Genomic DNA, 72,089 nt, shown 5'->3' with positions numbered 1-72,089 from the left:
TTGATGATTTAAGACAATTAGTAAAACGATTTTGACCAATGAATTGGCTAGGAAGATCTGGATTCAATTTTGCTTATTTTCAACATTAAAGAAGATAATGTATAAATACACTGGGTGCTAAAGAATGAAATTAAATATTCATAAAATGACAAACTATGGTAATTTTTCTGAATTAGTGCCAAATGACTTTAACAGCCTACAATACCTACAATACCAGCATAGTTACAGAATGTTTTGTAACAAGTGTGTGTAAAATACATTATTATTAAACTACATTGAGTCATCCCTAAGTAGCACACCCTTATCCAAGCCACCCAATGCTTTCCTTTTAACAAACTTACCCTTTTTGTAAAACTCTTTTGTGTTTTAACTGACTTTTTTGCCATGTGTATCACATTTATCCTTTTATTTTTATTATTATTAATCATAAAACAGTTCTAAAAATACTTTGTAAGATCTTTTCTTAAAAGCATTACATTCTCTGTGTGTAAAGAGGCAGAAAATGACTCTGAAATTAAATCTTTTGGGAGTACTGAAACTTATTGATTTATTTATTTCAAAGCAGCATTAATTGTCTCTCCTTAATTATTGGTGAAGAAATCCATGACCTGAGTATTGCCTTTCCTCAACAGGCCATGACATTGAGTTTCTTATTATTAGATATTTTTCTTTAAAACTAATTTTAGTGGCACACACTAAATGTCTACCATAAAAATACAAGACAATTAGTAGTGATGTTTCCTCCTGCTTGATAAACTGAAATGCAGGCCTATTTCTATTTCTAAGTCTTAACTTGAAGAAAAGTATCATAGTGCATGTCAATACAATCATAAGTCCAGGTGTTTTCACTTTTTATTACTGTCTATGGCTTATATACATAGTATATATCAATAATGTATGTATATAACCACCACATATTTCTAGCATCCTACATAGCAATGTTAAATACAATTTACCCAGTTATAGTGCTGACACATTTTGAGCAGTAACTTCTAGATTTAATCATTTAATATTGGTTGTAGTTGAGGCGATCAGCTTGACCTGTTGACAAGAAATAGATTCAATTTGTCAGTCAGATAATCTGTTCTGTCAAGCATTAGTTATCCTTCACTTCATGGAATTAACTAATAATTCAGTTTAACAGAATGAGTCACTTGGTTATTAGTTTGGCATGTAAAAAAAATCTGTATATCTATAATTTTTCTTCAGTTTAGTTGCATTTTTTATTTTCATTTACCCATCTTTGAGCTGCATTATCTAAACTTAAAGTTTCAAAGACGGATATATGCCTATTCTGCAGGATTTCTTCCTTAATTGATCTGGGAGGTCTGCCAGTCTCCTTTAGAATTCTGCACTGTTTATGAGATTGGCTTATATCCAGTTACTCTCATACTTCAAGTTCCCTCTTACTTTGCTGTTTTTTAAGCAAGAAATTGGTCTTTGAGTCTTTAGATGTTCCTTTCTATGTGTGAGGATTTTAATTCTATAATGAAAATCTTTTTTTATATTTATGCCCCTTGAAATTCTACATTACACATTTATTCTCCTTTGGAGTTGAACCAATGTTGAATTTATTGCGTTATTTGTAAGATGATATTTAAAACTTGAGGGAATATTTAACCCTGATCAAGGCTAGACAACATTGACTAGTCACATCAACATAATCTTCTGAGAATTTTTCAGCATTACATACTGATTGACTACTTAAAATGACCCTAAAGTGTAAAATAATGTGGTATCTTTGAAATGTCATGACATAAGTTTCATGATTATACTTCTTATGTTTGAGCATAAAGCAATTTCAAAGCTATGAAGAGCCACCTCCAATTCGAACTGCTTTTTGGCCATTTCGGAGTCAGGAAACACTAAACCTCTCAGAAAGAATGAAATAAATATGCAAGCCTACTGATTTCATGTGGAACAATCAATGAGATGAGATCTCAAGAAAGAACTGGACAAAGTAGAAAACAATTAAAAAGTGACAGAGAAAGGATGTAGGAAACCATAGAAAAGAAGCAGCTTATTTCAAAGTAATGAAGATAAAATTTCCGTCTTAGTTTCTTAAATGGTTCATCTTTTAAATATGTTTAGGTGCCCTACAGAAAGAAAGATGTAGAAACACTAATATGCATACTGTTAAAGCCATAAAACAGTGAATTATCTAGGTGGAAACCATATCTTAAGAACTATGAAGTTAGAGGTTTGAGATGAGTGAGTGGGAGTAGGAGATTTGGGGCAGGGGTAACGGGTACAAAGAGACATAGAATTTATCTTTAAGTACTTGAAAATATGAAGATCTATCATATGAAAGAATAAATAAACTGTTCCTCCTTTATAATGTATATGGAACTAATGGAAGGGATTTATTGGAAGACACATTCAAATCAATAGACTATAAAAAAACTAACTTGAGCAGTTTAACAATGAAATAAATTGTGTCTTGAGAGAGGATATTGTTTAACTATTAAAAGCATTACATTGGGAACATCATAAATATAGGAAGTTTTGAAAATGAAGTGCGTTTATTGAGGGGAAGTTTTGGAAGACCATAAAAGTTTTTCCAACTGTAGGATTTTGTGATTCTATAACCATGTCTCCCCAAGATTCAGTTTTTGAACAATAATCATATCATATACAATACAACTGGGAATTTGGAGTAGTTCTATTTCAGATTCTTTTCTAGTTTTTAATTATTAGAAGTGTAGTAAGAATTTATTACAGCCTGGCAACATTCTTAATACAGTCTGCAGCATATACAAGGATGATTTAATATTGAGAATAGAAAAATATATGAATTATTATCCTCTTAACATGGCCAACATCTTGAATAGTGCTATAACAGTAAGAGTAATTTTACTTAATGCAGTACAGTTGTAATTGTTTTTCTAACAGAAAAATCTCGGGAAAGTTGTTGCATTGATTTTTGAAGTTTAACATAACTACAGAAAAATGAAAATACTAAGTCTGATAAAATCTGGTATAATTTCAAAAATATTGTCTCAAAAATAACTTATTCATCAATCCGAAGGAACTACAGCAAAACTGAGGAGCATTCTCTGAGCAGCCAAACTAGATGTTCCAAAGATCATTGTGGAAATTCTGTATACTTCATTCTGTGGAAAACCTGTAAGCCCTAATTCAGAGTCAGCTTTGTCATTTTGTACATAATTTTAATCAACTCTAATAGCTGGTTTCTCCAGTAAGTAGTAAACTAGAAGGTGGAGCATAAAGAATAATAAGGGAGAATTTAGAGCAAGGGAGGATTCTTTTTTTAATGCTGAAAAAAAGAGGAACCAAAAATTGAACATGGTAATTTGAGGATTATTTAAGACTTAAAACATCCTTGTATTATAGAGATATAATTATATATATGGCATGTAATCCATTATATCTATATATACATCCGTGTGTGTGTGTGTGTGTGTGTGTGTGTGTATCTTATAAATAGCCTTATATATCTCTTTTGGACTCATGGATATTTATAGAATTTTCCACTAATTGAAACATGTAATCATTGTGCTAAATTACAATACATTTAAAATTCCTTTGGCTGTATTCTGTTTAATATGGCAAAGTTTTACATTGTCAAAATGGACATTCACTTTAAAAATACTTGAATGTTAACAATGTGACATAGATGTGTGTGTGTGTATAAGTTAGATCCAATATAAAATGTGTTTTGTTTTTTTTTTTAAAAAGTGGTCCAAACTAAACACTCTGGGAATTGAGTGCTTAGTGTCTCATATATCTTTATCTAAATATATACAAGATGACTGTTGATTTACATAAGCAATGCTAGAAATGATTTTTCATCAGTGAAATGAATGGTATTAACATATGTGGTTGGTAAGAAGTCAAGCCTGCTGCTATTGGCTGCATGAGGTATAGGAATCAACACAGTCAACAGTTGGATGTCCTTGATGTAGAGCCCAGTTGGACCTGTATCCCTCACTTCACAGAATACCTTATCTCTCAACCCACTTACAAAGCCAGCTGGTCCTACTGCCAGGATACCACCATGTTCGCCTCAGCATGAACCTATCCTGCCAGGTACTGGTTCCAGTGCCTACGCAGACTTAAACTTGCTCCCAGGTGCCAGAGCAGCTGTAAGAACTAGTGATTATTTTATCCTTGTTTACTAATAATATTTATATGTGTGACATATGTGCTACCATTGTAATATAACAGCTGGTAGTAAAGTTTTGGGAGAGAGAACGTTTAGGCATAATCTACCTTGACTGTCAGAAATTCCCAATATTTACCCCCAAAGCTTAGCATTTGCCTCATGGTCACATTGGTTTAGGTCATTTTACAACACAAACAAGTGTATGTGATAGAAATATAGTAACTACACTGTATAATCAAGGGCAAATATGTCTATTCTTAAATATTATTTCATTGTCTTAAAAACTAACATTATGACCATCTCCTTTTCTGTTAATCCTGTATAAATATGGAATTATCTGTATTGAAATTATGTTAAACTCCAAGTTTCCAGAAATTTAGAATGCCATAGCGCAAACACAAGAAATTAAAAAGAAACTATGTTCGAAATATATGTAAAAGTCTTTTTCAAAACTGTAAAAGTCTTTTTCAAAAAGGTGTTCCTCCAAACACAAATCTCATAACATATCGTGTTTAAAAAGTTTGTATGACAAATAATTTTCAGAAGTGTTACATAATTTGCCACTGTTCAATCATCACAATGTACATCAATATATTAAAGAATCTGAGAAAGTTGTATTAAAGAATCCTGCTAACTTTGCTTAATTCAACATTTCCCCAATATATTAGACATTAACTCGAGAAATTATGAGTTAGAAAGACATCCAATTTGGACTCATTTGTTAATAGAATGCTGTGGCCAGTATTTGGAGGGGTGCACTGAAAAACTAAACCTTATATTTAAGAAGACTGCCAGAAAAGTGAGGGAGGTGAGAACACTGAGACACTACAAGATAATGTGGACTACATGTTAAAATAAACTTTTTGTACAGAAACTGTCATGAGTGTATTTGGCAAATAGTATGCCATATATAATCAGTTCTAAGATGCAGTTGTTTTCTAATTGTAAACAGCTCTGAAATCAGTGTAAATTTTATAGTTGATGGTATCTGTCAAACCCTTTTGGCCAAGTGGCAGTCATGACATAGTTAACATCACTTGATGTCTCAGATATGATAAAGAAAGCCCATGTATCAAAAAAGACGGGAGGATTGTTAATGGATAAGGAGAAAACTTCAAAGACAATAGTGGATCATTTTTAAAATAAATCCAGTACAGTGTTATCAACACTTTCAATGGACCAGAAAATAACATTATATGGAAAAGCATGGAATTCAATGATTCTCAACCCAAACATGATTCAGGAGAGTTAGATTCTGAATCTGAAGAAGTTTCACCAATACTTAAGCCAATATATTGCGTTAGTCTGTCCTCACACTGCTAATAACCTGAGACTGGGTAATTTATAAGGGAAAGAGGTTGAATTGACTCACAGTTCCACGTGGTTTGGAGGCCTCACAATCATGGCAGAAGGTGAATGAGGATCAAAGTCATGTTTTACATGGTGGCAGGCAAGAGAGCATGTTCAGGGGAGCTCCCCTATATAAAACCATCAGATCTCATGAGACTTATTCACTATTAGGAGAACAACCTGGGAAAAACCCGCCGCCATGATTAAATTACCTCTCACTGGTTCCTTCCCATGACACATAGGGATTATTACAATTCAAGGTGAGATTTGAGTGGGAACTAGAGCCAAATCATATCACATTTTCATTTTTATTTATGCATAAGGGTGATTTTTTTTAAAGTACATGTAAATAAATATGAAAGAGTTCTTTGAATAAACATAACATTTCTAAAGATAACAAACCTTTGATTAGTTTGAAAGCTTCTTTTTCTTTCTCAAGGATACACAAACTAATGACATATCTTAAGATTGCATATTAGCTATGTAAAACCATTTTAATTGTCCAATGGATGTTAGACTTCTAAAATATCTATACTTGTATCATATTTCTCAAAATAATTCAATAACCCATTTACACTCAATAGTTTTTATTTTCTATGAGATAGATGTGTTTTGAAACTACTTTAATGAGGTCATAAGGAACTTGAACAGATTGAAAGATGTTTATACAGTGACTAAAATATACTTTTCCTTAACTACTTGCAATCTAATTGAATATTTTTTCAGTATGTTGGTTGACACATGCCAGTGATGATAGTGAGAACAATAAAGTTGAGAAAAATACATTAAAGAATTACTGCTGTATGAACTTGAAATTACCTGATCGACTATTGGTTGAAAATCTGATGCATGACTTTTATAACATCTGTGATGAGATTTTTGTCTACGTTGGAGTATTCACTGACTGAAGCTGCCTCCAGATTTTTCATTTTTTTTTTGTTGTTGTTGTTCTTTCTCATCACTGGCTGGTGGCTGTGTTATAGTTCAGGATATTTGCTATTCAGTAGCATAAAAGATTATAAACTCAAGAATATATATTCCTTTTAATTTATTACATGTTTTTCGCTTTTATAAATCAGCAGCTTTAACCTTTTTTTCTTTTCATAGGGAGTTATTAAAATAAGAATCCTACCATATATTAAGGAAGTTATGCTTCAGTGAAATATGACTATAGAATCTATCTTCATCTGTAGGGAAGGTAATGAATTAGCATAAATACCTTCATAATCCGGTATCTCTCCCTCCCCTCTTTTCTAATAAAAATGCAGAGAGAACACTGTGAAGCTCAAGCTGCCTCTAAAGAAAGTAGAGATTTACAGAACATAACCTCACAAGATGTGTTGGTGAATTATGAAGGAAGAAGGACATTTATTTTGAGAATCATGAGCATTATAATATTTGCTGAGGATTAGAATTTTGTTCTGTGGAGGTGCTACTACCTCCTCATGAGCCACATCTGAACTCAGTCAATCTCAGTAAGAAGAAAATGATTAATTTGTAAAATCTTAAATTATCATGATATTTTCACTTTTCTGTCAGTTTTTTCCATTAATGTCAGGTAGCCTATCTTTAGTCTTTATGATTAAAAATGGGAGAAAGATATCATATTAAAAATGCAGAGGCCGGGCATGGTGGCTCACATCTGTAATCCCAGCTTTGGGAGGTCGAGGTGGGTAGATCACCTGAGGTCAGGAGTTCGAGACCAGCCTGGCCAACATGGCATAACCCCGTCTCTACTAAAAATACAAAAATTAGCTAAGCATGGTGGTGCATGCCTGGAATCCCAGCTACTCGAGAGGCTGAGACAGGAGAATCGCTTGCACCTGAGAGGCAGAGGTTGCAGTGAGCCGGGATTGTGTCACTGCACTCTCCAGCCTGGGCGACAGAGCAAGACTCCATCTTAAAAAAAAAAGCAGATGTCAGTGTCCTTTAAAATTTGCCTGTCCTTCAAATTTTGTCTCTATTGTATCATTCTAATAAATACATCTACCCAACAAAAAATTATGGGGAAATGTTTGGCACATATGTTAATCCCTTTTCACTATGCAAATAACCTCACTACATTAATGAGCCAAAAATTCATTTTGAAACAATGAGTTATCCAAATTTTATGCTGACATTGGCTATAAGTATTAACATTGGTTTCTATGACACATTTTTCTAAGTGAGGTTGGAATTCTATGTTTGTTTAACTGTAGAGAGATCTAGGGGAGGGAAATATATAAAGCAAGAGAAAGAGAGGGAGAGATTTTTGAAGTCAAGTGACATAAAAGCTATGGAAATAAAGTCTTTATCGACAAAGTGTTAAGAGAAGTGCAAATATAAGATGAGTTTTAAGATACTACTATTAAATGAAAGAACAAAGGTGGATGCATATGAAGTAAATCTTGGGAGGATAATGTGTCATAATTAGGATATGAAGGTGTTTCAAAGATGCAGCAGTTAATTGCATGTGAAGCAATGTGGTATGGCATTGGTATAATAGGGCAAAACATGATTGATGGATAAAACTTGGTCAGCTTTGGGGACAAACCAAGGAGAATTACCAAACATGATCTCAGGACGCTTATTCAAAGATAACTTTCTTAATCTATAAAATGGGGAAATAACATTATATTAGAGGTTGGTTGCGAGTGTACTTGTCACACAGGAAGCACTAAAAAAGTGAAGGCTACCATTTTAACAGTAAAAGTTAACAGTAAATACATTTTTTTTTTTTTTTTTTTTTGAGACCGAGTTTCACTCTTATTGCCCAAGCTGGAGTGCAATGGCGTGATCTGGGCTAACTGCAACCTCCTCCTCCCGGGTTCAAGTGATTCTCCTGCCTCAGCCTCCCGAGTAACAGTAAATACAATATTAAGGTGAAAACAGAGCACTTTATTTGGTCACAAAAAACTATTTGACACATGCTCACGTGAGCCAAAAAGAGGTTAGAAAATGTGAAGGAGAGAACTGCAAAAGATATTAGAAGTAAACTGAATGGATTGCGGGACCCCAGGAATTAAAAATACACTCATTAAATCATTTAACTAGCATGTCTTGAATGCCTGCTATGTGTCAGGTACTCTTCTAGATGCTAGGGATACAGTATCAAACAAAACACCCATGAAACTAGCATTCAAATATGGGCAACAAAGGTAAAATATCTGGCCGTTAAAATAAGGGCTAAGGCTAAAAAATGAAGCAGAGAAGGGATTACAAATTATGAAGTGCTAATCGTTAAGGACGGGGAAGGGCATGTTAAGATTTTAGACAGGTTGGCCAGAAAAAGATTCTCCGAGAGTGACTTTTAAGTGAAAGCTGAAGGATGTGGAGGAGTAAGCCATGCCAATATCTGAGAGAAGAACATTATGGGCAGAGGAAAATGCATGTGCAAAGGCCCTGTGGTGGGAATGTGCCACCATGTTCCAGGAACAGTAAGGAAACCAGTGTGGCTACAGCAGAAGGAATAAGTAGGGCAGTACCAGGATGATAGTCAGAGGGGCAACTGGTGGTTAGATTATTGTAGGACATTGAGGCACATGCTGCAGACTTTGAGTTTTGCTCTGAATGAGATAAGAAGTCATTGGCTTTTGAGGAGTGACATGTTCTTTTATTTTAACAGCTACTTCAACAAGCATAGCTTAAAAAGGGAGGATGAGAACAAGGAAGATAATCAGTGAAGAAGCTTTAAATCATCCAAGTGAGAAATGGTAATGACTTGGAACTGAGTGGCAGAGTTGGGATACATAAAATGGGTTTGGATTATAAATAAAATTTTAAGTGCAGTCACTAGAATTTCTTAAGGTATTGGATACAGTCTAGAAGAAAAGGGGAAGGTAAAGATAATTCTAAGGATTTTGGTCTAAACGACAGGAAGGATGGAGGAGACTGAAGGAGAATTAGGTTTGGAGGGTTATCAGGTTCACAGTTTGTTGCCTGAAAAGTTTGAAATGCTTTTTAGACATCCATGTGGAGATGTCAAGAAGACAGTTGGATATACAAGTCATGAGACAGAGAACATCACTAAGAAAGTGATTTTTGATAGACAAGAGAAAATATCCAAGGACAGAGCCCTGTGCATATTAACACGGAGAGTCTGAAGGAGGTCAAGAGCAACCAACAGAGCCTACCGAGAAGAAATGGCCTGACATGTGAGAGGAAAAGCAGGCAAGTGTGTGTTCTGAAAGCCAAGTGAGGATGTTTCATATTAACCATAGGAATAAGAAAAGTGAAATGTCAGAGGAAAAAGATAGCTGAGACATGTAAGATCATTTTACAAATTGGAGAAAATAAAAGTATATTTTCAGTGGAAAACAAAGAGAGAAAGATGACGAACTTGGATGAAGTCTTCACTTAAAGGAAGTAGCAAAAAAGGAAAAAACAGGACACCTGTAGTGTTTTCTCAAAATGTCCTAGTCCTGGCCATTTGTATCAGAATCAATTGAGATGTTTGTTAAAACATGCAGATTCCTGAATCACAATTGTTTATGACAGATCCAGGAATTTGTATATTTAGAAAGCTCCACGGGTGATTCTTATGTACATGACGAAGGTTTTTTTAAAAAAAGTAAAACAGAGAAATAGATTTCTAAGAACAGTTAAACGAGTGATAACGTAAGTGTGTAACTGCAGGGTGGAAACATGGAATAGGGTCAACAGTTTGTGGTTCCCACTCTCATCATCTGTATTTTCATCAAAGAAATGATTAGATTATAACCATGCAGAAAAGGAATAAATTGCTTTACACTCAAACTTAATTTCCCTTTCCCCGAAATATATTAGAAAGCTCAAATTGACATTTATTTTTCCATTTCACTTGCATGCTCACTGTGGGAGGAATGGAAAATTGAAATTTGCAAGGCTTCCCGTGGGTTTGCCTCTGCCTCTAAGGCACACTTAGTCAATAAGTGCAGTAGGACCCATCATTACATTGCTCATTATTCCACTGATTCAGTGAGTTTGCAAGTCAAAAAGAATCCCCCTTTCTTCATGTAACCAGACCACACATACTCATATACACAATTCTGACCTAGAACTGGGAGCTGCAGAAATCCATGGTAGGATTTCATGTCAGACTTGTGGAAATCCATTCCGATGCTTCATGGGCAATTTCAGTTGTTCTCACATCAGCATGAGCTTTCACTTTCATCTTTAGGTTGTGAGAGATCTCCACTGTATACAGTTGATCAACAAGCACTGAAGGTACATGAAACTACAGCTCTGCAGAAGGGACATTAAAACCATAAGTGGGTTCTAGTTCAATGAACTCTAACTACATTTGGAAAGAATGGAAGGGATAAATGAGGGAAGCAATGTACATATTCAGAAGTAAGGGATACAGAGTCTTTAATATTTACCTTGTACCTTCTTATTTCATATGCTGTCCCTATCTAATTTTATCCCCTCAATTCTATTAGGTGGATGTTATTTCCTGTTTCATAGATGAAGAAGCTGAAGCTAAGTTGTCCAAGGTAAGTAAGTGATAAGATTAAATTTTCTATATTAGATGGTAGTTTCTATGTTTTTCTTCATTGTACCATTCAAACTGTCTTGGAATTCAGTGTTAATACTGGAACTGCTAAATTGTACTATAGATCTCACATTACAATTCTATGTGTTATATCACTGAGGAACTAATATATCAAGCATTTGGGAAATATCTATGAGGTCTAATGATAATGATGATGAACTATCATCTAAAGATTTTTAGATTGATAACAGAAATAATGATGGGAAACTATCAATCTAAATATTTTTAAGGTACAAAAACAGCCTACGGTTGCACAAGGAATTTCAGTATACAAAATCATTGGGAAGTTAGAAATGCAACATCCTTAGTGATGCACTTTCTCCACCTTAACACCTGTAACATCTTGTCTGACCTCTACCACTCTAGGTTCTAGATCACTGAGTACTCTTTATCCAAAGAATAAATGGTTTCTATTAGGTTGATGAGGTTTTTGTCAAAACTGTAATTACTTTTGCGCTAATCTAATCGCTATGCCCCTGCAAATACATTCTCTGGCATTCACGTAAAACTAGAGGCTCTGTGGGGCTGCTCCTCTAGCTTGCATGTCTCGACTCTTAATGAGTCTTTTCATCTTTTCTTTCTTCTTGGCACTTAGTTCTGTCCAAAGATGGTCAGATTGCTAATTGATGGTCTTTTTGGTATCCTCATTTCTCCTTCAGTAGGAGCCAGTTTCTTCCTACATACTAGAAGTTTCTCCCAGTCATTTATTTCTTCTTCTGGCATATCCCTTTTACTCAGAGTGTAGGTCCTGTTGCTGTTTGGTTGGAGGAGGTGTTCTGTAATACTGGAAAACGGGCTGAGAAGAAAGTAAAGAAGTTGTAGTCCATTTCTCACCAACTGACTCATTGGGTTCTTGGCAGACCACGTATCTTTCCTAGGTCTCAGTTTCCTTATCCAGAAAACAAAGTATTTTGACTAAGTGCTCTCTATAGTCCCTACCCAATGTAACAATCCATAATTGTTGAAACAATGATAGAAATCTGTGATGATTTTTTCAAAACTACATCCAGAAAACAACTGCATCTTTGTTATCTTAATTCTGTCTACAGTCAAACAAGCTGAACATACAAATCACTGTGAGTATCACCCATTATACATATTATGTATATTTTAAAGCAGTAAGTTTTTGGATGTAAACTTTCTTCTCGTAACAACATTTGTCTATTTTGCTGGTTATAAAACAGACACAATATCATTGGACAAAAATTGGAAAGCACAGAGCATATAAAAGAGGAAAGCTAAAATTACACATAATTTGTCATTCCAGTAATTATCATTACTTCCATTCTAGTGTTCTTACTTGCTTGATTTTTTCATTGTTTTTAAAATAAACTGGAGGTTGTGATTTTTATATCCTGCTTTTTATCCCTCAACATATTATCTTGGGTATTTTGTGTCTCATTAAAAATTCTGTGAAAGCACAATTTTATTGCTATATAGCATTCTTTATCATTGTGGTACCATGCTAATGCCATAATCTATGATTTTACATTTCATTTATATTAATGTTTTATTATTTTAAGTGATAATGTATGGACATATTAATATCTGTGTATGTATCTACATTTATTCAATTTCATCATCAACATAAATTTCCAGAATTGAAATTCCATGGTCAAATATTATAAATATGTGTTAAGTCTCTAGATGCAGTTATCAGATTGCTCCCCAGTAATGTGGTACCCATTTTCATTTCTACTAGGAGATTTGAAAATATCAGTCACTCATTGTTCTTTCCAACAATATGCATTATCATTCAATCCTTGCCAGTTTAATAGGTAAAATGGTTTCTCATTATATTTTTAACCTGCATGTATGTTATTATTTATGAGGTGAGGTAATTTTAAAAATATATGTATTGCCTCATTGCCTTCTAGCCCTGCACGATCAGGTCCTTCTTCCTTTCCAACGATCTTTCCGACATTACTCTACTCCAGCCACATGGTTCTTGCTGTTGCTAGGCTATGCTAACCTTGTTTTCACTTCAGGACCTTGATCATGCCGTTGGTTTTTCTCTACCTGTCATGTATCCTTGCTTTCATATCTTAGCAAGCCTCACTTTCACATTCCATTCTGTTCTGTCCAAATGCTACCTCCTCAGAGAAGCTTTCTATGTGGCTTCCTCATCCTAAATAGCCTCTTCCTCCATTATTCTAAAACCACCTCCCCTACATTCTCATAACATTTGTCACCTAAAATTATATCATTTATTTATGTAATTGCCTCCTGTTTGCTTTTTTTAATTGTCTTCTCATTAGAATAGAAGCTTCCTGGAAGGAGGGAACATGACTATCTTATTCGTTTCAGTATTAACTCTCACCACTTAGAACACCATCAAGCATATACTAGATGCTTAATAAATATTTATGCAGTGAATTATCTGAATTCGACCTTTACTAGTCTTTTTATTTGGATATCTCTGTTTTTGTTATTGAAAAGATTCCAATAGAATAACACCATTAATCTTATTCATTTTTGGCTGCTATGTATACTACCTATATTTTTCCTAATTGAATTAGTCGGTTGTTTGTCTTTTAGGGGTATGAAAGGGAAATTAAATATTTGAGTAAAAGTTTAAAATTTTCAGGAAGTCATGTTTGTTTAACCTTATTTTATGGTTCTCTTCTATAATATTATGCTCAAAAAGTCTTTATACAGGCCAATAACTGATAAATATTCATGCGTTATTTCTTCAAGTTGCTTTGTTTTTATTGCTTAATTCTCAAATTCTGGGATTTATTTTGATGTATGTCATTTGTATTATCTCTCTTTTTTAAACTGAATACAATAAAATCCAGAAGTAATTTTAATAAATTATTTACCAACTTAGAGTTATTTACTCTGCACATGTCCCTGAGTAAATTAGAGAACAATACTATAGTTGAAAAGTTTCTTTTTCTCAAGCTTGGCATGTGCACTACCCCTGATTACAAACTCATTTTTTTCTCATTGATTATCCCTGGAACCATTCTGAGATGTATGCAAGGACAGTTGTTATCTGTAAGATGTAACTTGAAAAGCACTGAAAACCTATTTTTTAAAATGTGGCTACTGTTTATACAACAGTGTTTGGATACCATTTTTTTTCCTACTTAAATGTGATCCAGTACATGTCAATAGTTTTGCATATAGTATCTCCCTTAGTTCTCCCAGGAACAATAAAAATATGAATTCTATGTTACAAATGAAGAAACTGATACTTTAAGAGGTTAGAAACAGTCCTAAGGCTGCCCAGCTAGGAAGTCGCAGAATTCTAGTATCTCAGTGCCACTGATAAAAACTGCAGTAGAAATGTTGAGTGACTGCTGTGTACCAATACTGAGCCAGGTGTATTTCACAGCTTGTTTTGTTGAATACTTAAGAAACCTCTTAAATCTATTTGACAGATATGGTAATGAAGATTTAGAGACTTGTTCAAGGTCATACAACTACTATGCTATACTGCTTCTAAAAATACTGCTTCAAAATTTCCTTATTCTTTGGGTAAAAGTGGTGTTAGTTAATGATCTGTATAAACTAGCTTAAGCTAACTCTTGAAACATTGAGATGTAAAAAAGCATAATGGCTCAAACTCAATTAAGGTGTTTTCGTAAAGACTAAATATATCTATTATAAAAAAAATCACCCATTCTATAAAATTGCACATTAAAAATAATAAGACCACTGGGAAAAAAACAGAATTGGGATAGACCCCTCCCAATCTATGGAATTTTGTAACCGGAATACTAAAAAACCAGAAAAAAATACTAATACATTGAAAAATACATGTTTCCAACTATATGACATTCTGGAGAAGGCACAACTCTGGAATAAACAGTAGAAATATCAATGATTTCTGGGGGTTACAGGGGCAAGATGGATGAATAGGCAGAGAACAGAGGATTTTTATGGTAGTGAAATTATTCTGGTTGATACTATAAGGTTTGATACATGTCATTATATGTTTGCCAAAAGCCACAAAATGAACCCAAGACAGAACCCTAATGCAAACTTTGAGTGATAATGATGTGTCAATGCAGCTTCATAGATTGTAACAAACGTGCCACTGTGATAGGGAGTATCAATAGTTGGGACTCCTATGCAGATGTGAAGTCAGGTTGTATACAAGAAGTTCCTGTACTCTCTGCTCAATTTTGCTGTGAATCTAAAACTGCTCTAGAAAATAAAGTCTCCTGGAAAATACACATTAAATTCCTAATAAGCAAGAATTACTTGGAAGCTACTATTTTGAAAAAGTAGTAGAATAAGCATGATGGGAAAGGTACAAGGAATGATTAATTTTCAGAGTTATAGCAACCACAACCACCGGAGAAGACCACCCAAAGTTTGTGATGCACAGCATGTGACCAAACTCAGAACAAACATGAAATGAATGGGAAGTTACAGTTCTGTATTCATCCATGACTTGTCCTGTTAAGCCATATCAGGAGAGTTGGTGCTCTGCTGCTGTTAATTTGTGGCATAAAACATTAACGTGCTGGGAAATAACAGATACAAAGGCACACCACTCTACATTATTCTAAATTATTCCCCTGTTTAGCAACCTTGTATGAGTTAATTCATCGTAGAGATTGTAGCAGGACAGACTTGAGTGGTCTATTTCTTTCTCAGCTCACAGTATTACTCCAGGGAACAGGCTGGCAGGGTGCCTTACTCCATGCTGTGTTGGAGGACAGGTTTATGGACACTTCCAAGGTGACCCGGGGATCATTTCCATTTCATCCAGTCAGAAGGTAAACCATCTCCGAAGGTTTTCCTAGACCAGTCTTTGAAGAGGTGCTTATCACTTCCTCTCATATTCCATATTCTGGAATTCAGTCTTATAGCCATACGTAATGAGATAGAGCCAGCAAATGATGTTAGTCTTCCAACTGTGTACCCATGAAGAAGAAAACATGTATTTCATCCAGTGGTAATAGTCTATGCCACAAAATTATAACCAAATGCTGATTTTATTGCAAAGTTCAAATCTGGGTGGGCACACTAACTAGATGACTGAAACTGTAACCCTGTAAATACGGACTGCCCTAAAAGATCTATTACAGCACCACTTGGTTTATAAAGAGGTGATGATGAGGTTAAAGACTCATGTTTTTAGAGGGCAGTTATCAGCATTTGTACTGCATACCAAATGTAGACATTTGATGCCTAATACATGTTTAAAGGTAAGCACAACGGTAAGCACCTTTAATAGCTTAACTTTAATAGCTTTTCTTAAAGTTCTATAATATAATGCTTTTACTTTAGTTCTGTGACAGGTACAATGAGGTGGCATGATAGATAGAAAGAGCATGTGATTAGGTCAGATAACGTGGGATTCTAATTCTGATGTTAGCATAATCCACCTGTGACTTGGGATAAAAAAAAAAAATTGATTACTCTGAGCCTGAGCTTTCTTGTCTATAAAAAATGGAGATGATGATACTGAATAGGGATGTTGTGCAAATTAAAAGAAGTCACCTTTAGAAATTAAGGACTCAATAAAAAGGCCAAGGGCTTTGGAATCAGAACAAATGAGGATTTAAATCATGGATGCACTTTATTACCCATGCAATCTTGAGCAAATTATCTAATCTCTCCCAGCTTTCACTTTCCTAAACTAGAAAAAAGGAATTATGACAGTATGGTATACTTACTCCTTGAATAGATGTATATCACCTAATAATATACCTGGTGTTTTTATTCATTTAGCAAGTATTCATTAGTTACCTATAACGTGACCACTGGGTGGTCATATTGTGTATTTGGGAGAGAGTTCCAAAAGGAACAAACAACATTCATATCTTTCATGGAGTTTACCTTCTATTAGGGATTAGGGAAAGGAGAGATATAAGCAAAACAAGCAAATAAATGAACAAATAAGAAACTTTCCATTAGCAATTAGCAATTGAAAAATAAACCAAATAATAAACTGGAGAATGACTTGGGGTCGTGTAGGGTTATGCTACTGTGTGTATGTTTGCATGGCCGCTCCCTCAAAATTCATATCTTGAAATCCTAAGCCCCAGTGTGTACCAGCAAGATGGGGCCTTTGGAGGTGTTTAGGCTCTTTTATAAGGGATGAGTGCCCTCATAAAAGAGGATGGAGGAAGACCCCGTGCCCCTTCCACTATGTGAGGACACACTGAGAAGTTATCTTCTGTGAACCAGGAAATGGTTCTTCACCTGAATCTGTTGGTGCCTTAATCATGAATTTTAGATTCAGGAATTTAAATTTTCAGAACTGTGATAAATACATTTTTTGTAGTTTATAAGCTACCCAGTGTATGGTATTTAGTGATAGCAGCCCAAACAAATAAAGACAGGCTATTTTCCATAGAGTGGTATTAAAAATTATCCTCAAGGAGATGATTCTTGAGCTGAGAACTGAGTGATGTAAAGGAATAAAACAATTGACAATCAAAAGGGTTTCCCAGAAAGAGGCAACTGTCAATAGAAAGATTGCTTGGAAGGAAAAGGCCAGTATATTACAAGTATATTTTAAGTATGGAAACAGAGAAATGAGAAAGGTGACTGCTCCTACAGTCCATGTGAAAGGAGATGTTGTTTTGGAGCAGGAGAGTAGGAATGGGGACTGAAAAAACTGAACAGAGGCAGGAACATGTTTTGAAGCTATTGCCGTTAAAATGTACATGAGAGTTAAAAGAAAGATAAATCAAGGGATGACTATGAGATTTTTTGCCATGAATAGTGTGAAGTGATAGTAGATTACACATGGCAGATACATTTTAAGTGGTAGCTATTATAATCACATATCAAAACTCTTCCATAAATTAATACTTGGTTAATTAGACGATTGTTTTTCTTTTTAAGTAATTATCCTCCTTCTCTTTCCCTACATTTTCCTCTTCACAGATTAAAGATCTTTAGAAGTTTATGGGTTTAAATGTTTCATTATTCTTCTCCACTTCCTGTGGGGAACTGGGGACATTATGAAGTAGACATAGAAAATATAGAAGGCATTAAAATAAAATTTAAAAGAAACACCAAAAGACTTCCAAAGAAGGTGGTGTCAGTATCATGAACTGTCAAATGTGAGTTCACAGCCCTCTGCACCTGAAGCTAAAAATAAAGAAAGTAAAGATGTAGTCATTCCTGGATTTGCTGTCAGTATCCTAAAAATTATGCCTCCACGATGTAGTCTAAATGCTTTCAAAACTTGAGAGACTATGGTGTTCTAGCAAAATTATTTCCCTACCCCCTTTTGCATAATTGCATGCCATTGAAGGATAAAATAATTCCTCTGAATATGTAAGTAAGAAATTTCGAGGGAAAAAATAACTGCTATTGTAATAATTTTTCCTTCTGCAAATTTTTCATACTATTTTATGTTTGACAAAAGGAGAAATGTAGCTCCAAATGAGGAATATTGTAAAGCAACATTCACGTCTCACAAAGTTTTAATTTGAAAAGTAGAATCTTTGACTTTTGCTGTGCATCTATTGCCATGCTGTTTCCTTTAAAACAACTTTATCATGCTAATATTTCTTCTCAGAAGAAATGTTCTAGTGGTCAGGTAAATACAATTATCGTTGAGTATGAGATGGACCAAGGGAACTAAAGGTACTGAACTACACAACATAGAATTTCCTTATGACCTGACATATCCTCCCTGCAGTCTACTAAGGATAAAACAATCATAAAACACACGAACACAATTCAGTACTAATATAAATTTCCTTATAGCAAAAGAATTAAGCTGACTTCTTTTAGCAAATTTAAGTGGAGAATGAGCAAGCCTATTCTAAGCAATCATGCAGAAATATCTACAGATAGATTCACCCACAAAAAAAAATTACCCCAGAAAATGAAAATGAAGCACTTGTCTGGTCCTGATAATTGTAGCACTTAGCATGGTAGAGAGTCAGGTATTCAACTTAGAGGAATATAAATTATTTATGTCTAACTCAGAGTCTCCAAACTACAAGCTTCATCTTTAAAATTGTAGTTTCTCAGTGGAGAGAAAAAAATGTATTAGCTTCAAAGCTATGCACCTCATAATGCTTTCTAATAGACTTCCATGTCTGCATTTTGCATAATCAGCACTGATATTTTACCCTAAGGTAATTCTGTGGGCTTTCAGAATTTACTATTAACTTGCTAAGCATGAAGTTTGGCAATTGCTGTTTATTTCAGAGAAGTTTATTCTTCCATATCAAATCATAAAAACAAATGTATATTTTGGGGGTTACTGATACTATTATGTGTCATGCTTTTGATAAGTTCAAAATCCATTATAAATTATAAAAAACATTAAGTACACAGTATCTATATTGATTATTAAAAGTGTATTGGGAAAATATTTGGACAAGCTTTTTCCTGTGATTTCATTCTATTTCCTAACATTTCTTTAAAAGCAGAGAGAAATTGTGATGAATGGATTCTGGGTTGCATAATCAACAAATAGCCAGTGAAAGCACTGTGAGGAGACTGCCATTGGGAAATGTATGAAATACTTCTTGCCATTAAGGTCCCAGTAAATAACAATGACAACTACAGTTGATGATCAAGGCATTTCTTAACAGAGTTTGTCTTTTAACAGGTGAATAGTTCTCAGACATTTCTTCATTTCATTCTGAGCTGATACAACTAAGAACTCTTCAGTATGGCCAGTGTTGGGTAAAGTGATTCATTCATGACAATTGTGAAGTTCAAGAGTGGAATTGATAGCTCTAGAAGTGCCAAATGTAAGAAGAGTCCTAAAATTTATGAAATGATTCCTGGTATATATATAAATACCTTCCTCTGAAGAACTCCCAGATAACCATCCTTCCACAAATAGCTTCATAGAAGGAAAACTTTGAGGATTTTTATTTGAAATGTAAAACCTTCAGTCCAGTTTTCTTGCTCATGTTGATATTATTTATTTGTCATTATTTAGGTTCTTATTCAGACTTAGTGCTGCTTTCTACCTGTTCTGAAGCTCAGCATGCATATTAACAGAGGGGCCTGATGGGGAGGTGTTTCGTATATGAGGGCTCTGCCTTTTTGAATACATTAATACCACTATTTTAAAAAGGCTTTAAAATTCACTTCCCTCTATTCTTCTGCCATGTGAGGAACAGGATTCCTCCCCTTGCAAGATGCAGCATTCAAGGCACCCACCTCGCAATACTGATCCACTGGCGATCAAGTTTCAACATGAGTTTTGGAGGAGACAAAAACATTCAAACCATAGCAATTTAGAGTATTGTGTTTCTTTATTATTGTTTATATAGATGACATGATTGTCATTTTTTGATAGCAAATAAATTGCTGATCATTATATTTTAATAGACCATCAAAGGCCTCTCCTACTTTCTTTCTGAATATCTCTCTCTCAATTCTGATCTACTTTTAATAAAAATTCAAAACTGTTTGTTGTATGTTTTCATAGATGTAATAGATAACCTGAGAGTACCCCCCCAACACACACACACACACACATACACACACACACACACACAGGAACACTCAGTTACTAAAATATAAGGTAGTCATTCATGTTCTAGTTAGAATTTTTTTTTTTCAGTTGCAAGAAGCAGTGACTCATTCAAGCTTACTCATGAAAAGGGAAACTTATTGTAAGGAGTCAATGGAGGGCTTCATATCTACTCAAGATCAGGAGTGAAGTGAGGTCAGGCCTCCCTAAGGTGGATTCCAGGACCTGGGAAGTGAAGGACAGAGGCTGCTTGTCTCTTGAAGGCAAAGGACTTCAATATCCTGCTTTTGCCTAGTTTTCAGCTCTCTGCTAATCTATCTCCCAACCACTTCTCTGTGAGATTCTTATCTTGTATAACTTCAAAAGCTCAAGGCTTTTTAACTGCCTCATAGACCAGTTCTATAAACTTTTCAGAGCAAGTGTTCATCATTGACTAGATCTATTTCCATGTTATTACATGGTTCATATTGCTAAGTGACAGTCTGATTGGTTCACCTCATCTTGTAAGTGTAGTCTCACAAGCTATAGAATAGAGCTAATCTTTATAGATCAGAACCGCTTATTGTTTATCCAGTCATCTGCAGCAGAAATACTTAGGGTAGGAGATGGAGTGAAGGGAGATGGAGGAGAGGTGATGAGGATATTTGGCATAATTTCTGCTCAGCTGATACAATGGGCTGGAACTATATCAGAAAGATAAGGTAAGAACAGGGAATGAATGGCATTTCTAAAAAATTTTTAAACTTATGCACCCAAAAGTGCATCTATGGCAACTATGACATTTCTTTACATTCCATTTCATAATAGAAAACATACATTAAATTTGTGTTCTATTGGGTATAACCATTGATGATATAAGACTAATATATATCCATAAATACCTTTTTTAGGAAGTAGCGATAAACTACATTTTCCCTAAGTTTGCTTTGAGAATGATGTTGAGATGGGTATATGACATCACAGCAGTTGCTGAGATTTACAAATAATGTAATTCTTAGATCAACAAATGTCAGCCCACACAAAAATAAGATAAAACCTCTTCATATGCATGTTAGTTTGGAAAAACATGATGATATATGTTATATGTGTTGATGGATAAATAGATTATGTGAAGACATTCCATGCAGTATGAGATTAAATATTTATTTGATAATGTGTATCATCATTGCTATGAGAAAATAATGCCAAGGGACTGTACTCATTAAAGTTTGGCAGTCTGCACTCAGGCCATGGAATGCACGGAGCATTCTTACATGTCATACATGTAGCTGGAGACCCATAATTCGGATGGTAGAAATAACCTCTAGATTTGAGCTTTTTCTTTTAACTTGTTAGCAGGGATGCTGTTGAACAAGTCAGTTAACCATTCTGAGCCTGTTTCTGTGTTTTTTAAATGCTGTGTCAAATAATTTAGTGTGTGTGTAAGCACTTTGTAAACTATAAAGCACTGCTGAAATATTAAATATTCTCACTCCCTTTCAGGATGTAGAAAGAGGAACAATGGTGAGGGAGACTATCTGTCTAGTCCAATTCCAATGGTTTTGTATGGAGATCATCTATAATGGATGACCAGTTATCTTAAAATCATTAGAAGAAACTAACACTATAATTAAGCTCACAACTTACTGTAAACCCATTTATCATAGCATTTAATCTTGTGTTGTTCAACAGAAGGGATTTAAAATATATATCTTGAGTTCACTTTCCAAAGCTAATGCAATTGTTCTCACATTGTTCTATAAGAAAAAGAACATCGGCCGGGCGCGGTGGCTCAAGCCTGTAATCCCAGCACTTTGGAGGCCGAGACGGGCGGATCACGAGGTCAGGAGATCGAGACCATCCTGGCTAACACGGTGAAACCCCGTCTCTACTAAAAAATACAAAAAACTAGCTGGGCAAGGTGGCAGGCACCTGTAGTCCCAGCTACTCGGGAGGCTGAGGCAGGAGAATGGCGTGAACCCGGGAGGCGGAGCTTGCAGTGAGCTGAGATCCGGCCGCAGAACTCCAGCCTGGGCGACACAGCGAGACTCCGTCTCAAAAAAAAAAAACATCTAACAGGAAAGAAAGAAACAAAGAAGTGATGATGTATCCTCTAATCTAGCAAGTGTTCCTTTCCAGGTCAGTGAGATCAGGTAAGTGTGAAGTACACAGAGCTTTGGTTAGTTAGCATAGATTCAGTCTTGTTTCCATAGAAACATGGCTTCATTTCTGAAATTGTTCCAACAGTTTTAAAAAATGATTGTGCGAGCACTTTTCAGCTAGCATTTTTTTCCAGCTAGTACAAGAGGCTATAACAACTCTGTCCTAATGCTATTTCTTTCCCTATATTTCAGATGCATTAAGTGGTATATTTAAACATGTAATTCAGGATATGGGACTTGGCAAATGCAAATTCACACTTCATGCTTTTACTTATCAGGTCAAAGTATTACTTCCATAAACAGTAGAAAATACAGTGCCAGGTGTTAGTAACTTTCCACTGTTTTAACTTGGGATGGGTTACTGTGGTGGCTATGCCTGGCTGGCCATGGTAAGCCCCTAGATGAACATAAGTGAAACTCCTAGATTTTGCAGGGAGGGTCTAGAGAAAGAGAGGTTGCCCTAATCCCAGCAGAGAAAAAATTTAAGACTCATAACCCAAATATTCAGCCAATGGCAACAAGACTTGCTGAAACCAAAAAAATATGGTCTTACATATTCTTTAAAAAAGGTTTCTAGTGCTATTGTGACTTGGGGGTGTATAGGGCTGAGAGCTCAGGATTTCATGTGGCTTTAGCATGGTGGCTGTCCACTCTGTGATGGCTGCCATAGCCATTGAGTTTGGGATGCTCCTCTATAAGGTACAAGAAGGCAACAGGAGCCATATTCTTCTACTACTATCAGGGTCTCATAACTTCCTTTGCATGACTTGTTGGCTACCTTGGAAGTAAAGTTTGAAGAGTCCAAATTTTTCATTTTTATCCTTCTTCACCCCACTCCCAGACTCTGTTCTGGTCTGATACAGTTACTTATGCTTTATTCTATTAAAAGCAAGAAAAGAATTCTGGAAACATTTTCCTTCCATTTCATCTCTCTTCTGCTTTCAACAGTTCTGTATGTCAGAGGTGAATCTATTTTTGTTTTTGCTCTAATATACATTTTTTTACTTGAGACGGATTACTGGAGAAATACATTTTTATAGTATATTTCCCTTTTATAAAAAAGAAAGAAAAATAGAGATATGGTCTTGCTTTGTTGCCAAGGCTGGTCTCCAACTCCTGGACTCAAGCTATCTTCTTGCCTAACCCTCTCAAAGTATTGGGATTATAAGTGTGAGCCATTGTGCCTGGCCAAGAGTATATTTCTCTTAAAAGCAAAAAAGTTTCATTTCTGTAAAATAAACAGGGAACATATGGGTTGAGAAAAAAATTATAGACAAATGTTTTATTTCATTTAGCCTAGGGATTTCCAAAAGTATGGACCTATGGCTGACCTTTTGAATTTTTAAATAGCATCATTGTTAGTTATTCAAAAATGTGGATGGTAATGCGAATGGTAGAATAACATTTTTATTGGCCAAAAGCTGACACAATTCTGGACCTGTTTAGCTTAGCTCTATATTACTGTTCTGCATGGCATGTGCCCCCTGTGTAACAGTAAAGACCTAATTAAGTGAAAAACGCCTTCTCTATTGGTAATGTTAAAAACAGTCCATTTGACTCTAAGTTTTATTCACTATCTAACGTATATTGAACGAGGATTAAAAAGACTGAAGATGTAAAAAGCATAGAAATCATGGTCTCAGAAAAATGCTTCAGGGTCTTCCTTTTTTTTTAATGAAATTGAAATGTTTTAATGTAGCCCAGTACACTGCAACATCTGGACCCGCCTTTCTCTCCAATAATATATTCTTATGTTCTTTTCTTTGCCCTCAAACTCTAGTCACACTGGCTTCCATTTCTTTTCATGAACATGCCAAGCTCTTACACACCTGGGCTTCTCAAATGAGTGTGAACATTATTCCTGGCCTCTTTATTTAGCTGCTTCCAGTCCCTTTGGTCTTACATTGCAATGCAGAGAAATTCCCCACCAGCATCAGAATAGATTCTAATCATTCTCTTCACTATTATCTTTGAATGTTACTCTATTTCAATTATAGCACTGTCATTTGTATTAATTTTATTATTTGCGTGTCTACTTTGTTGCTTGTTTCCCTTCTCTGAGAGGTAAGTACAATGTAATAATTATGAGTGCAAGATAGGATTCATCCCAGTTTTACCACTTTCCAGCCATATAATCCTGGGAAAGTTATTTAATTTCTCTGTGCTTCAGTTTCCTTATCTGCAAAATGGAGGCAACAAATAACTTCATAGAGTTGTGGAGACTAAAGAGTTAACAAAGGCAAAGCTTTTAAAAACAGTATTTCACATATTATAAAATCTCAGCAAATGTAGCTATTATTATCAGATTATTAGCTAAAGTATTAGACAGATATTTAAGATTAGATGTTAGTTTCTAATATCTTAAATAATGTCTGACACATATTAGTTATGCAATGCAATTCATAATTTTTTATTGAAAGAAGAAATGAGTAAATATATAAGTAACCATCAAAGGGACAGGAGCAGTAGAAACACCTCTGACTTGACAATACAAACTTTCAGATACTAAGTTAGTTTCTACCATTTTCTCTGTAACTTGGGGTAAAATATATAACCTTCTTTCACATCAGTTTCCTAATAAATAAATAATATATTTAGACTAGATAACCTCTTATAAACCTTCCAATATAAATAGTTTATGATTATAAACTACTCGAGGTCACTGTGAGTTTAGCATTTTGCTCTCCTTACAATTTTAGAATTATCTGCAAGGACTTAAATCACCTGTTCTTTCCCAGTCTTACTGCGTATCTGAAGGATTTACGATCATCTGAATTCTTCCCCAGATACTTAGAGTCCCTGATGATTAAATCCATTTGAAGAACTTTCTTCTGGAGGTTTATAAGGATCAATTTGTAGTAAGATAACACACAATGAACAAAACAACCAGTATTATTTTTCAAGTGATTATTATAGTTCAGTTTCTATCTCAGGTCCCTTGCATGTGTTATGTAATTAAATGCAACATTCCTAAAACACAGGCATTTTTATTCCCATTTTACGGATGATAAAACAGATCTCATTTTATAGATGAAGAAATGTTGCATTTTACAGATGCAACATCCCTACCACATAGGCATTTTTATCCCCATTTTACAGATGATTAATACAGAAATGAATTAAGCAACTTGCTAAGGATAGTAGGTGAATTGAGCACTTTGAAATCTATGTTTTTGAATGAGCACGTGGTTGAGAAAAGGAAGAAATTTTAAAAAATGAACCAAAGCATTTTCAATAGAAAAATAGTTGATGAAAGCATACTTTCAAAGCATAGAAAATTTATTTGCAGTGAGTTTGAAGACTCTCTGGACCCCTATTCTTCACTTCAACCAAACCTATTCCTTTGAGATGATTCTTGCAACTAATACTAGATTTTCTATATCAGAATTTTAGGAGTGAAACACCAGTTTATTATTTTTAATGCACAGAGTAGGTGATTCTTATGCTCAATATAACTTGAGATACATTAATCTAATCATTTTGTTTCTTATTCTTTTAATTTTTTCCTACACTTCTTTCTCCCATGCAGCTTGACACTACTTCCCTGTTTACCTGACTTAGAAGAAATACTTTATTATCTTAAAAGCTCTCTTGCCACTACATGTATTAAAACATTTTGTCCATTCTCCTTTAGTTACATCATTTTACAAAAAGTTGAATCAATGTCATCAGCCATGTCTTGCTCCTATGCCTGACCTCATAGATGTCATTACATGAATCATCAGTTGGAAGAGTGGACCCTATTAGTAAGCTGTGGTCACCAACTCACCCGTATTCTCAGAAATATTTTATGCATTCTTAATCTATTCTCTTCTACTGTTTATAAATTTTAGTGCCAAATATTTTCCATTCTCTATAAGCCTTCTCTGTCTCTACTAGCCTATTTTTTTTTTCCTCTGAAAGTGCTATGCTTGATCATGAACCTGAAACTCAGCCCACATTGCTCCCTCTGCCTGGAGTGCCCAGCCTGCCCTTACTTTCCTAGATCATAGCTACCTAAATTTTGCATTCATTTTAAATATTTCCTGCATATTAAATATTTCCCGACGTCTTCAGGTAGACTTAACTGCTTTGTTCTTTGAAATCCCATTAAGACTTCTATCATAACACCATATTTATCATCCAACCTGGGGCACTTTAGAAAGTGAAAGTATGCTGGTAAAAATTACATTAATCCCATAAGTGTAAATTGGAATTGTCCTGAGTACATTGGAATGTGTGGTTCTTTTATTTGTAACTTTTATGTATATGTTTACACGACTATCTTCTCCTATTAAGATGGGCATTGATAGTTGCCATATTTACCATTTTATCCCCAATTTCTAGCATGCTTCCTGGTTGGTTGAGCGATGAGTGAATGCACATTGAGCTCATAACAAGCATCAAAAGGAAAAAGAAATTACAGGGGTCTAGGCTCACTGTGAATCAGGTTGGTGAGGTTTTGTTTTTGTTTTTGATTTTTCCAGTTCCTGTTCTGTTCATCCACTTTCTCGCCCTTTCCCTCTACTTTGGCATAGTACACATTCTGCTCATTCTTTCTCATTCTGTTTTTTTATTTCCTCTCCTCTGAGCTTAGATCAGGAGTTGAAAAAGATATAACCAGAGATAACTCATAAATGTCAAACAAAAATATTTTCCCCTGAGGTTTTTATAACATTGAGTATTTTCTTACTTTTGTTCTCCTTTGCCAAATATTTTGGAAGATCAAAGATGTTTTCCTAAAAATTGCTTTAGCTAAACATATTTGTCACTTCAATTGCTTTAAAGCAAAATTGCCTAAAATCTGCTGTTGATCTTCGTCTCCTAATGCATTGACAATCATGCCAAGTTCAGTGAATAATTATGAAATAACTTTTTTCCCCTCTCTTTTCATGCTATAGTACCTTCCTCCTTTCACCCATTTGGCATGCTTTGAGTGCCCACTGAAGGTAGGAGACTGTTATAGGTGCCAGGGATTCAGATAGGAATGAGACATTGGCTTGGCCCTCAATTATTACAATGAAGCAAGTAGTTGCTCCTGATGGTTTAAGCCACTCACCCCAAAACACTGCTTTAATCTCTTTTGGGCCTCACATTTCATGTGTTTCTCTTCCCACCCTCCCCACACATTAAAACATACCCATCATCTGGGCCATTTAGCAAAACTTTCCATAAGTGACAGTAAACTCATGGTAATTATGAAGAATGCATTCGTTTAAAGGAAGGTAAGGTACTCTGACCAAAAGACTATACTAAACAATATAGTAGCTGTCTGGTGATTGGGGGCTAAGAGGAGAGACAGAAGGAAGTGATTCCCAAGGGGTACAAGGAAGCTTTTAGGGATCGTGAATATATTCATTATTGTGATTATGGTGACGTTTTCATAGGCATATACCTAAGTCAAAACACGATAAATTTTACAGTTTAAATACATCTAGGTTATTGTATGTCAATTAGTTATCAATAAAGCTGTAAAAATACTGTGGCTTAAGTAAGATGGGTGCTTATTTTTCTTTCATATAAAAGTGTGTTGTGTAGTTTGTCGTGGAAGTTCTCTCCTCCTGAGATCATTCATGGACCAGATTCCTTCCATCTTTTTGATTCTTCATCTCTGTAGGGTGTCAATGTTAGTTACCAGCTATATCTTCTGGCATACTCCATGAGAAGGAGATAAAAACAAACTCCAGAATAAATGAGTGATCTTTAGTCATAGCTGATGTGGAAGTTGTATTTATGCCTTCCAGTCATACTCTTTTTCCCAAATTTAATTATGTAGCCACACCCATCTGTAAAGAAAACTAGGAAATATGGACTCTAACCAGATGGTTTGTATTCAATTAAAACTCTATTAGAAAGTCAGAAAGAATGGAATTTCGGTAGCAATCTTCCACAGTAACCTTATTTAGTGAGTGCATACTCTGTGCTAGCCCCTGTGCTAACTGCTTTATCATATTACCTAATTAGCTCTTTTTAACCCTTCTATAAGAAAGAGGCTATCATTGGCTTTACTTAACAGATATGTAAACCACATTGGGGCACAAAGGTTGCATATTGCATGATTTCATGGTTATTATTCATATAGACTATGTAATGAATTTTGCCCCTGGTGTTGTGCAATAGTTGGTCTTCACAACTGAATTCTGTGGCCTTCTCTGGGGCTTAGCAAAGTTTATGAACATTCCTAAATTACTTGCACAACTGGCAAATGGCAGAGCTGGGATTACAACCTCGAAGGCTGCAGAGCTTGTGTTCTTAGTGGCCATGCTAAATTGTGTGCTGATACATTAAACAGCGGCTGTGGCTTAATGTGTTAGCCCTCTCAGCCAAAAATTTGGGGCCTTTATAGAGGAAAACTCTACTCACATGCTAGATCAGTGGTTGGCAATTTTTTTTCTGTAAAGAATGAGAGAGTAAATATTTTAGGTTTGTAGCCCATATGGTCTCTCACAGATATTCAATTCTACCATTGTAGCATGAAAGCATCCATAGACAATATGTAAATGAATGAGAATGGCTGAGTTCCAGCGAAACTGTATTTTCAAAACAGGCACTGGGCCAAATTTGGCTCACAGGAAGTATTCTATTGACTCCAGATTAGAAAAGAATTTTAAGCCAATTCAAGGTATATTAGGGCAGGTTGATATTTTGGGTATTCCTCATGTACATTGCAAATGACTTTTATCTACATGTGCTGCCATCTGGATTTACTGCTAACCCATAGGGAAATAGAAGCCATAGGCTGGCATTTGAGCTACTGCTCTGAGTCATTCTACTTTGCAGTCAAAGAGCTTGACTCTCAAATTTTAATTTCTAGATTTTAAATATTACCATGCAGAACCTGTTTTCTTTCCCTAAATATCAAGAGACTAGTGAAAGAAATTAAAATTCCACAGAGATTGAGATAATAGAAATTACTTTTCTATTTTTTTTTAATCAGGTGCCATCCCTTCCAGTATACCCTGCACTCTATCTCCTGAATTACTCATCATGTCTTCAGCAGACCATGCCCTCTCATGCTTCCACCAGGCCATTGTATTGCCATTTCCTCAAATTAGACTCTTTCTCTCCTCTCTTCTTAGTCAATACACAACCATCTTTTAAGGACTAAGGCAAATAGCACTGCTACTCTGAAGCTTCTATTGCTTACCCTCTTCTTGCCCTTAACAGCAGATTACTTTTCCCTTATCTTTGCTTCTATAAATTTTTTAATTTTATCATTGAGTTAACCATGCATTTGTCTGTCCTCTTGATAAGGGTTAACATCTTTGAGAAGCAGAAATATGATTGTTCATTTTCATCTCTTTTACACCTGGGATGGTGTCTGGCATATAGTAAAAACACAGCCAATGCTGCTGAATAAATGAATGAATAATTTGTACTTAGCAATGTGCTGTTGTGTATTGGTGACATGGATGTAGTCATGATTGATAAATATTTATTAGATAATTTAATTAAACTACATGGGGCACAAATGTTGCTTCTATTCTAGATGAGATGCTATTCTTTATTAAAAGGGATTGAAATTTCAAGGGTTAATAAATGATATGGTGAGCTCGTCACTTTCTTTCCCTTTTTTCAGTAAAAATTCTATGTAAGGGGGCTATTTGCTTCGCTGTTTAAAACCCATGAGTGGTTGCTCATTTCCACTCAGAATAAGAGCCAAACTCTTTAGCACAGTGGTTCTCAACATGGTTGCACATTATTATCACCTAGGGAGCTATTGGGAGATGCCCAGTTCGTGCTTGGGCATCAACTCAGACCAATTAAATCAGGAACTCTGGGAGGGGGGTCCAAGCATCAGAATGGTTTGATGCTCCCTAGGTAATTACAATAGGCAGCAAAGGATGAGAACCACTTAGCATAACCTGCAGTTATAGTTCTCACATGTGGTTGTTCCCCATGATAAAAACTTTACATTTTAACTCTAATGTATTTGGAAGCAACCTTATCTACTTATTCTTACAGGGATCATTGGATATTGTGAGGCAATATAGATGGTAGGTGGGCAAGAGTGGAAGATAAGTGGACCAGTTAGGTGGCTTTTGATAGAGTCAGTTATAATCGTAACAGTCAATGAATCTAGGAAAAAAACATATTCTATACTTAATTCCCAGTTACCCATATAATTCAGTTAATGAGACAAGGTCACTTTCAGAGCACTACAGTTAATTGCAGTTTTGTTGTACATATATGTCACATTTGTTATGCTATATATTGCTTTTAAATGTTTGAAGGACCAGGCATCAAAAGCTTTATGTAATTCTGTCTGACTTGCAAACATCTCACATATGTAATCTGAGATAGCCACTGACTTGTAAATGTTTATAGTGCATTTTAAAGCATATAAAATGTAATAGGATTTTGAATAATCACTTTCATTTAAAATTTCAGTAGTTAATATGCACACAAACTAAAGCTTATTAAGAAGGTAAATGCCTAATGAGCAGTGGGGCAAAATAAAGTGTTGCTGAATTAAGAAAGAAGCATTTTTATTACACATTTCATTATATTTCAGTGCTGTTGTGTGACTTTTGCACTTCAGTGCTTCCATCAGGTCTTCCAAATTCTTAAAAGCCTGCCAAGCTGTGCCATGTAGCTGCTTCATGTTCTGTCCAAACCTAAATGAAGCTTTCTTTAACTGAAACTTCATCATGGGACATTGAATGTACCACCCATTTATTCACCAAGCAAATATCTATTGATCACCTACTTTGTGTGCTACACTGTAGTAGATCCTGCCATTGATAAAATTAGCATAATCTCTTCCTTAATGGAAAATGGAAGCTAAAGGATCTGCAATCCAGTAAATTCATGCATTCAACAAACATTTATTGAGCCTCTACAGTATTCAAAGCATTTTTCTAAGAGTTTGGAGACTCGGCATTGAATGTAACATGGAGAAAAAAGACTGAGGTCAAATGACATGATGACAGAGTGAAAGCAAGTATGTGAATTAGTGGTCTATAAAGTCAAAGGTGTTATGTATCGTAAGGTACAAGTAGATTAAGTGCTATGGGAGAATAGAGAAGGGAGAGATTGCATCAACTGGAGGGTTGCAAGGAACCAGGGACTTCATGAAGGGCAAGACATTGTATATGGACCCTGAAGCACGTGAAAGATTGTGTATCCAAAAATAAATGAAAACATGTTTTTTTTCTAAAGCACTTACATAAGGAAAGGCAAGAAGGTAGAAAAGCACAGAATTAAAGTATAACTGTGTATAACTCTAACAAAAATGTGTGACTCAAAATGCAGCTTTTCCTCACAGGCACAGTGCCTTTACTTGAGAAATAAGTCTATGGTGAATGACAGTCTCTTGGAAAGTTTGACACTTCAAGAAAACGCACTCTGATTGCAAAATGGCCATCCTCCAAAACGTGATATGTTCAGAAGTAAGAAAAGCCTGCTCTGTCTCTCCCAACTTGTCAGTTGATAAGTCTAGGTTTGCTTCGTTTTGAGTTGCTTACCGTAACCTAATAATTCTCTTGCAGTGAGTTGTTTTCCATTTTTGGATTCTTGCCCTTCTTTTCATTTTTGACTATATCCTTCAGTATTGCAGTTATCCTTTAAGACAAGTCGGTCTTCTATTTGCTTTTGTACCGTATAGTTAGCCTTACCTGCAGCAGTGAACTGGAGTACTGAATTGGTGTAATTGTGCAGCATTCCGCACAGAGCTTATAGCTGGAACATGTTGGACCTCCACGTAATCATACTAGCTACTTTTGCAGTATTTTCTATGTGCCAGACACTCTATAGCAAACCTGACATCCATGACTTAATATATTTAATCCTCATCTCGGCCAGGTAAAGTAAATACTGCTATTTGTCTCATTTTGCAAAGAAGAACATTAGGCCTCAGGCAGATTAAATGTCTTTGCCTTAGTCACACAATTATCAAAAGATTAAACTGAATTCCAAATCTAGGTCCATCAAAAGACAATGCTCAGATCCCTGCATTATGCCATTTCTCATAAGACTGAAAACATTGTTCAAAGCTCCACTCATTGCCTCAGTCCATCTTCAGGTTTAGTGCTAATGGTGCCCAGTCTCCCTTATGGATACAAGACTTTGATGAACTGCCATAGCTGTTCTATCTGGATTCAGCATCTCTTAAGCAGCAGAATTAAACAGACAGTCTTTAGGGCAATGAACCATTGGGAAGAAGTTTAAACTCTCATCAACAAATTGCTGTCCTGGTTGCGTACAAAGCACAATATTCTGTCAAAATTCCACAACAGCAATTGCATGAAGCTCTGGAGCACAGCGATCTCCGCAAGGTGAAACCTGAGGTCTGAGGGAAGGGGCACACTGTACACACCTAGAAACATGACAGCAGTGAACCCCTAGACAAATGACAGGTGGAACAAGTCCATAGATCCATGAAGAAAGAGGTTGTACAATACTGGCACTTTGCTTTTCTGGGTGTAAAATACTAGTATTGCAAATAGAGGACTGATTAATACCTACAGAGAACATTACTAAGGAGCTATAAGAGGAAAAAAGACTAAGTCATGGGGATCATACTAAGAGGAAGACCTTGGCTTGGGATGGAGCATCCTGGGCCAGTGTGCAAAGGAAGGGCATTTGGTGAGCAATTCTGCTTTGCCATTTCCTTGGGTTCCACTCTGCTGGGTATCATGCAATCAGATTGTTCTATGTGGCAAGCTGATTTCAAACAGCCCAGTCAGGGTTCTACCATTTCCAATCCATTTCTGAAGAAGTTTAAGTGGCTTTAGCCTGCCACATCTTGGCAAGCTTTTAAGAACTGTATTCCTTAACAATACAGTTAAGGAAAGAAAAGTTATAGAAAACGAAAAAATAAAATGTTTCCTTGGGAACATATTTTAAGAGTCTGAGCAGTCAGAATAATCATGAAGACATCAGCATTTCCACGTCAAAGAGCAATTCAGAGTTAATGAAGGAAATACTGGCCCATGTTTGCACTGCAATTTTATTTAACTGAGCTAACAACTGTTTATGTACGAGTGCAGTGAGGTCAATCTTAAATTCATGTGAAATTTGGCTTTGGGTGGTGGCTCATGCCTGTAATCCCAGCAATTTGGGCAGATCACCTGAGGTAGAGAGTTTGAGACCAACCTGGCCAACATGGTGAAACCCTGTCTCTATTAAAAATTCAAAAATTAGCCAGGCATGGTGGTACACACCTATAGTCCCAGTTACTCAGGAGGCTGAGGCAGGAGGACAGCTTGAACCCAGGAGGTGGAGGTTGCAGTGAGCTTAGATGTTGCTACTGTACTCCAGCCTGGGCCACAGAGTGAGATCCTGTCTCAAAATAATAAATAAATAAATAACTTAAAAATTCATGTGAAATTCAAGACTGAAGGAAAGTAAAGACCTGGTAAAAATGTTCTTGTTTTTAATTCCTAGAAAACAATATTTTACAATCCCAAATTGTTTTAATAAAGTATTAATGAATTTATAATACCAACATATTCATATTCAATACCTAAATATAGGAAAAATGTTTATGTGTTTAAGGATCTAAATGGGTTACCACAAAATGCTGTTATTTTCTAATAGGATAATTGAAGACCATTTAAGCAGATAAATTGGTTAGGTAATGACTTGGACTGAAGTGATTCTGATTGTTTTTATGACTACCGCTAATGCAATTCTATGTTTAATATAAAATAATTATTATTTGATAACATCTCAATAAGTTCTAGGATGAGGTTATTCACAGGTTATTAGGTCTTTATGCAGGTAAAATTTTGTCATTTTATTCTTTGTAAGAACACACAGGATATCTTAAATGTATTCATTCTAGAAGTATAGAAATAGAGAACTTCAGAGATCTTAGAGAATGATACTATAGTGAACAAGACACAGATTTGAGCCTCAAGGTTTAAAATATAGTGAAAAATATGGACAAGAAAAGAGAATAGTCAGCACATGTTTTGAGCATCTAACATTACTGAGACATCTAACTGAGCAAATGGGGTAGAGATGACTGTTAGATATAGTTCAACATCAGTGGGCTAGGAATTAGATTGGTTTCGGTAAAAAAATGTGCTAGAATTCTGGGTATGTACTAAACAGGAAAAATATACTTATTCATTCATTAATAATGGCTTTATTTTTCTGACCAGCATCTCTCCAGTTTGAAGGAGATGGCAAAACATTGCCCTTGCATAACATCAGAAGGTCCCTAATGTCTGCCTTGAAGAGCTCTTGACAGTAGCAGCAATGAACTACAGGCTAGTGGAAAGATATTAACCTACTACTTCCTTCCTCCTTCTGATCCTCCTTCTGAATTCTTTCCTATGTTATATTATTTAGTTTGAGTTTTTATCGTAATGAAGTGGCGCATGTCAGGGTCATGAAAATCCTCAGCAGTTATAGCATAAACATTGGTGAACCACTGTATTTACAACAATTTGATTCATATTTTCTCTATATACATTGCCTATGGAAGGGTATTTATACATTTTAACTTTTAGCAAATGGGAATTACATATCACATTTGATTACTGTTAGATGTGGTAATCAATTCAATCCATACATCAGAGAAATATATTCTACTCTCTGCTTAATAATTATCCCTTGGTCTTAGAAAGGAGCAAACTAAAATATAAGGTGCATGAATAAAAATAAACAGCATGAGACTGGGCACGGTGACTCATGTCTATAATCTTACCACTTTGGGAGGCCAAGGCAGGAGGATTACTCGAGCCCAGGAGTTTGAGATGAGCCTGGGCAACACAGTGAGACCCAGTCTCTACTAAATAAATAAATAAATAAATAAATAATTTTAAAAATATTAGCCAGGTATGACTATAAAAATATTAGTCATGTCTGTGGTCTCAGCTACTAGGGAGACTGAAGTGGGAGGATAGGTTAAGCTGGGGAAATTGAAACTGCAGTGAGCTATGATCACACCACTGTTATCTAGTCTGGGAGACACAGTGAGACCCTGTCTCAAAGCAAAATAATAATAAATAAATAGCTAGCATGAAAGCAACAGTATTGTTTGTTCCATCTGTGCTACTCGTAAAAACAATGAGAAATACCAGACACCAATAATGCATGCAAAGCTATTTTGATTTTGCATCCTAATTATTTTCAGTGCTGCATAACTCATTAATAATGGACAACTGGTATAAAACATTCAAAAGACTCTACCATTGTTTATATTTGGATCATAAGTTCTAACAATCTTTGAATTGTGATTAAACAAGAGAAAATTTATTTCTAAATGGTGTTCATTTAAAAAAAAATGATCAAAAGGCATATATGCAAAATGAGCCCATGTAAGTAGGAGAATGTCAAAACAATTTTTTTTCCAGGAAGAATAGGCATATATAAATTATTTGGCTGAATAGAAATCTACAAGTTATTATCTTTTAAGTCAAAGAATTGAGGAAAAATGCAAAACCAGAGGACAGTACTTCAAATAAATTAATTCAATTTAATTCAAATTATATATTAAATATGTATTATGCACTCAGCGCTGAGCTCATGTCAACACTTCTCTCTGTCATTTGTTTGGGTGGTTTGGTTTAAAAAGGCCCTACTTCTTCACAGCAGTCTCCTGCTTTGCAAAATACAGGAGAGATACTGAGAATAATTTATTGTTGAAGTTCATGGAGAAACTCAAAATAACTGTGAACAACTGTATTGAAAACTAGAAAAATATAATAATAAAAAAACAAATTAGAATGTTCCTTGGTGATACAGTTATCTATTGAGGTGAAACTAGTGTGGTCAGGGTAAATCTACCTAAATATTTCCACATCAAGAAAGCACGAGAACTTAAAAGAACTTAAGAGTCTACCACTGAAGCAAAAATGCCCTGGCATAGATCATTTTTTCCTTTCATTAGTCAATACAATCTGTTAAATTGGAGTATCATGCTCTTTGATTTAGGCTGCATTTTGTGCATTACTGGGTATTAAAAATCTCCGGTGAATCTCTTCCAGAACTCAGTAGACACTCAAGAAGATTAAAAGCCAGATAGGAAGGAATGGGGCACAAAAGCAAGGATAAGGCACAGAAAAATAGTTCAAGGCAATTGCTCCGGAAGCCTGAGTTTAATTTTATTGGAGATAATCCTTTTAGTGTGCTGGGAGATACCCTTCATTTAAAGGGCAGTCACTGAGTGACGATTGGGCCACTTACTGTGATTTTTCCTTATGAAAGTCTCTTGCTGAAATTAGGGAAAACATTTGCTTTTCACGACAGAGGTATGTTATTTTTTGAAACCTTTGCAGAAATAAAATGTAAGTAGTCTGACATTAAGAAACTGAGCTTTCTTTTCTCTCTGAGTTTCTGGTTTACCATGGATGCCTTTAAAAATGGGGCCATGTTTTTAAATAAAACACACTCATCTTCTAGTACACCATGGACACCATTAAAAATGGGCCAATGTTTTTAAATAGCACACACACACACACACATTTTCCTGTCACTTATTAATTGGTTTAACAAATACTTTAGTGCCCCTTCTGGGCCTGGTACTGAGTCAGGCCCTGAAATCAGGAGTGAACAAGCAGACATGTGGCTCTGACGGAATGAAATTCTGCTACTACACTCTGGTTAAATGTTCTTGTCCTGGGTTAGTCACAAGCCCACACTTGTATTTGTTTTCTTCCTATTCATGTTAAAATTTCCTTCTACATCAATCTGGTTCTTACATAATCTATTTTAACATTGGTTGTCTGTCAACAGAGTTTCTTCAAAAAAAAATTTCATTGGGAAAATGGAACTAACAGGGTATGGTTTAATTTCCCAAGTCTCAGTGGAAAATTAAACTGAATGTACCCTGATTCTACTCCTGAGTTTATTTCTCTGGCTGATCTATAAACTCTGCTGTAAGGTAGAATTACTTACTTATGGATCAATAATAAAGTTCAAGAAAGATGGATGTTAATGAAACAGCTGAATATAAAACACTCTGGAAACCTCAATACTGTTGTAAATGTGAATAAAAATATCATATTTTGTGGTGAAGTCTATAAGCAAAAGGAATTGATACAGAGTGCATTTTTACGTGATTATAAGCTCCACATATTGACAGACAGTGTTCAATGTCAGTCAGTTCTTAGAAACATTCTCTTAGCATATTTTATTACTATTACAAAATAGAATGTTAAAACTCCTTAAGAGAACTTATACCTTTGCCTCTTGTTGGATACTATTAATGCATCCTAACATGGATGGGTCTTGAAAATGCCCAAAGTATTAAAAAGCCCTCTGTATATAAATGAGGATATTCAGACTGAGACTGATAAAGAAATGTACATATCTGAATGAGGTGTGGCAAAGTGGTGCCCAGTCATTAATCCTTTCTCATTTCTTTGATTCCCAGTAACCTAAGCTCAGCTGTCCCCAAGAGCCTGTTCCACAGCTAAAACCATGAGTCCCGGGGATCGTTGAGAGAGACTGTCTTAAGTTCAGTTCTCTAAAAGCAGACCCTGAGAAAATGGTTTGGGTATAAATAGTTTATTTGGAAGGTGATTTCTGAAAGTACCAAAAGGGTAGTCGGCAAGTGAACCAGAGAAGGGGACAAGGTCAGTAAAGGGGATGTTATCTAGTGGGTGACCCCTGTGGGCAACTGGGCTCAATTCTACTTACGGGAGATAGGACAGATCATGCCTCAGGGTTACCCAACCAAATGATGAAAAAGTTGGCACATTTTTTTTCTCTAACAGCCCAACCATCATTGATTTGATGACTGTTTGTAGGACAATTTTCTGGCACTTCTGGCTTGTATGCAGGCCAAGCATGCTCCCTCAGCCATAAAAATAGAAATAACTTTAAGTAATTGCAGTAGGAAGGCTTCATCCTTTACAGGTGAATTCTGAGGGGGATATGAGCAGTAATGTCTGCTATGGAGGCACCATGTAGCTATTTGTTCAGTAAGGTATAATGGAAAAAGAACGGATTAGAGCTGGATAGACCTGGGTTTAAATCTCGATTTATTTGCCTATTAGTTATGTGACCTTGGTAAAAGTTTTAAACTCCTTTTGCTTCAGTTTCTTTGTTTATAAACAAAGACAATGCCTGCATTGAAGGGTAGTTGTAAAGATTAAATGGGACTATGGATACACAGGTTAACACAGAGTTAGGCACTCATTAGTGCCTAATTAGTAGAAGCTTGTTGTTTATTTATTAATATAGTAAATATTTAATAAGTACCTATGAAGTTCCAGGTCTGTGGTAGATGTGAAAGACAGAGAGGTGAATGAAAACTGTGTCAATCATGTAGGTTATGTTCCACTGTGGGAGATATACAATCGATAAACACATGAATATTTAACCTGCTATTATTCTAAAGACTTTTTCTTGTGCCCTTAGCAGAAAATACTACTATTACTCACCCATACCTCTCTACACTTTTTAGGACACTTTTTTTTTTTTTTTTTTGGCTAGGCCTTCCCCTTACCTCTTGCTGGGGCTTGATGATGCCTCTCTGCTGCTCAAGACCTCTCCAAAATCCCACCCCTCACAGAGCAGTTCTTCCAGAGCAATGTCCCTAAAGTAGAGTTCTCTCCACCCTCCCTTCTGTCAAAATATGTAAAGTGTGATTTATTGTTTAGGAAAACTTTCAGCTTATTTATCCAATCAGAAGAGTTTGGATATTCTAACTAAGGTGTCAATAGATGATATGGATTAATGTATTACCTTCTCTACAGAATTTTTTGTCTTTAGAATTTCAAGTTAGTAGTAGGGGCTATTTTTTAATTTTTTAAATTTCAAAATGGTTTTTAAAAATTTTTAATTTCTGTGGGTATATAGTCATTGTATATATTTATGAGATACATGAGATAGTTTCATACAGGAATGTAATGTGTCATAATAACATAGTGGTAAATGGGGTATCTATCAACTTGAGCATTTATCCTTTGTGTTACAAACAATCCAATTATATTATTTTAGTTATTTTAAAATGTATGATTAAAATATTATTGAATACATTTACCCTATTGTGTTCTCAAATACTAGGTCTTATTAATTTTTTTTCTATTTTTTTGTACCCTTTTACCATCCCCACCTCCTCCAAACCCTCCCACTACCCTTCACAGCCTCTGCTAACCATAGTTTTACTCTCTATATCCTTGAGTTCACTTGTTTTAAATTTTAGCTCCCATAAATAAGTGAGAACATGTGAAGTTTGTTTTTATGTGTCTTGCTTATTTCACTTAATAGAATGACCTCCAGTTCCATCCATGTTGTTGCAAATGACAGAACCTCATTCTTTTTATGGTTAAATAGTACTCCAGTGTGTATAAGTACCACATTTTCTTTATCCATACATCTATTGATGGATACTTAGGTTGCTCCCAAATCTTGGCTATTGTGAATAGTGCTACAACAAACATGGGAGTGCAGATACTTTTTCAATATATTGATTACCTTTCTTTGGGGTATATACCTAGTAGTGGGACTGCTGGTTCACATGATAGTTTTTTAGTTTTTTGAGAAACCTCCAAACTGTTCTCCCTAGTGGTTGTACTAATTTCCATTCCCACTAACAGTGTTCGTGTGTTTCCTTTCTCCACATCCTTATCAGCATTTGTTATTGCCTGTCTTGTGGATATAATCCATTTTAATTTGGGTGAGATGATATCTCTTTGTAGTTTTGATTTGCCTTTCTCTGAAGATCAGTGTATGTTGAGGACTTTTTCACAAACCTGTTTTGCCATTTGCATGCCTTCTTTTGATAAATGTCTATTTAGATATTTTGCCAATTTTTAATCACATTAGATATTTTTCTACAGAGTTGTTTGAACTCCTTCTATGTTCTAATTATCAATCTCTTGTCAGATGAGTAGTTTGCGATCATTTCCTCCTATTTTGTGGGTTGTCTTTTCACTTTGTTGATTGTTTCCTTTGCTATGCAGAAGCTTTTTAACTCGATGTGAACCCTTTTGTTCATTTTTACTTTGATGCCTGAACTTGTGGGGTGTTACTCAATAAATCTTTACCTAATCCAATGTCCTAGAAATTTTCCAGAAAGTTTTCGGATAGTAGTTTTGTAATTTGAGGTCTTAGATGTCTTTAATCCATTTTAATTTGATTTTTGTATATGGCAAGATATAGGGCTCTAGTTTCATCCTTGTGCATATGGATATCTAGTTTTCCTAGCACCATTTATTGAAGAGACTGCCTTTTCCTCAGTGTATTTTCTTGGAACCTTTGTCAAAAATGAGTTCACTGTAGGAGTGTGGGTTTGTTACTGGGTTCTCTATTCTGTTCCACTGGTCTATGTGTCTGTTTTTATTTCAGTACCATACTGTTTTGGTTATTATAGCTCCATAATATAACTTGAAGTCAGGTAATGTGTTTCTTCCAATTTTGTTCTTTTTGCTTAGGATAGCTTTGGGTATTCTGCATCTTTTGTGGTTCCATATACATTTAGAATTGTTTTTTTTTCTATTTCTGTGAAGAATGTCATTGGTATTTTGATAGAGATTTCACTGGATCTGTAGATTGCTTTGGGAGGTATGGGCATTTTAATAATACTGATTCTTGCAATCCATGAACATAAAATAACTCCATTTTTGTGTGTCCTTTTCAATTTCTTTCATCAGTGCTTTATAATTTTCATTATAGAGATCTTTCACTTCTTTGGTTGAATTCATTCCTAGCTATTTAATTCTATTTTTGGCAATTGTAAATGGGATTACTTTTTTATTTCTTTTTCAGGTTGTTCTGTATCTATTGTTGGATACTGAAATGCTACTGATTTTTGAATGTTGATTTTTTTATTATTATAGATTAAGTTCTGGGGTACATGAGCACAGTGTGCAGGTTTGTTACAGAGGTATACATGTGCCATGTTGGTTTGCTGCACCCATCAACTCATCATTTATATTAAGTATTTCTCCTAATACTATCCTTTCCCGAGCCCCTCATGCCCTCACAGGCCCCAGTGTGTGATATTCCCCTCCCTATGTCTATGTGTTCTCATTGTTCAATTCCCACTTATGAGTGAAAACATGCGGTGTTTGGTTTTCTCTTCTTGTGTTACACTCAAAACCGCACAACCACATGGAAACTGAACAACCTGCTCCTGAATGACTACTGGCTAAATAACAAAATGAAGGCAGAAATAAAGATGTTCTTTGAAATCAATGAGAACAAAGGCACAATGTACCAGAATCTCTGGGACACATTTAAAGTAATGTGTAGAGAGAAATTTATAGCACTAAAGGTCCACAAGGGAAAGCAGGAAAGATCTAAAAATGACACCCTAACATCACAATTATAAGAACTAGAGAAGAAAGAGCAAACACATTCAAAAGCTAGCAGAAGACAAGAAATAACTAAGATCAGAGTAGAACTGAAGGAGATAGAGACACAAAAAAAAAACTCTTCAAAAAATCAACGAATACAGGAGCTGGTTTTTTGAAAAGATCAACAAAATAAATAGACCGCTAGCCAGAAAAATAAAGAAGAAAAGAGACAAGAATCAAATAAATGCAGTAAAAATGATAAAGGGGATATCACCACTGATCCCACAAAAATACAAACTACCATCAGAGAATACTATAAACACCTCTATGCAAATAAACAAGAAAACTAGAAGAAATGAATAAATTCCTGGACACATACACCTTCCCATGACTAAACCAAGAAGAAGTCGAATCTCTGAATAGACCAAAAACAGGTTCTGAAATTGAGGCAATAATTAATAGCCTACCAACCAAAAAATGTCCTGGACCAGACAGATTCACAGCTGAATTCTACCAGAGGTACAAAGAGCAGCTGGTACCATTCCTTCTGAAACTATTCCAATTAATAGAAAAAGAAGGAATCCTCCCTAACTCATTTTATGAGGACAGCGTGATCCTGATACAAAAACCTGGCAGAGACACACACACAAAACAAAATTTTAGGCCAATATCCCTGACAAACATTGACGCAAAAATCCTCAGTGAAATACTGGCAAACTGAGTCCGGCAGCACATCAAAAAGCTTATCCACCACAATCAAGTTGTCTTCATCCCTGAGATGCAATGTTGGTTCAACATATGCAAATCAATAAATGTAATCCATCACCTAAACAGAACAACAACAAAAACCATGATTATCTCAATAGATGCAGAAAAGACCTTTGACAAAATTCAACAGCACTTCATAGTAACAACTCAATAAACTAGGAATTAATGGAATGTATCTCAAATAAAAAGGGCTATTTATGACAAAACCACAGCCAATATCATACTGAATGGGCAAAAACTGGAAGCATTCCCTTTGAAAACCGGCACAAGACAAGAATGCCCTTTCTCAGCACTCCTATTCAACATAGTATTGGAAGTTTTGGCCAGGGCAATCAGGCAAGAGAGAGAAATAAAGGGTATTCAATTAGGAAAAAAGATAGTCAAATTGTCTCTGTTTGCAGATGACATGATTGTATATGTAGAAAACCCCGTTGTCTCAGCCCAAAAACTCCTTAAGCTGATAAGCAACTTCAGCAAAGTCTCAGAATACAAAATTAATGTGCAAAAATCACAAACATAACTATACACCAATACCAGACAAACAGAGAGCCAAATCATAAGTGAAATCCCATTCAAAATTGCTACAAAGAGAATAAAATACCTAGGAATCCAACTTACAAGGGATGTGAAGGACCTCTTCAAGGAGAACTACAAACTACTACTCAAGGAAATGAAAGAGGACACAAACAAATGGAAGAACATTCCATGCTCATGAATAGGAAGAATCAATATCATGAAATTGGCAATACTACCCAAAGGAACTTATAGATTCAATGCTATCCCCATCAAGCTACCACTGACTTCCTCACAGAATTGGAAAAAACTACTTTAAATTTCATATGGAAACAAAAAGGAGCCCTCAAAGCCAAGACAATCGTGGGCAAGAAGAACAAAGCTGGAGGCATCACACTATCTGACTTCAAACTATAGTACAAGGCTACGGTAACCAAAACAGCATGGTACTGGTACCAAAACAGATATATAGACCAATGGAACAGAACAGAGGTCTCAGAAATAACACCACACATCTACAAATATCTGATCTTTGACAAACCTGACAAAAACAAGCAATGGGGAAAGGATTCCCTATTTAATAAATGGTGCTGGGAAAACTGGCTAGCCATATGCAGAAAGCTAAAACTGGATCCCTTCCTTACACCTTATACGAAAATTAACTCAAGATGGATTAAAGACTTAAATGTAAGACCTAAAACCATAAAAACCCTAGAAGAAAACCTAGCCAATACCATTTAGGACACAGGCATGGGCAAATACTTCATGACTAAAACACCAAAAGCAATGGCTACAAAAGCCAAAACAGACAAATGGGATCTATTTGAATGTTGATTTTATATTCTGCAACTTTATTGAATCCGTTTATCAGTTCTAACAGGTTTTTTGATGGAGTTTTTTAGTTTTTCCCAAATATAAGATTATATTATCGGCAAACAACAATAATTTCATGTCTTTCTTTCCAATTTGGATGCCCTTCATATCTTTCTGTTGTCTGATTGTTGTAGGTTCGACTTCCAGTACTATGTTAAATAACAGTGGTGAAAATGGGCATCCTTATTGTGTTCTAGAACTCACAGAAAAGGCTTTCAGGTTTTCCCCAGCCATATGATACTAACTTTCAGTCTGTCATATATGATTTTTATTATGCTGGGGTATGTTCCTTCTGTACTCATTTTTTTGTTATTTTGAGACAGGGTCTTGCTCTTTCAGCCATGCTGAAGTGCAGTGGTGCATCATGGCTCACTGCAGCCTCAACCTTCCATGATCAGGTGATCATGCTGCCTCCAACTGCTGAGTGGCTAAGACCAGAGGCACAAGCTACCATGTCGAGCTAATATTTATTTATTTTTATTTTTTATTTTTTGGTGGAAATGAGGTCTTACCGTGTTGCCCAGGCTGGTCTCAAACTCCTGTGCTCAAGCAGTCCTCTGACTTCAGCCTCCCAAAGTGCTGAGACTACAGGTATATACCCAGTTTTCTTAGCGTTTTTATTGTGAAGGGATGTTGGCTTTTATCCAATGCTTCTTTAGCATCAATGGAAATTATAATATGGTTTTTTGTCTTTTATATCGAGAGGATATACCACATTGCTGATTTATGTATGTTGACCTGTCCTTGCCATTTGGGGTAAATCCCATTTGGTCATGATGAAAGATCTTTATAATGTGTTGATGAATTCAGTTTGCTAATATTTTGTGGAGGATTTTTGCATCAATATTCATCAGCGATATTGGCTTATAGTTTTGTTTTTTGTTTGTTTGTTTGTTTGTTTGATGTGCCTTATTCTGGTTTAGGTATCAGGTAATACTGGCCTCGTCAAGTGAGTTTGGAAGTATTCCCTCCCCTTCTATTTTTTGGAATAGTTTCAGGAGGATTGGTATTAGTTCTTCTTTAAATATTTGATAGAAATCATTTCTGCTTTTATCTTTGTTATTTATTTTCTTCTCCTAATTTTGGATTTGGTTTGCTCTTGCTTTTCTAGTTCTTTAAGATGCTTTTTCTAGGTTATATATTGAGAATTTTTCTTATCTAATGATGTAGGCACTTATAGTGATAAACTTTCCTCTTAGTACTACTTTCACAATATCTCATAGCTTTTGATATGTTGTAGTTCCATTATCATTTGTTTCAAAAAATTTTTCAATTTACTTCTTACTCATTGACTCTCTGGTCATTCAGGAGCATATCATTTAATTTTCACGTGTTTGTATAATTTCCAAAATTTCTCTTGTTTTTGATTTCTAATTTTATTTCATTGTGGTCAGAGAAGATGCTTGATATTATTTAATTTTTTGGAGAGTTTAATACTTGTTTTGTTACCTAACAGATGTTCTATCCTTGAGAATGATCCATGTGCTGAGGAAAAAAATGTATATTCTTTCAGACATTGGATGAAATGTTCTGTAAGTAACTATGAGGTCCATTTGGCCTATACTCCAGATTAAGTCCAGTATTTCTTTGTTGGTTTCCTGTCTGGATGACCTGTCCAGTGCTGAAAGTGGGCTGTCAAAGTCTCCACCTATTATTGTACTGAGGTTTCTCTCTCTTTTTAGCTCTAATAACATTCACTTTATATATCTGGGCGCTCAAGTGTTGGGTATGTATATATTTACCATTGTTATATCCTCTTGCTGAATTGATCCCTTTATCAGTATATACTGACCTTAATTGTCTCTCCTTATAGTTTTTGTCTTGAAATCTATTTTATCTGACATAAGTATAACCATTCCTGCTATTTTTTGGTTTCCATTATCATGGAATATATTTTTGCATCCCTTTATTTTCAGTCTATGTATATCTTTATAGGTGAAGTGTATATCTTGTAGGAAACAGATCATTGGGTTATTTTTAAATCCATTCAGCCACTTTATGTCTTTTGATGGCAGAGATTAATCAATTTACATTGAATGTTATTACTGATAAGTAAGGATTTATTTCTGTCATTTTGTTATTTGTTTTCTGGTTGTTCTGTGGTCTCTTCTTTCTTTTCATTCTGTCTTCTTTATAATGAAGGAGATATTCTCTGGTGATATGTTTTAATTTCTTGCTCTTTATTTTATATGTATCTGTTATTTTTTATATGAGCTTACCATGACACTTGAAAATACTATCTCATAACCGATTATTTTGAAGTGATGACACTTAACACTGATTGCCTAAACAAATAAGCAAAAAGAAAACTAAAAAACTTCTACATCTTCACTTCGTTTTCCTGCTTTTTAAGTTTTTGTTGTTTCTATCTCTGTATTCTTGTACTGTCTACATCTTATAAAGTTGTTGTAGTTATTATTTTTGATTGGTCCATTTTTTGTCTTTCTACTTAAGATACGAGTAGTTTACATATCACACTACATGTTATAATACTCTGCTTGTCTGTGTATTTATTATTACCTGTGAATTTTATACTTTCAGATGATTTTTTTATTGTGCATTAACAATCTTTTATTTTAGATTGAATAACTCTCTTTAGCATTACTTGTAAGATAGGTCTGATGTTGATAAAACCCTCAGCTTTTGCTTTTCTTGGAAAATCTTTATGTCCCTTTCATGTTTAAAGGATATGTTAGGAAGATATACTCTGCTCGGGTAATTTTTTTTTTTTCCTTCTGTGCTTTACATATATCATGCCACTTTCTCCTGGTCTTTAAGGTTTCCACTGAAGAGTCTACAGCCATACATATTGGAGCTGCATTGTGTTATTTGTTTCTGTTTTCTTGCTGCTTTTCGGATTCTTTCTTTGTCCTTGACCTTTGTGAGTTTAATTATTAAATGTCTTGAGGTGGTTTTCTTTGGGTTAAATCTGCTTTGTGTTCTATAACCTTCTTGTACTTGAATATTAATATTCTTCTCTGTGTTGGGAAGTTCTCTGTTACTATCCCTTTGAATAAACTCTCTATGCCTATTTCTTTATCCATCTCCTCTTTAATGCCAATAACTCTTAGATTTGCCCCTTTGAGGCTGTTTTCTAGATCTTGTAGACAAGCTTCATTGTTTTCTACCTTTTTTCTTTTGTCTTCTCTGACTGTGTATTTTCAAATAGCCTGTCTTCAAGCTCACTAATTCTTTTTTCTATGTGATCACTTCTGCTATTAAAAGACTCAATGTATTCTTCATTATGTCAATTGCATTTTCCACTCTAGGATTTCTGCTTAATCCTTTCTAATTATTTCAATCTCTTAGTTAAATTTATTTGATAGATTTCTGAGTTACTTCTCTGTCTTACCTTGAATTTCATGGAGTTCCCTCAAAACAGCTATTTTAATTCTCCATGTGAAAAGTCACATATCGCTGTTTCTTCAGGATTGGTTGCTCATGCCTTGTTGAGATCATTTTATCAGTCATGTTTTCCTGGATGGTCTTGATGCTTGTGGATATTCATCAGCTTCTGAGCTTTGACAAGTTAGGTATTTATTATAGTGTTCTTAGTATGAGCTTGTTTGTACCCATATTTCTTTGAAGGCTCTTCAGGTATTTGAAGGTATTTGGATGTTGCGATCTAATCCATGTCTGCATTAGGGGAAACCTCGAAACCTCAACCTTAGTAAGTCCGTGGTTCATGAAGACTCATAGAGGAGTCTTGGTGGTTTTGGCTAAGATCTGGGAGAATTCTTGAATTACCAGGCAGAGATTCTTGCTCTCTTCCCTTACTTTCTCCCAAACAAAATCCCTCTCTCTGTTCTGAACCACGTGGAGTAGGGATTGGGTGACACAAATCTCCCTGTGGCCACCACCACTGGGACAGTGTTGGGTCATTCCTGAACCCAGCGCAGCCCTATTTCTCACCCAAGACCTGCAGTAACCACTACCTGGTTACCATGTATGTTCACTGATGGTCCTAGGGCGCTACAATAAGCAGGTGGTGAAGCAAGCCAGGCTTATGTTCTTCCCTTCAGGGTGGTGAGTTCCCCCAGGCTCTGGGCAAAGATGTCATCTGGCAGAGGGACTGGAATCAAAAACTTAAGAAACCTACCTAGTATTCTATATTACTATGGCTAAGCTAGCACTCAAACCACAATACAAAGTCCTTCCTGCTCTTCCGTCCCCTTTCCACAAGCAGAGAAACCATCCCCTTGGCCAACACCCCCACAGGTCAATGGGGAGTACTGTCAGGCTATCACTGAGGTTCACATAAGGCATGAGGGCTCTTCAGTTAGGTTGTAATGAAGACTGCTGGGCCTGGGACACATCCTTCAGGGTAGTGGGCTCCCCTTTGGCCCAAGGTAGGTCCAGAAATGCCTTCCAAGTGTTGAGGCCTGAAATCCAGGTCCCTAAGAGCCCACTTGCTTCTCTACTCCACTGTGACTAAACTGGTACCTAAAGTGCAAGACAAAGTCCCCTTTACTTTTTCCTGTGCTTTTCTAAAGCAGAAGGAATCTCGCCCCATAACCACCACATCTGGAACTGTGCTGGGTCTCACCTGAAGCCAGTATGTCTCAGAGTCTCACTGAAGGCCCACAATGTATTATCGGTATATCAATGCTGGTTATTCAGAGCCCATGGGCTCTTTAGTCAGCAGGTGATGAATCCTGCCAGGATTGGATCTTTCCCTTCATGGCAAGGAGTTTCCTTCTCACTCCATGTGTGTCTAGAAATGTTGTCTGGGAACTGGGGCCTGGAATGGGGGCCTCATGACTCTGCCCTGTGTTCTATGCTATTGTGGCTGAGCTTGTATCCAAGATGAAAGACAAAGTCCTCTTTACTTTTCTCTCTCCTCTCCTCAAGCAGAAGAAAGAGTCACTTTCATTGCTGTGAACTGCACTAACTGGGGTGTGAGAAGGGGTGGTGCAAGCACTCCTTTAGCAACTCCAGCTGATGTCTCATTAGGTCATGTGCTTGCCAAGTCTACTGGCTCCCAGCTGAGTACCGCTCTAGGGATTGCCTATGAGTTGCAGTCTTTGTAGCCTAGATTCCCTTTCAAGTTTATTTACAACTCCAGAGCACTTTAGCTCATGGTGGCAAGGCTTGTCAAAGCTCAAGTTCTGATTACTGGGATGAGCCATTCCCCTTTGGCTGTGGCTGGTCTAAATGCTCCCTCGTGGACAGGCATTAGCTGAGTTCAGCCAGATTTTTCTGTCTGCTGTGACAGGGCTGCCCTGAGTTCATTGCACAGTCCACGGACACTGTGTTCTCCCTCCTCCAACTCTCAGATTCTCTTTTCATACCACCCAGTCACTGCCAGGAGATGGGGAGAAGTGACGTCAGTGATTCAAGACTGTTTTTCCTACCCTCTTCAGTGCCCTTTTCAGCAATATGAAGGTAAAACTGGGACTACATTTGCTCAGCTGAGTTTTGGTTCTTATGAAGGTGATTTTATGTGTAGATAGTTGTCAAATTTGTTTCTCATGTTGGGGAGACAATTGGTGGAGGCTTCTATTTGGCCATCTTGCTCTGCCCCTCTCATAAGAGACATTATACAAATACAGAAACTGGAGTTTCTAGAAGTTTTGACTTGCTTAAGGTCACACCACCATAAAGAGTGAAGACTGGGATTCAAAATAAAGTCTAACTATGAAGCATGCATATTTTTCTAATGCATGCTACCACTCACCCAAATGTGCCTGAAAGAGCTTCTGGCTCAATTTAGCTACTCAAGTAAGATGATTATATAGCATACCTCACAGTAGGGAACTGTGGGGGAAATGAGGTACCTGGAATGAGTACTGTATTAGTCCATTGTCACACTGCTATAAAGAACTACTAGAGACTAGTTGTGATGGTTAATATTGATTGTCAACTTGATTGGATTAAAGGATGCACAGTATCATTCCTGGGTGTGTCTGTGAGGGTGCCACCAAAAGAGTTTAACATTTTAGTCAGTGTACTGGGAAAGGCAAACCCATCCTTAATCTGAGTGGGTACAATCTAATCAGTTGCCAGCATGGCCAGAATAAAAGCGGGCAGAAGAAGGTGGAAAACTAGACTGGCTAAGTCTTCTGGACTCCATCTTTCTCCCATGCTGGATGTTTCCTACCCTGGGACATCAGACTCCAGGTTCTTCAGATTTTGGACTCTTGGATTTATACCAGTGATTTGCAAGGGGCTCTCAGACTTTCAGCCACAAACTGAAGGCTGCACTATTAGCTTCCCTCCTTTTGCAGTTTTGGAACTCAGACTGGCTTCCTGGCTCCTCAGCTTGCAGACAGCCTATTGTGGGACTTTGTGATTGTGAGAGACAATTCTCCCAGTGAACTCCCCTTTGTGTGTATATATATATGTGTGCATAAAGATAAGAGGTTTAATTGATTCATAGTTCCACTGGCTGTACCAGAAGGATGGCTGGGGAGGCCTCAGAAAACTTAAAACTATGGCATAAGGTGAAGGGGAAGCAGGCATATCTTACACGGCCAGAGAATGAGGAAGAAAGAGAAGGGTGAGGTGCTACACAATTTTAAACAACCAGATCTCATGAGAACTCACTCTCATGAGAACAGCAAGAGGGAAGTCTACCCCAGTGATCCAATGCCCTCCCACCAGGCCCTTCTTCCAACATTGGGGATTACAATTCAACATGAGATTTGGGTAGGGACACAAATCCAAACCATATCAAGGACCTAAAGTGCTTTTTAAAAAAGTTTTGGGTGGGTGGCAGGGGCAACATGTCATTCCCTTTTTTATGCCATTGCTTAAAAATTTGCTTAAGAAAGAGCAAATTTTCAAAGGGCAAATACATTGTCCAACAGAGATGAATTGTTCTAGGTCGATTTAAGAAAACAGAAGCAAAAACAAAACAAGCTTAGATAGCATGCATCTTTGTAGTTAGTGATTGCTTTGTTGTTTGGTTAAATTTGGAGAAGTAAAATTATTTGGCTGAAGACATACAAAGTTAAAAGAAAGATAATATTTCCTGTTAAACAGCAGAGATGTCATCTAGGCATGACTTCCAGACTGTCTCACCAAACAGTTATAGAACATGCAAATTGCTGAAAACAGCAGAGCAAGACATCTCAATGCAGCTTGCTGGATAAGACTGAGAAGGCTCAGGAAATGGCTGGGCAAAAGGATGATTTCAAAGAAATGCAGTTTTATTAGCTTCATGTGCATGTGATAGCTCCATCAACCCACCACTAGGTGACTAGGTGAGAGACAGAATGGGAGACATAGAGGAAAAAAGTTCAGTCTAAAACTTTGCTCTTGTTTTACAAGTTTTGTGATTACGGGTATGTTTCTTTCACTATTTTCATCCTTAATTTTCTATGCCATCAAGACTACCTTATATACTTCATAGAGTTATTACAAAGACTAAACTTGATCATGTAAGCCATTCAGATATTCCTCAACTTTGATTAAAAACAAAGTCAAATAAGCAGTTGATAGGACTTTTGTTTGCTAACACTTTGTTTCCTTGACAATTGTTTATACATGCTTCAAGTCGTGTCTTTCAAGTCATCATGACATTGTCAAAGCTGTTTCATGCTGTTGGCTTCAGCCTTCTAAGACTGCGAAGCTGCCTATGGCCTCAGTTACTCTGAGACTACTCAACTCTTTAGATTTAATAATATTACTGGAGTGATCAGAAAATGACAGTCAGTTTAGGAATGAGAAGGAACTCTCTTCTTCTCTGAGTTGGCTCAGTTGGAAAGGTCCAACATCGGGGTGTCTTGGCTCCCAGATGTTAATTAATGTGTACCATCCATCACCCCTACTGTCACACATTTCTCCAAAATCATACTTCTTAACTTCTTTTATATCTTACACTCAAAAGATGGCAGATCCAGGATTCAAAGTCCAGTGTCACTTATAGAACCAGAACTCCTAAACACTCATCTCCACTTGCTTAACAGTTTGAATGGCCTCTCAGATGAGATATAGCATACAACCCAACCACAACCAAAAACTTGCCAGACCCTATATCATGTTGGCATGTGATTGCAGGAGTACATGGTTCACTACTGGCCTCCAGTGTCATAGATAGAACCTCACCTCAACCTCTTTTTATACTTCACGAGTGTCTAGCTTTTGTTAGTCACTGCTGGGGCTCCAACTCTCAATTCAAACCATTTATTTTGCTATGTTCCTATTGTCTCCAGAAACATTCCCTGCTTCCATTCTTCAAATTAAAGTGACAAACTTCACTGTCTTTACACTCATACCTCCTCTTTTCAAAGCTATAATTTTTGCCTTCTTTATTTCTCTGCTTTGGGGAATATATTAAGTATTAAATATTAGACACATGAAAGAGTAAAACTGAGGCTCTGCCAATTATTTTTTTTCCAGAATAATTCCAGGATGAAGTTCAGACACAATGATGCATTTCTACTCTGAGGTAAAAGTTCCTACAAAATCTGGGGATAGTTTTGCTCAGTGGAGTTAATTTTAGAGGCACAGGTCAACTCCTTCATACAACCCAGGCACCAGCCACAAGAAACACATACAATGTCAAGGCAGCTACCATTTGGTTACCTTAGGGTAATTCTGTAGACTGTACTTCTCAAGCTCAACTTTGAGATTTTGGTCTTTGCTCTTCCCTTGTTTCCTCTCTTGAAGCTTTTAATTGTATGTACCAAAGACTTTCACAGTAAGCCAATTTGGATTGATTGCTTAGATATTTGATTCACATCTTCTTAAATATACTGCCTCTTTGATCAGTCCCCTAGATCTCAATCACTATCCTGAGAGACTACCAGCATAATAATAGCTACTGTCATTTTTAAATTGTCATATGTGACTATACGCCATGGACCGTTTGACCCACCATTCTCCTTGTTTATATCAACACTCCTCACTCAGTGACCCCTCTGACTCTTCACTCATTTTTGCCTTATCTCCTTGTCTCCTATTTCTCAGTGTAAGTCAGGAGATTTGGCAACCAAGTATTGTAGAGGTATGCAAGTTTGCTTTTCAATTAACATCTTGGAATAGATGACTTGAATTTTTAGACTTTCTTCACACTCTGACTACATCATCAGATAAAAGGTACCAATCCCATCCTTCCCCACTCAAGGGTGGTATATACTTATTTTGGTCCAGTTCACCCATCACAGTGTATGTTTAAAGAAAAATTTTAATTTTCTAAACTAAGATTTTTGGTTCAGGAAATGGCTTATATTTTTTCTTTGTTTTTCTCTCTCAAACTGGAGGGAGCCATACCAACCTCTATCTCCTGGTATCTCCTCCAGCTTCCATTTACAGGGCTAATGACAAATTTGCCCCTCTTTAGAGAAGATCACGGTGACTTCCACATAGAAGGCACTGTCTTTGAGGCTATGGGAGAGGTTGGGAGAAGAACAAGAACAGTGGGACACAGTTCTAGCCATAGAGAAATACAGTTCTAGCCATAGAGAAATTTTCAATCTAATGAGGACAAAGAGGGAAAAAAGTTTCTGGGGTTCTAGGCAGCGTTGAGAGAGGAGTGTTCCTCCTTCACACCCCTAGTGGTGATAATGATAGAGGACATTTCAAATGATCCTTGAAAAATATGTAGGTAATGACAATTAATAAAGATGGTATGTTGCTCGGTAAAAATTTAATTCCAGAGATGTGAAATCTCATGCCAAACTCTTAGCTATTATTCTCTAATTCCTTTGCATAGGACTTAATAGGTACACAGAAAAAGAAAATTCTTCCAAGAACAAATCAGTGAAGACTGATTCAGAGTTCAGACTACACTCAATTTGAAATAGAGGATACAGCATTTGAAATTACAAGAGATGGAACTAGAAAAAAAATATTTGGGACTGATTATCAAAATCTTTGACCGGCTTAACAAGAAACTTGCAAATACTTTAACTATTCCATAAAATTTTTTTTGAGCATATACTAAGCATGAGACCTGAAGAATGTGTTAGTGAATGACAGTGTTAAGCAAGTGAGCATGAGAAAGTTTGGTAATAATTTTAATTGTTAGAAACAAAAAAACAAATTTGAGTGGATTGAAGAAACTAAGTGGAGACAGTGACTTACTATTTTTTTAAAACATGAATAATCATGGAAATTGTAGAGATAGAAGAGTAGCTTGAGGAGGCTGGAGTGAAGACATTTGTGTGTAGGTGGGAATTTTGAGTGTGTGTTTGTAGACTACGAAGTAAGAGAAACTGGGAGGGATAAATTGCATAAATTAGAAATTTAAGGAACAATTTTATAGAAGACTATGAATAGATTGAAGATTATACAGATAGAGAAGGCTTAACCTTAGAACAGAGTAAGACTATTTCTTTATTGAGATTGGAAGGAAGGTGGTAAAGATAAACCTAAAGTTATACTTTTAGATAGAGGAGGAAAGTTGAGGACCTTTCTATTCAGTCACTGCTGTTTTTTAAATGAAAGAAACAAGTCATTTGCTGAAACTGGGAAGAGAAAGAATAGCGTGAGGGCCTGAGGACAGTTCATGACAATTCCTTTGGAGGCTAAAATTGGGGTTCAGTTAGGGATGTGCAAATGAACTGCTGGGACATATTTTGTGACCAGTTTCACAACTATAAGTAGATGTGAAAATCTTGTAGTTCCATGAATACCACATTGACTGTGATGATAATTGAAAGAAAATAAAATCTTAATGACTTGTGAGCATGTGGAGCATTAGCACAAGGTGGTAAGACAAGTTCATTATTTTTATCTTTCATAAGGACTGCAGACAAGCCAAGGTAGCCTGACAGCAAAAGAGAATGCAAGGTGTTATTATCTTGGAAAGTCAACGATGTATAATAGGAGATGGGTTTGATTTTTTCTGCATTTGAATGCAGAGTGTAGATTTTACAGGTTTGAGTTATGGAGTTTTATGTCAACGCAATATGGTTCTGCAAACTAGGAGGCTTTTCTGCAAATGACCTTAGGGTATTTCTTACTCAGCACTATTGACCAGTTGAAAACCACCAGAGTCATCAACCTTTCAAAGCAATTGCCCTTGCATTAAATACCGCATATTTTTCTCTTCCTAGTTTTCCTTCATTTCTCCTTCCTTCCTGCCTTTATGCTCCTGCTAATATAGGCAGAAGTTCTTCTTACATTTTAGTTACACTATTTAGTAATTGCTTAACCCACTAATGCCTACTAGATTATCAGGAGACATTTATATAGCTCTGTGGCTTTGTATTGTGTAGCATCTCTAGACAGTAACATTCATAATCCATCAATAATTATCAAGTAAAAACTGAATGAAGAGCAATGCATACATTAAAGCACCAAAGTTTATACAACTATAATAAAATCAACCCCATTATGACAACTCTAATCCTAGTACGTTGCTCATTGCTCATTGAAAGATGATAAAAAATTAATGCTCAGCTCATATTTGGTGCACATTAGAAATATTCCAGAATTTCTGAAGGATTCATGTCATATAGCTTCTTTCTAGCAAGGATCTGGATTGATAAATCATCTGGTTGACATATAGAAAAAGACGGCAGAATTAAAATTTATTATAAAATGAAGTAGAGCTTGACTAACGACAGAGTAATAAAGAAAGGTGTTGGAGAACAATAGTTGGGGTTATTGTGTTAAATATTACAAGGAATCAATATCTTGCAAGGTGAAGGTTACAAACTTTAAGTTAAGAAGAAACATAGGTTACTGGCCAGGAATTCCTTAAATTATATACAGTTAGATATTGCTGTTTTCACATTGAATTGCTGAGCCGATACTTTAACACCCACTAAGTTGATTCAACATTCTTTCTGTATTTTAGATTTTTCTCTAGGCTAGCCTATTAGATTTAGTGCCCTTCTTTTATAATAATTACTTTCTATGCCTGCTTTACAATTCTGAAATTAATAAATAATAACCTACATACAAAAAATTTTTAAAAATCAATATGCTGCCATAACTGTATCCTACAGTTGTCATTACTCAATATTTCAAGGGAAGTTGGTATTTTGCCTTATTGCAACAAGAGTTGTTTGTCATTTTGGAAAATCACAAAATCAAATCCAATAGAAATGTTGTGTGTGGTATTTGAAAAGGCAAAACAACTGTAGCAGTCTGATTTTGAAATCACAAATAGATTCAAGCATTGGGCTCCTTCAATATGTCTTCAAGTGTAGTCATGCAAGAATATTTACATATTGAAATCATATTACATTATATTAAAATATTCCCTTTTATCCTTTGTATTATAATTAGAGCATTTCATTAATAAATTTTTGAAAATTTTTATGCAGATGGGTTATTTATTAATTTCAATTTAGAATAGTAATGCAGGCCAGAAGTACAGTCATCTCAAAAGTCAGTTGGGACTGAATGATCTACTTATACGATGAATTCAAAGGATTCCATTTTTTGTGGACTGCTGGACTCATGGCCTTAGTTTCTGCAATGTTGGCATCTACATAGGATCATGCACAACATGTCCGCTTGATTCCCCTAGAGCAAGTAATAAGACAGAGAGGAAGAAAGAGAAAATTAGAGGTGAGGTGGGGTGGATGGCGGTGGGGGGGTGGTGGGAGAGGCGGGGAGAGAGAGAGAGAGAGAGAGAGAGAGAGAGAGAGAGAGAGAGAGAGAGAGAGAACGCATGAGAAAGAACTGCCCACACCATGAAAGATGGGGGGAAAGTGCTAGAGATGGAAACTAAAGACTTTTTGTAATCTAATCTTACAAGTGACATCCCTTTCCCTCTGCCCCATTATTTTTACTAAATACAACTCACTAAAACCAGCCCACACTCAGTGAAAGGAGATTACATAAGGGCAAGAAGCAGAAGGTGGACATCATTGGGGCCATCATAGGATCTGCATGCTACTACATATGTCTTCTGAGTTTTTTCAAGGCCTTTCCAGAAGAGCAGAGAATGGGGCCCATGTCTTCTTTCTTCATCTTCTCAGTAACCTTGCACACCTCATGATCCCCTCTATTTGTCATTATTTTCTTTCCTCACATTTCAGTTCAATTCACACCAGCAAGCTCTTTTTAAAATAAATTTCTTTTCTGCTTTTCTCTTTCAAGTCTTTCATAATAGCCTTAAAAATTATCTCTCCATTTTGTTCCCTTATTTTTTCCATCTCTCTTCCAGATTTATAAAAGACATCACCCTGTTATAATTTATATATGTTAATAATAAGGAAAATAAAAGAATAACCTCATATTTTGAAGTCACATTCATATAAAGGAAATATAGCCACACTCCCATATTACCATTTCACAAATTCCTTGAAAATTCTCTGAAGACCCCTTCAAAATCTACAACTCGTCATTCTTTCCTCATCCTTATCCAATCCAGCATACTCTTCTCTAAGCATTCTCTTTAGAAATAGATATCAAACATCTTACTTGATCTGTTTTGTTTTGTTTAATTTAGTTACTAGCATTGGAATAATTTCTTACATCTTGCAAGGAAAATATTCAATACTTGCTAAAAGAACCTTGGAGATATTAAGTAACTTAATCACATTTATAATCAAACATACTGTAGTGGAATTAGTATTGCCGTAGCAGCCAAAAATTGCGAGGCCTAACTTCACTGCTGCCTATTACTGCTTCAAAATGGGGCCACTCCTTTGTACTGGCTACTAACTTACCCAAATATGGTGACATAGAACACCCAATGCAATAATTTACATGAAGCAGGTTTAAATTACAGATTGGCAATAAGGAACAATAGAAGCCTACTACTTATTGCTAGCTGGTCCCTCGAACCTCAGAAAAGCTTACCAGCATGGATTAAGTCCCAACTGTGCATTTCTCACTTGCACCACAGCTGAGTGTCCCTCGCAAGATGCCTACATTGGGTTTTATACTATAGGGGAAGATGACATGCTGGGCTAAAGCATTGATGAAGATTTTATTTCTAGGGAAAAAACAAACAGAAGCCAGGGATTTGCTGGCCAGTCTCTCTCTATCTTAGGATGCTGTGTTCTTAGTACTTTAGTACTTTCTTTTTTTTTTTTGAGGCATAGTCTCGCTGTGTCCCCCAGGCTGGAGTGCAGTGGTGTGATCTCGGCTCACTGCAAGCTCTGCCTCCCGGGTTCACGCCACTCTCCTGCCTCAGCCTCCTGAGTAGCTGGGACTACAGGTGCCCATCACCACTCCCAGCTAATTTTTTGTATTTTTAGTAGAGATGCAGTTTCACCCTGTTAGTCAGGATGGTCTCGATCTCCTGACCTCGTGATCCATCCACCTCTGCCTCCCAAAGTGCTGGGATTACAGGGGTGAGCCACCGCGCCCAGTAATTCTTAGTACTTTCTACAGTCATTCTTGAAAACTACAAGCAAGAATGGGAGAATTGGGTTGGTCCAAGGCCACCTGGAGAACTGTCCTGCACACATTACCTTGGACAAGTTACATTATCTTTGAGCCTGGATTTGATCACAAATATAAGGAAACCACAGACCTGCATAAACTCCTAAAGGGTTCTTTCCAAGATGGGTGAACAAACAGCTGTGATGATACTTTGGAAACTGCAGCATGTTAGACAACTTTAAGGGGTTACTATTGTTTGCACCATTGTTTCTGTAGAGAAAGGTCTTCCAAGGTCAATATAACATTCATGTCTACAAACCTGAGAAAAATCCATTTGCATATTAGGAATTTTCTATATTTAAAACATATTTATATAGATACTATTGTCTGAGTAATTCATACATAAATCCTGATAAGGATGTTGTCATGGAAATATTTTTACCCTAGTTACATTTACAATTTTTTTGCCTGAATTACTTTTAAAATTAGATTTGTATGCCTTGGAAACAGAGACGAAAGAGAAGTGGATTTAGAACAAATATCAGTACAAAGGTTAGACTTCTGTATCACAAGGAATCTGCATAGCGCTGAGTATACAATAGGCAATGAATAAATGTCTTTCATGTAAGGCAGAACAAGTTTAAAGTCACAACTATATAGTATAGGAAATCTAATATGAAGTATAGGAGATCTGTTGATTTCTTAGTGAGCTGAGCATCAACAACATCAACAAAAAAATGTAGTAGTTAGGCACAGTAAGCTCTCAAGATAGCCTCCAATAAAAACAAATCAATGCTAGTATTTGTTATGCTCCACTCTCCTCATATTTTGAATCAAATCACTTTTGAGTACCCATGCACATGATGTGCTCTGTATATAATGGGGAGCTTTTATATGTTGTTCAGTACTGAGCTCCTCAAAATGCAGCTTTGCCAACAAAATTAGCAGGAGGTACGTTGGGTGGTTCTGCAAAATCCTGCATGGTCATTTGTAAAAATTAACATGAACAACTTTTAAAAATCTGGGCTAAAATTTCAAATACTTTTGATGTTACATATAAAATGCAAGTCTGATTTACTACTCGCTTCTGAAAATTCATATTCCAGCTGGATGCATTCTACAGGCAGAGATCAATGAATTAGAAATACTAGTCAAAATAGATGCTAAGAATTTGCCAGCATCATGCCCATTGATTACCACCATCATTATTGACCATCTAATCAATAAAACAGTATGTTGTTCTGGTCCATGCAAATAGGCCTATTACCTGAAAATGAAAAATCCAAAATTAGTTTACAGACACATGATAAATATCGGAACGTTGGAGATAAATAAACTTCTCTTTTAATAGATACATACTGAAGTGAGATTAAATCATCTGGAAGTTAACAGGCACAGGAAAGTTTAAAAATTTCTCTTTCCTAGGAGTGCTCTTCCTTAGTGTGTTTCTTTTACATTTTCAACTCTTTCTGTCCCTTTAGCCATACATTAAATATTAATGTTTAAGTTCAATACCTAGCATTGTCTACTCTCTATATAATCTCTCAAATGCATTGCCATTGTTTAACTTCCATTTGCATGTTGATAATAGCAAAATTTCTAGATCTATCTCAGACATTTCTCCAGACTGGTATTTCATTGACTCTTCTGACTCTTGGCCTAGATGTTGCTTCAACCTATCATTCATGTATGGTGGACTGAGCACACTTGCATCTACTGCCTTGCTATCTTAGAAATGACAGGAAAGGTACTTTAAAATAGAATTCATCTATATTAATGTGGAAGCACAAGTTAATTAGATCATCAAAACTATTTGAGAAATTTCTGAAAGGTTAAGCAGATGGTCTGAGATTGACAGAGCATACATTTTGATAGTGAATTCTTGAAAAAGACCAGAGAAGGTTTTGAGGGTGAGCCAAGGTCAGAGACAAAGATTACAAAGGAGAGGAAGGGTCTAGGGGTAAGTTTGAAAAATTCATGTCAGAGAAGGTAGTAGTATTTGTCCTTTTAATATCTTTATCCATATTACCAACTAATCATCCATCCCCCTCCACTCAACTATGCTTGAGTCAAATGATAGGCTGTTGAGAAATTTACCATCACAGAGAAACAGTAAGCATTGTCCCTGAGAAGAATGAGGAATCCTAAGGGCTGGAAGATGATCTAGTGGCATCGGTATGGTTTCAAATTCCAATCCTTCTACACACTAACTGAGGCAGTCTGTAGTAAACAGATACCTCCCCCTTTAAAAAAAGAGCATCCTAAGAGTCAGTAATTAATTACTTAAGGAAAAATCATGAAATAGATGTAACACATTCAACAATAGAAAAACTAGTAACCAGAGACAGTTATTAGAACAAAGAGAGGAAGGCTTGCCAATATTAATTGCCAACCCTAGATGTACAAATAAGACATATACATTGTGTTAGTCAGACTTCTTTGGTGTCAAGCCTCAAAAACAAACAGCAGCTAATTTTAAAAAGAAATTTATCAGCAGTAAATGAAGACACTCATAGACTACATAGGAACCTAGAGATCAAGGCTAAGAAATAGAACAGGAACCAGAACAAGGGCAGGTATGCAGCAGTAAGAACTATTCGGCAGAAATTGCACCTTCAAGTAAATATGCTCCATGCATCTTATTTTCTTGATTTTCTTGGAAATGCAAGTTCTAAAACACTGCCTAGTAGAAGTTGAAACACAGGACAGAGAGATCGATAAAGAATAAATAATAATAGTTGTTAGGTAATGTTTCTGTTTTTGTTATTTCAATGTATTTTCCAATGCATGATAATAATATAGATAATTTGGGTGTTTCTCTAGTTAGAATCTTGTTATTCGATTTCTAGCTTAATTATATTGTGGTCAGAGTAAGTCCTCTGAAGAGTTTCAATTCCTTTGAATGTATTGAGACTTGATGTATTGACTAGTATATGGACTACTACATTTTATGAATGTTCTAGATGTGTTTGAAAAAAATCTGTTCTTCAGTTGTTGAATGCAGTGTTCTATGTATGACTATGAGGACTCTCATTTATTAATTGGGTGATTTAAATCTATATCCTTATTATTGATTTTTTGTGGTCAACATTTGTTGGCTAGTATATGTTAAAATTTTCTCATTACTATTTGTGGATTGTAGTTTTTCAGTGTACAGGTCATATACACATTGTATCAGATTTAGCTTCATATAGTTGATGCTATTGTGAAAGACATTTTAATATTAATTTTGGATTATAGAAATACAGCTGATTTTTATACATTAATTTTGTATCATGTAAACTTGCTAAACTCATTTATTAGTTCTATTAGCATTTCAATTAATTCCATAAGTTTTTCCAGTAGACAGTCATATCTATGAATAGCAAATGTTGTTTCTTCCTTTCCAGTCTACATTCATTTTATTTTTTTGTTGTGCTTTGCACTGAAAAGAACCTCTAGTACAATATTGAATAGCAATAGAGAGTGGACATCTCTGCCTTGTTCCTAACCTTTGGAGGGAAGCATGTGGTCTTTTACCACTAAGTATTATATTAGTTGCTGATTTCTGTAGATTCCCTTTATCAGATTGAGGAAGGTTCCAGCTTCCAGCTACCTGTAGTTTTCTGTGAGTTTTTATTAGGATTGATGTTGGATGTTTTTCCAATTATTCTTCTGAATCTATAAATATAATTGTATGTTTTTCTTTTTCAGTCTATTAATAGTTAATTGCATTGATTCATTGCAAATGTTAAAACAATCTTGAATTTCTGGGATAAACTCTACTAGAACATGATACATTATCTTTGAATATGCTGTTAGATTCTACTTGCTCACATTTTAAAACATTTTTACTTGTGCTCAAGGAAAATATTGGTCTGTAGTTTTCTCGTAACGCTTTTGCCTGGTTTTGGTATCAGAGTGACACTGGCCTTGTAAAATTAGGTGAAGAGTATTCCTTTTTTTTGTTTTCTGAAAGTTTGTAATAATTGGTATTATTTTTTTCTCAAATTCTTGATACAATTTGCAGTGAAGACCTCTGGGCCTGAAGGTTTTTTTTGTTTGTTTGTTTTGTTTTGTTTTTTTGTAGGAACATCATTAACTACAAATTCAATTTCTTTAATAAGGCTATTCAGGTTACCTGTTTCTTCTTTAATGAGCTTTGTCCAAGAAATGTGTCCATTTAATACAACTTGTCAAATTTATTGGAATACATTGTTCATAACATTCCCTGACTGTTCTTTCAAAGCCTGTAGAAAGTGTAATAATGTCACTTATATCTTTTCTGATTGTGTTCGTCTGTTCTATCAATTATGGGAAAGTGGGATTGAAATATCCAATTATAACTGTGTGTATGTCTATATTTCCTTGCACTACCATCAGTTTTGTTCCATTCTTGACCTCAGTAATTTGTATCTTCTCTTTTTTTTTTTTTTAACTGGAGCTTTATCAATTTTATTGATCTTCTGAAAATGAACATTTTTAACTTCATTGATTTTTCTATTATTTTTCCGTTTTCTATTTTATTGATTTTTACTTTGAGCTACATTATTTTCTTTGTTTGACTTACTCGAGGTTTATTATTCTCTTATTTTTTAGTTTCATAGGTGAAAAGCTGAGGCCATTCATTTGAGAATTTTCTTCTTTTATAAGTATTAATTGCTATAGATTTTTTTTTCCTCCAAGACCGCTTTAGCTACATACCACAAATTTTAGATGTTGTATTGTTATGCTCATTAAGTACAAAATACTTTCTAACTTATCTTCTGATTTCTTCTTTATTTAGTAGCGTGTTCTCATCAAAATATGTGGAAATTTTCAAGAGAACATTCTGTTAATAATTTTTAATATAACTTAATTATGGTCAGATAAAACATTCTGTATGATTCTATTTTTTACAGATTTCTTGAAAATTGTGCTTTGGCCCTCAATACGTTCAGTTTATATATTTATTTTTATAAATTTAGGGGTATTCTGCTGTTGTTAGATGAAGTGCTATATAAATATCAATGAAGTCCAGTTAACTGATAGTGTTGCTGAAACCTGTATCTCCACTCATAATTTTATGTCCACTTGTTTTATTATTTATTCAGAAAGATGAGTTGAAATTTTTATTCATGATTGTGTATATGTTCATATCCACAATTCTATAAACATCTATCAGTTTATTCTTCAGGTATTTTGAAGCTCTGTTGTTAGGTGCATAAACATTTAGGATTGTTATGTCCTCTTAACTAATTGACCCATTCATCACTATGAAGTAAAAATCTTTATCCATAGTAGTATTGTTGGCAGTGAGATATATTTTGTTTGGTCTTAATATAGCCACCGGCTCTTTACTTTTATTAACATCATCTTGGGATGTCTTTTTCCTTCCTTAGGCTTTTTAACATGTTTGTGCCTTTATATTTAAAATAGATTTCTTGTAGCCAACATAGATTAATTTATTGCTTTTTAAATTTAATCTATCTCTGTCTTTTAATTAGCATGCTTATACCATTTACAATTAATATGACCATTTATATAACTGTATTTACATCATCTCATTATTTGTTTTTTATTTGTCCCATTTACTCTTTATGTTTTTTCCTCTTTTTGTTTCCTCTTTTGGATCACGAGAGTTCAACTCTTTTCTGCCTGAGGATGTTCTGTAACAGATACCCATTTCCGCTGGTGATAAATATTTCCAACTTTCATATATCTAAATATTTATTTTATTTTGAAAGATAGTTCAAAGTGTAAACAATTTTTGGTTGACACTTTTTAATACTTTAAAATACTGTTTCAGTGGTTTCAAGGTTGCAATACTTTGAAAGACAAGTTTGTTTTCAACCTTATTTTTGCATCTGTCTATGTAATGTCTTCTTCCCCCGGCTGCTTTTTTTTTTTTTTTTTTTTTTTTGAGACGGAGTCTTGCTCTGTGCCCCAGGCTGGAGTGCAGCATCGCGATCTCGGCTCACAGCAAGCTCTGCCCCCCCCCGGGTTCACGCCATTCTCTTGCCTCAGCCTCCCGAGTAGCTGGGACTACAGGCGCCCGCCACCTCGCCCGGCTAATTTTCTTGTATTTTTAGTAGAGACGGGGTTTCACCGTGTTAGCCAGGATGGTCTCGATCTCCTGACCTCGTGATCCGCCCGTCTCGGCCTCCCAAAGTGCTGGGATTACAGGCTTGAGCCACCGCGCCCGGCCCCCCGGCTGCTTTTAAGACGTCCTCTTCAACGCTGGTTTTAGGCAATGTGATTAGCATGTGCCTTGGTGTTTTCTTTATATTTCTTATGCTAGAGTTTGTTGAGATTTATGGATCCATGGGTTTATAATTTTCCTGAAATTTAGAAAATATTTGGGTATTATTTATTTAATGTTTTGATCTTTTCCACTTCCACACACTGCCCAGCCTTAAGGGATTCTAATCGTAAGTTGAAGTTGTCCCAAAGTTCATGAATGTCTTTTCTGTTTTGTTTTTTTTTCCACATGTGTCTTTTTTTCTTTCTTTTTTTTTTAAGTGCTAAAACCATTTTCTTTTTTCTTTTTCTTTTTTATTATACTTTAAGTTCTAGGGTACATGTGCACAACGTGCAGGTTTGTTACATATGTATACATGCACCATGTTGGTGTGCTGCACCCATTAACTCCTCATTTACATTAGGTATATCTCCTAATGCTATCCCTCCCCCCTCCCCACCAACAGGCCCCAGTGTGTGATGTTCTCCACCCTGTGTCCAAGGGTTTGTCTTTTTCAATCCCTTTCTTTGAGTGGTTTCTATTGTTAGCTTTTCTAATACATTAATCTTTTCTTTCACAATATATAACCTGCCTTTAATATCATCCAGTGCATTTTTTCATTTCTAATACTGTATCTTTCTCTCTAGAAGTTTACTTTGGGGCTTTTTATTCCTTCATGTCTTGATGAACATGTGTAATATTCCTTCTACTTTTTTGAATATTAAACATACAGTTGTAATCATCGTTTTAATCTCTTTGTCTACTAATTTTTCCTGTTTGTTGTTTTTCTCATCATTGTGGGCTGTATTTTCTCACTTATGTGTCTTCTTGGTAATTTTTATTGAATGCTAGATGTTATGAATTTTACCTTGCTATGTGCTGGAATTATTACATTCCTGTAAATATTATCAAGATACTATTTTTGGACATGGTCAAATTGGTTGTAAACAGGTTGGTTTTTTTTTTTTTTTTTGGTCTTGCTTTTGAACTTTCTTAGGTAAGACCAGACCTGTGTTTAGGCTAGGGCTAATTTTTATTATTATTATTACTGAGGTGAGACAATTTTTACTATTGCAACTGTTCTCTGAATTATGACATTTCCTACTCTGTTGGAAGAAAGCATTATATCCAGCTCTGTGGTTTTCAGGCATATGTCATTTATATATTTTTTGGATGGTTCTGTCTCAGACTTCAGGTACTTTCTTCACATATACAGTACTCATCTGAACACTTACAGGGGACACCGTAGTTATCATAAGGCTCATCTCATTTGTTTCCTGAGCCAGAGAAATTAGTTATCCTTCACATGTTGTCCAATGTCTTGAGTGGAATTATTTCATATATTTTGTTTTATTTCATTTTTAGTTATTTCATGCAGTGTTGTAAATCTAAGTCCCGTTTCTCCATCTTGATCAGAAATGAATACACACACATACAAACATATACATGTTAGTTTTTAAGATATAATTTTTTTATTTTCTGCGCATACTTTGGGGCTTATATTTTGCATATTTTACATAGTAATCTTTTTTTATGTTTTAATATGAACCTGTTGCATTTTAGTATTGAAACCTTTTCAAGTCTGTTTCTGCTGTCTCTTCTTTCTTCCAGTTCTCGAGCATGGCATCCTTTTTTCTTGTATGTTTACTTAAATTTGACTATGAGTTTATCATTTTCCTTTTAAAATTCATGTCTGTTTATTTCAGGTTTGCAATCAAAGTGGATTCCTCCGGAGATAATGTGCTTTTGCTTCTGCTGGACATCTAGTAGGTACTATCAGTTTAGAACCTTTATAAGCCAAAAGGTTTTTGAATCCACATAGGTAATATAGATTTTATTTTTTTAAAAATTTTTTGATGTCTTGCTGTGCTCAGTGGTGAGGTTTGCAGGTGGGAGGTGGGGGCAGGTAGTTTGCTTCTGGCTTATCTTCACATTGAGGGTTCATCTCGTGGGAGTCCAAGATTTAAGTGAAGAGGTTATCTTGTTAGAAATCTCACACTAAAAACAGGCTCTGAATTTTGCACTCTGCTCCCCGTGTCAAATGAGGCCATCAAGTCCGCTTTTACTAGCTTATCTCAAAATAACAGATAAAACAAAGGTCCCTATTTTACATAAATATCAACTTGTTTCTCATTTACATTACACGCCAGGAGCTGTGAAACTACAGTCGTCTTCACTCTGATATGCAGACTTAACAAGTAAATGCTATATGGAAACTGGCATCCTTGTTAATGAGGGATAGGTGAGATCCCTATCTCATCTTTCTGTTCATCTTTTATTACCCCTATAGAGTCACATGAATGTGCCTGTCATCAGGACAGCAGGGCTATGTGGAACCCTCTCGCTGGGAGAGTAAATGTAAGTAAGATCAATTCTGTGATGTTTTTCATATGATTTTTTAAAAATTAAGCACTTTTTTGTTGATTAAAAAGAAAATGTAATCCAAACGACCAAATCTGCCATGTTACTAAAACAAGAACGCAGAATAAATTTTAATTGTGATTATATTATGTATATAAAACATGAAGCTTACAATTTTAACCATTTTTAAATTTACAGTTCAGTGTCATTGATTGCATTCACATTATTGTGCAACCATCACCATGAAGTCTCTAGAACTTTTTTATCTTGGAAAACTGAAACTCTGAATCTATGAATAACTCCGCATTTCCCTCTTTCCCAGTGCCAGGCAATAACCATTCTACTTTCTGTTTCTATGAATTTGACTAATCGAGGTATCACATGTAAATGGAATAATACAGTCTTTGTTCTTTTGTGATTGGCCTATTTAACTTAGCATGATGTCTTGAAATTTTATCCATGTTGCTATATAAATAGAATGCATCCAAATTTATTTTCTTTTAAGGACTGAATAATATTCCATTGTATGCATTTTCTGCATCTTATTTATCCATTCATCTACTGATGGACATTTAAGTTGCTTCTGCCTTTTGGCTATTGTGAATAATGCTGCTATCAACATTATTGATAGTCTTGGCTTCCTGGGCATCTAGCATCTATAGTACTAGTGCACATTAACTTTGTCATCAGTTGCACAAATGTCTGAGTCCTTGCTTTCAACACTTTTGGGAATAAACCCCAGCGAAAATTTTAATTTATTGAGGAACCTCTATACTGTTTTCCATAGTGGCTACACTACTTTACATTCTTCTGGCAGTGCACATGTGTTCTAATTTCTCTCCATTCTTCTCAACACGTATCATTTTCTCTCCATATATATATATATATTATGTATGAGAACTCCTGTGATTCTCCTGTCTTAGCCTCTTGAGTAGCTGGGACTACAGGCCTTTCACCGCACCTGGCTATTTTCTTTTTCTTTTTGCAATAGCCATCCTAATGGGTATGAAGTAGTATATCATTATGGTTTTGATTTGCATTTTCCTGATGATTAGTGATGTTGAACATCTTTTCATGTGCTTTTTGGCCTTTGATATCTTTTTAATTTGAATAATATTTACCTAAGTTCTTTGCCCATTTTTAATTAGGTGGTTGGGGATTTTCTTTGTTATCAAGTTGTAGGAGTGCCTTCCTGCCTTCCTGCCTGCCTCCCTCCCTCCCTTCCTCCCTCCTTCCTTCCTTCCTTCCTTCCTCTCTCTCTCTCTCTCTCTCTCTCTCTCTCTCTCGACGGAGTCTCACTCTGTTGCCTGGGCTAGAGTGCAGTGGCGTGATCTTGACTCACTGCAACCTCTGCATCCCGAGTTCAAGCAATTCTCCTGCCTCAGCCTCCCGAGTAGCTGGGACCACAGGCGCACACCACCGTGCCCAGCTAATTTCTTTTGTATTTTAGTAGAGAATGGGTTTTCACCGTGTTGCCCAGGATGGTCTCTAACTCCTGAGCACAGGCGATCTGCCCGCCTTGGCCTCCCAAAGTGCTAGGATTATAGGCGTGAGCCACTGCGCCCCGCCAGTACTTCTTTAAACATTCTGCATATTAACCTCTTAGCAGACCTATGATTTACAAATATTTTCTCCCATTCACTGGGTTGCCTCTTTGCTTTATTGATAGTATGCCCAATTTTTGATGCATAATTAAAACATTTTCTGATATAGTTCAATTTACCTATTTTTTTCTGGTATGGAAGCAGTTTTTTCCTAAGACAAAGGATTAAAGTGAATAAGATTTATTTTATCCAAAGTTTATTAGACTCCTTTATATTCTAAAAAGTTTATCAAAATATTTTGACCTTGAACATAGACACATTAGGCATTTAGCATGACTCAAAACGTGCCTTGACTTATCCATAATTTCTTTTTCATTTTTGATGATTAAAACAATTAAAAAGAAAAATTATATAATTCTTGTGATAGTTAATCTTATACATTAACTTGATTGGGCTAAGGGATGGCCAGACAGCTGGTAAACTGTATTATTTCTGGGTGCGTCTTTGAAGGCATTCCTGGAAGAGATTAGCATTTGCATCAGTATACCGAATAAAAAAGATCACTTTCACCTGGCATCTTCCAATGGTGACGACATTAGGTGAGCACCATTCAATATACTGAAGGCCTAAATCTAACAAAAAGGTGGAAGACGGCCAAATTTACTCCCCTTGAACTGGGGCATCCGTCTTCTCTCCTCAAGCTCTGGAGATCCTGGTTTTTTGGTCTCTGGACTCGGGCTTACACCAGCATCCCTTCCCTTACCCCAGCTTCTTAGGCCATTGACTCACACGGAATTACATCATGAGCTTCTCTGGTTCTCCAGCTTTCAGATGATATTTTTGTGGAATTGTCAGCCTCTATAAGCATTCATAATCATGTGAACCAACTCCCAAACCTGTCTCTCTCTCTATAGATAGATAGATAGATAGATAGATAGATATAGATATAGATATAGATATATAGATATATAGATACATACACATATACATAAACGCACACACATATATATATATATCCCCCATTGGTTCTATTTTTCAGGAGAACCTTGACTACAACAATTCCTTTGGCATCCCACATTTAGATTGTTAGTGTTTTGAAAAGGCAAACAAACGTCTGCGAATTTCAGTAAACCTACACATTTTTAGCAATGTGATTAGGAGAGCTTAATTTACTGAATCTTTTTTCATTTCCCTGTTTGCAGTAGAAAATTGGGTTGACAGCTTTTATTGTTGATACTTCATTTTTAGTTGAGGCCGGGAACTCCCAATTCTTGCCCTTTCATTAAGGTTTATAGCATGTACTGTAGTTTCTTTAGAAATAAAGCAAAATAGGAGAATGTTTGGTTTTGTAATTGAATCAATTGAGAAGGTACTTAAAGCTGATGTTTTCTGTGGCAAAATTCATAAAACTGTAAATATTGTGGTGCCTTTGTCCGATTTATTTTTTTAAAAAACTCTGCTTAGAAAAGTTTTTAGAAGACATTGATATGAACAGACTATTTTGTGCATTAAGAATTTATAGTGAAAATTATATTTTTGCTTAGAGCATACTTAACATTGTTCTTAAATGTAATCTCGCTTGCCCTTTTTAACGTGTTGCCCAAAATTGAAACAATAATGCCTGCTGAAGTGTTCTTGGTATTCTCTGAAACACTTTATTGTTCCTGAGACAAAGCTATAACATTGAAATCATATACTTTCTACTCTTAAAGCCAATATATCATTAAGCTAGTGAAGGACAGCAGGCTTAGAGTAATTGGCATGCCATGTGTACCAGTCAGAAGGTAAAATGCCAAATGAACTTTCTTGTTTCTCTCATATATCAAAATTCATGCATCAGAGGAGATTAGTTAGTTGGGAATGTGGGGCCCAAACACCTTCAACTATTCCTTTCATTTCTGTGAGTATTCTCCTGTTTCATCTTTTCTCTTCCTTATAAAGGCATTTGCACATATAATACATTTATAGTATTAATATAATATGAATTTTTCTTCATTCCTTCAGGAAATAGATTTTGGACTTCAAGAGGTATATTCCATGAGAAAATTAGCCTACTGACTTACAATCTGACAGAAAAATGTTTGATTGAGTTCAGCAACAGGAGTGAACAATTCATCAGTTATATTATGTTATAATATTATTCCTAAAGTTACTAGTTTTTGGTTTTAGTAAAGTCTGTGCCTTGAAAATGACCTTCAGTAAATACTTTTAGCATTTTGTAGGAATATATATTTGAATTCTACAAATCTCATATTTCATTCTCAGACCAATGAAATTATGTAGCCTTGATTAGTATGGAAATATGTTATTTAGGTGTGAAAAGAACCATGCTCATTTTATTTGAAACACTCATTTCATCTGACAATATCTTCCTAAAGCAGAGAGGTGCTGTTGATAAGACAAAAGGTAGCGTTTCTGTGATGCAATGAATAGCACATTGGACCTCTAGCTGAGCCTGGTGTGAACGTTCAAAGACAAAAGAAGAAGGGAGTATAATTCCTAGATGAAGAATATTGTCTTGCCATCTTACACCCTCGGGAGAGAAGAAAAACAAATCATTTTCACTCCCACCACATAAATATAGAAAGTGTCATAAAGAAATTATAGTTACATAACTCTAGGTATATGTAAATTAACATTTTACGAGTTTTCATTTCGAGTATTAGAGAAATTCTTTATTAAAAAGGATTACTGAGTATATATCCAAAGAAAATGAAATCATTATATTAGAGAGATATCTGCACTTCTATGTTTATTGCAGCACTATTCACAATAGCTAAGATACAGAATCAATCTAGGCATTTACCAATGGATGAATAAATGAACAAAATGTGGTATATATCCACAATGGAACACTATCCATAAAAAAGCAAAATCCTGTCATTTCTGATAACATGGAGGAACCTGGAGGACATTATGTGATATGAAGTAAGCCAGAAACAGAAGGAAAAATACCACATAATCTCACTGATTCTGTGACGTCAACAGCTAAAAACATTGACCTCATAGAAGTAGAAGATATGATGTTGGTTACCAGGGGATGGGGTGGTTAGGAGGTAGAGGGGAATGAGGAGAGATTGGTCAAAAGACATATGATCACAATTAGATAGGAGGAATAAATTCAAGAAATCTATACAGTATGGTGAGAATAATGATGAGAATAAAAGAATACAATGATTATTGTATTCTTGAAAACTATAGAGAGTGGCTGTTAAGCATTCTCACCAAAATGATAGCTATGTGAGGTAACTCAGTTTTAAATTATCTAGAATTAACCATTCCGCAATACTTAAAACATCAGGTTGTACGTGATAAATACACACAATTTTATCAGTCAATTTGTTTTAAAAAAGGGGTATGTGAAAGCCTACACAGATTTTTTTAAATCATTAAATACCACGGTTGAAGTTGTAGAGCATCTAATATTAACCTTTCAAAATTTAGGAAAATGGAGAGTTGTAATGTATCCAATCAACCAATATATTATTTGATATTATTCAATTCAACATAATAATAGAAACACACGATGCCTACTATGTCCCAGGTAGTGTTTTAAGTGCCTCACATACCTAAGTCATTTATTCTTAATTACAACCTCATGGTAGAGGGGTTATGTTTATCTCCATTTTGCAGAGGAAGCCAGGACAGAAAGCTTCAGTATTTTGCTCAGGAGGAACCACGCAGAGCTACCATCTGCAGTGGCATAAGCTGTGTGCCACATATATCCAGAGTCACCATTCACATGTATACAGTGGACACAAGATTCCACGTTCATGCTTTCAGTTAGCCCATTTTGCTGCCTCTTGTAAATGGCTTGTTAACAATTGGAAATCAATTCCATTACTACTTGTGATATACTACTTTTAGA

Source organism: Papio anubis, chromosome 12 (genome assembly GCF_008728515.1).
Source record: "Papio anubis isolate 15944 chromosome 12, Panubis1.0, whole genome shotgun sequence".
Lineage (NCBI taxonomy): Eukaryota > Metazoa > Chordata > Mammalia > Primates > Cercopithecidae > Papio > Papio anubis.
This window is presented reverse-complemented; position numbering follows the sequence as displayed.